At 41.0% G+C, this 72,089-nt stretch overlaps 2 long non-coding RNA genes across 2 annotated transcripts; both read right to left on the bottom strand.

The window, feature by feature from the left end:
* Positions 1-41,264: 41,264 nt before the first annotated feature.
* On the bottom strand, positions 41,265-66,239 carry LOC109146099. Its single transcript, XR_002047897.3, has 3 exons — positions 66,126-66,239; positions 44,427-44,661; positions 41,265-41,907 (listed from the first exon to the last, which is right to left on the bottom strand). It is a non-coding gene; the product is annotated as an uncharacterized LOC109146099 (long non-coding RNA).
* On the bottom strand, positions 63,697-64,652 carry LOC109146100. Its single transcript, XR_002047898.1, has 2 exons — positions 64,417-64,652; positions 63,697-64,254 (listed from the first exon to the last, which is right to left on the bottom strand). It is a non-coding gene; the product is annotated as an uncharacterized LOC109146100 (long non-coding RNA).
* Positions 66,240-72,089: the final 5,850 nt, after the last annotated feature.

Raw genomic sequence — 72,089 nt, 5'->3', positions numbered from 1 at the left:
TTTTCTTTGAGACTACACATGTATTAATATAGTGGACAAAGTAAAAAGTAAATGAAAATATCTCGTATTGTAAAGTTTGGGAGATTTAACAAATCTACTTGAGAAACTGTTGGGGGTTCCTCTTTAAGTATATTCAGCACTGGGTGATTGATATTTCCTTTTGAACTGATGATTTCCATCTCTCCTCCAAAATGTGTGATGCTCTGAGATTCAGAAATCCTTTTCCTTAGCCTGCCAGTGATCCCCACTGTGACCTTGGTGAAATAGTTTAATTTTTGCTTTTTATATATATATATATATATATTTTTTTTTTTTTTTTTTAATGCTGTGGCTTTGAAAGACAAATGTGCCATATGAAACCAAGGTATTACTCCTGCTAGGTATTTTGATTGCACTAGATCAGACGGTACTAAGAAGAATAGGAAAATCAGAAATAAATTCAGTAAGTTTGTCTTTCTCTGTAGCTGCCAAGAATAATTTATCAAATTCTTTCTCTAACCCAGTAACAAATCTAGGATGCACTTAAGTGGGAGTAGAAGCCAAAGCACCAATTTGCCGTTGTTGACTGTGGAGTAGCAGATTTCCGAGCAAAGGACAAAAATAGTCAGTGAATAATTTGGAAATACATTTGGAGAAAAGGAAAATTATATCCTTCCCCAGGACAAGGCATGGCAATTTAATTAGTATTTCTCAAAAAGTGGCTTCAAACGTTGATGAAATTTCCCAAGAATTTTAGCTATTTAAATTCCAGATCATTTCCAGCTCCTCTGATTCCATCTCGATCAATTTGGTAAGCTCATAAAAATCTAAATATTGGATTTTAGCCCAATGCTAGATTTGACATTTCCCCACCTCACCCTGCTAGGAAGAACAGGTTTGGATATTTTTTTCTCCCCCCTCTTGTTACTTTATTAGCAGTCTGTCAGTCGTGTTCTCCAAGACTCCAGGAAATCTGGTAGTTGTCTCTGACCTATCTTCTGTTAATGAATAATCACAGAGATGACTTTCAAGGAGCAGTGGCTGCATGTTTTATGATGCTATAATCTTTTTCTGGGAATTGTATGAAGTAAGAGCTGTCCTGTAGCTCGGGAAGTTCTTGTTGTCATTTTTATTTCCCGAGCTATCTCAGTTCTTCAGCTTGTCTTTTAAAATATCAGCAGTCTGTGAGCCCGAGCCAGCCTTCTGTTTTTTAACACGTGATGCTCCCAAGCCATAAACAACATAACAAAAATGACAAAAGGGTTTCAAAAAAGGAAAAAAAACCTGCCAGCAGTGGTGAATGCTGGGTTTTCAACATTCCTAACACTGCAGGAAAAACTTTTTCCAAAAAATCCATGTAGCCATTGGCTGCAAAGCTGCCATGAAACCATTAATCAATATGTGGCAGAAGCTTTGATGGTATGTTTACACTTTTCACCATTAAAAATAGAGCCACACTCCAAATGATGACTGTGCACCACACAGTGAGGAAATGAACTGATGAGAACAACAGATATGAAGTACTAATTTCTTGATTATTTTTAATTACACTTAGGAGAAAACCAAGCAAATATTAATACCATCTGCTTTACCTTTTTTTTTAATAAGTTCTAATCAATCAGTCAGGTAGGTCTGTACTGGAGTCATATTTCATCTCTGTTAGTGTTAGTAATAAGGGCAATCACACATCTTTGGAAAATTATTTGCCTCAGCTGAAAAATTAATTTTGGTCAAAAGGCGTTCCAAATTAAAAAGTCATAATGGAAGCGATCTGAAGCAGAGGCTCTGCTCACAGACACGCCTTAAACAGGGTGGTGACACAAATACTGTTTTATACTTCATTAACAGTCAGTTAATAACCCATGGTGACCATGGTGTCTTGGAGTTAAGCTGTGAAATGAAGTGTTCCCTTTCATTTGGTTTGTCACCTTCTGTGAAAATGTAAAGGATTAATTAGGTCTTCTCTGACTCTTGTTGCTTGCACCTTTAATAAAGTAAGATCTCGGATTTCATGGAGCATGGAAACACCATTCCCTATAGGTTTCTTTTTCAACACCTTTTTTTTCTTTTTTGAAGAAAAAAAAGAGATTTTTCATCTCTTGACTCAAAGCCTTAAAGAATAACCATGCCGCTAAACATGAAATAAAAAAACATACCAGAAAAGCAAAGAATGTATGAGGAAACAAGTAGGTACCTCTGGCTTTATGCAGCAGCAGGTTAAACAAGAGAAACATTTGTGCTTACTTTTAGAATGATCAAGGTTTTCAGACACTCTGGTCATAGGTGTGCTTAGTGCCAAGAGACACAATTGCACAGTGATCCAGGTTGTGTACACAAAACTTTAGGATTCTAGGGAAAAAAAATTATTTTATCTCTCTCTTTATTGTTGGTTTAAATAAACAAAAAAAAAATCCCACAAGTATTTCATTCTTCCCTGTCAGAACATGGGAATGAAAGTGTTTACAGGAGAACCAGGGAGTGCTCTTTTCATTAACCCAGTGCACATCTAATTTCAGTGACAATAAACCTGCCCAGGTTACCAGAAAGGTACAAAATTAGAAGCCGAGAGAAATAGGAGCTCACTCAGTTTCTATTCCTCTTCTTTACAATCTGAAACTGCCTCTCTGTGGTGTGCTGAGAGAGAACATATCTAGGTGCGTATTTCATGTATTTATGAAAAGAAGATGAGACAGAAGCCACTGCTGTGTGCAGGGAGCTCATTCTGATGTCAGAGCACAAGTGAAATGCTTTTGATACAGGTGGGGCTGAGAGTTTAAGGTGACCCTTTCCATTAGCATATTGTTTCCTGTTGCTCAAAAAACTTCAAACATCGTGACTATTTGTGTCAAAATTACCAGCCTGGACTAAGTTCATGTGCAGGGCAAGGAAAGTGTGGGGACCCAGAATGTTTCAACCAGAACTATTGATCTTTTTCTGAGGAAAAATGTTGGTTTTCAGTCAAGGAATCAAGAGTTTCCTTTCAGACTTTCTACATTTTGGACTAAGTACATGCAATTTTTCTGTGACAGATAGTTACAAGTATAATGTGCACCCCAGCCCATGCATGGCCCACACTACCCGTCTTCTTAAAACACAAAATATGTCCTAAGTGCCTGAAATGGGTACCAAATCCTGTCCCATGCAGCCATTTCTGAACCTCTTCTCCCAACTATGTGCAAGTATTTTACATTTTTTTCACTTTTCCAATTCCTTTGACCATTTGCTTATTTAGTAAGTTTGTATTTCATTGCCTTAAACTTCCGTGAAGTCAAATTTTGTTAATTTCATGTTAATGTGTCTGCTGCTGGGAGCATGAATTAAACCAAAATGTGAAAGGCAGAAATGCTGATTTTAATCCTGGCTACATGGAAAGTTCTCTCAGTGTCTGGGTCCATTTGTTCCAGCTGGTAGTGTACAGCATGTCATAAACTTTCAAAATAATGTTTACCAAACAGTTTTGCGACACATATTAAAGCTAAAAAAAGCCCAGAAACCCAATTCTAATTTATAAAAATGTGCAATTTGTAATCTAGTAGCTTGTTCATACAAATTATTGCAGTAGAAAATTCATTAAGTACTTTAAGTATAGTGTGGTCCGAGGAAGCTTTATTATGGGAAGTGACAAGGATGGTTCTTAATGAGTTGAAATCTGAATATTTTTTCTGACGTTGCTCTCTTCTAATTAGAGCTTAAAGATTTTTCATGCAAATTGTCTCTGTTTTGTCTAAATAGAAACTTTGTGAGATTGTGACAAGCATCTTTAGATCTCATTTTCCCAAAAGGATTTTTGGACACAAGTACATCAATGCATTTGGGAAGTTTTTATGATTTGCTACCTGAATTATTTCAGAGTTTTCTCATTTGTTTTACCCTCCCTTCTGGGGTTCTAGAGGCTTCTGAGTTTCCCAGAAAGCTGAAGGGGGAGTTTGTGTGGCTCTAGTTCTGATGTACCACAAATGGTTCCTGTACCTGTGAAGGTGAAATCTGGGCTCTGCAGTTGGGGTTTTTTTTCTCACTGGTCCATAGCCTTAGTTTGTCTGTACTAGCAGATTTTGTATTTATCTGTGCTCAGTTCCCATTTTATTTATATCCCTATCCCTCAGCCAAGTGTCTTGCAAAGGCACATTAGGTGATTATGTCATCTGTTACTTAGAAATTTCTCCTTCTGCAGAACTTTGTTCTGTTTCTAAAAGTTCTCTACACATCAGAACTCTTCTAAATAGTACAAATGTGTTTTCCTTTGAGTAACTCAAACCTGTGAACCCTTTGGGAGCCCAGCCACCGAAGGATTATAAATGTGTTGCACTATCAATTATTTATAATACTGTGCATGTTGTAATATTCACATCAATGGAAATAAAGAGATGATACATGCTGAAGCATCAAATGGAGTTTTTCCTGAACTTTGACCACCTCCTCACACTCCCTTTAAGAGCTGCATCTTGAGATTTTCTGCAGCACTGAAAACCTGTGAAGAGTTTAAAAGTGGCTGGCATATTTGCCTGGTTAAAAAAGCAGCTTCTAAAGTAACACTCCTTCTCTCCATATGTCTCTTTGCTACGATGGCTGAATATTATGCTCAGCTTTCATGTATTTCCTGGGAATCCTCTAAAGCAAAAAATGGAAACAGACTACTGAGAAGGAATAGTGTCCATGGCTGCATTCATACAAATACACACAGTCTAGGTGTGTGCACTCATCCTGAGCAGCCTGAGGTGTCAGCCTGTCCTGCCTTCAGATTAAATAAGTAAGATTACTTCCTTGCAGATGTATTTGCCAAACTTCAGCTACAGGAAAGAGGTCACAGAATAAGCAGAGCTGGAAAGGATCAAGGATCACTGAGTCCAGCTCCTGGCCCTACACAGCACCATTTGTGTGTCCATGTCTGTCGCCCTCTTTGAGAGTCAGGCAGACACAAACTGTTGTAAGGGAAAACTTTCTTTTTGAGCTTTGTGTGCGTCTATTCTGTGGTAAGAGAGCAAGGGGTTATGAACATCAGTTTCCTCTGTTGTGTTCAGAGCTATTCCCTGAAACTGATTATTTTTGTCTCCCATGCATCAACACAAGCTACGTGGCACCTTAAGACTTGTTATCTTGTTGTATCCTGCTAGAGGCTTATTAAGAAATATGACCCCTTGGGGTGGTATGTAAGACAAACACAAGGGTCACCAAGGCTTTGTTTCAAATAGTTGCCCTTCCACTTCCCCTTCCACAGAAAAACTGCAGTTCTAGCAGCTCACTCTGACTCAGATCATTTGGCTACAAGCAAATCCCCTGCATGCATGGCCTTTTTCACAGAAAAAAGGGGAGTATTTAAGTACCTTGCTCTCCTAACAAGGTTCCAGATGTGGAAGCGATGGAAGCGATTTGATTTTGCTTCCTCTCAGTGCTGTGCTTCAGGCCAGCCTATTTCATTCCTATCTCTAGGGTTACAGAAGGAAGGTTTGTAGGCAGATGTTGCAATATTGAGGTTTTAAGCAATCAGTAGATACCAGAAAGGTTAACAGATCTTGTACCACAACCTCTCTATATTCTTTTCATTGGCCTGTACTTAGTTTTGCCTCTGCTTATTGAGGGGCTGCTTTCTTTGCTGCTGCAAGCTCAGAATTACCCCGAAAATAATGCATTTCCTACTCCTACCTCAGACAAAGAGGAGCTTGGAAAATTATGATTTATTTTCTTCCCCCTAAAATTTTCCTAACTGGGTGAAAATGGGAAAGAGGATGAGCAAGTCTTTATCTCTGAATGCAGCACCTAAAAGCCTCGATGCTCAGCAGAATTAGGGGAAAGAAAACAAATGCTTTGGACTCCCCTGCCTACCTTCCCCTCCACATACACCAAGGAAAAGCTCTGAAAACGGCCTGACCAGCAAAAGGCTTTGCAGGAGGTGAAAGCTCAGTCCCCTGCCTCTCTTGTTTTGGCAGCCCTGGCTGAAAGGGTCCCTGCTGAGTATGATTACTGCCCCAGCACACCGCAATTATCTCCTGATTGCCACCCTTCTCCCCACCAGAAAAGCTGTGAGAACAAAGAATACCTGTCCTGGCACACTACTACATAGTCCAGCTCACATTCTACTTTATGCTAATTTTACCAATTAGTTCCCTTTACAATCCAAGGCCCTTTTCAGCCTTCAGAGTATTGAATCTCTGAACATTAAGTGCAGGTAAAATCGACTGATTTGTCAATTGTCTGTCGTACTAATTTGTCAGTTGTCTGTCTTACTGTCAGCTGTGGTGAGCAGAGGATGTCTGTACTGCTTTATACGCTGAGGATATTTGTGCTGAAAGAACAAAACACCCTCTCCCACCAATCCCTTAAATGAAAGAAAGCAGAAAACATGTCTGACTCCACTAAATTTATAATAACATCTTTTATTCTCTGTTTGATAGCAAATATGTAAGATCTACTGTCAGAAGGGCCTAACAGCAAGGGAGTATTAGCTAAAAGGGATGTGTGCAACAAGACAAGGAAAGATTGATCTCTAAAGCAGAAAGGTGGGGGCACTGGCAGGACAGCAAAAGAGACTGTAGCTTTTGGGAGGCTTTATAGTTAAAAACCTAAGTGGTGAGAGACTTCTCTTTGGAAGTTTGATCTTTGATGTGAGAGAGTGTTTCAAAGCCTCAACCTTCCCCTGTCAAGGTATCTTCAGGCCAGAAACTTGGACATGCAGCAGCAGAAGTGCAAATTAAGTATAGGGTTAAGCTTTTGGCATTAATGCCTTGCTGAAAGTCAAGTGGAGACCTGACATGGATGTTACGTATAGAGGATAAGGCAGAGTCAGCCAAAGCTACTTCCCTACATGGCTAAAAAATGGTGGCTTGGAGAGATTTCACCCCTTTTTCAGACAGAACTAACCTCTTGTGGCACATCAAGAACATCACATATCTACTTCTGGGGGAAGAAACTTTGTCCCATGAACCTTGGCTTGATAGAGAAGAGAGGGAGTCTGTCTCCACAGAGGAAAGAGGAGACTTCAGAGAGGCTCTCACTGCAACCTGCTTGGAAGTGGAGAATGGAGTGGTGTTTTCTGAGAGATCACATGGAAAAATAATCATAACCAGAGCTGTGGCTGGATATATAATTGTCGCTTTTGTGTTTCATTATTCTGTGCACATATGTTCTTTTGAACCTCTTTTGATTTGGGGAGATACATGTTAAATTTCAAGCCTAAATCCTCTCATTTTTGCGAAGTTATGGTGATTAAATGATGTTCTAAGGTATCTGTGCCATACACTGAACAGCAAGTGAAGCCCATGAGAGCTCAGTAAGCCTAAAGGTCTTCCTTTATGAAGTAGGACATGGGACTTAGATTACCTACAGTGATTCACAGCCTTTTAGATGAGGATAATCAACAAACTTGGCAAGTAGCAATGGCAAGGTCTTGGTTTTGTTTAAATTGGGAGAAATTATAAAATCAGTGATGTGAGGGAAGAGTGTGGTGTGGGTATTATAGTGACTTACACAGAGCTCTTGTGGAAATTATGTGAGAAGGTGTAAGAATTGGTATTGTAACTTTTAAAATCAAAAATGAAGAATCCCAAACCTCTGGCTTCATGCCACTGCTGCCAGCACACAGCTTGCTCACCTGTGGCAGTGTGCAGTCCCATGAGTGAGTAATCTGAGGGGTGTCAAACCCAGCAGTGCCTTGCCAGCCTACCTGCACTTCTGTCCTCCAGCTGTCCGATACAACAGGCAAGCTGGGGATGCAGGCTCTGAAAGCATCACCGAGTTCTGTATCACGAAAAAGATCAGAAATACTGACTAAGTGTCACTGGCTTTGGGGAACTAAAAAGCTGCCTGCCAGTTTGGCAACAAACCCTCTCCTCTGAAAACAGGGAGCATGCTCTCTCAGGAGCATGCTGAAGGTACGCAGGACCATATGCTGTTTAATGTCATGAAAAATAGTGTATTGAGCACTTGACTTTTACAAAACCTAAAGCAATAAAAAGCAAGAGAAGACTGTGAGACATTTGGAAGAAGTCTGGCGTGTTCAGGAAGAAGAGGGGTGGGTTTGAAGGAAAAGCTGCTGAGCACCATCTTTTCCCTTGGCTCTCCCAAAGCAGTCAGCATGATCTACACCTCCCCATCACGAGTTGTGCAATCCATACAATTATGGAGAACATAACAGAGTCTGGAAAAGAAAATGATGCAAGTATCTAGTCTTAAAACAAGCATCTTCCTCTATTGTTTTATCCAGTATAAGCAGAATATTGCATGTAGGGATGATTCAAGAGGTAGAGGATAATTTTGGTGGAAAGGAGAAGTGAAATGACAGCTTGGAGTCTTCACCTATTGTGCAAACCTATGATGAAAAAATTAGGAAAATAAGTGAGGTATTAGAAGTTAACTGTACGATTTTCCTTTGCTGCAGGCTATTGTTTGTAGTCTTCGAATTTTCTTTAAATGTTCTTTGTGTCATAGATTAGTTCCATGCAGATAGCAAGTGCATACTGTGCTCTTCATCCATTAACAGTCTCATTTCTTCAGGTACCACGTTTGAACAGCCCTCAGGAATATATATAAATATATATGTATGTACTGCTTGTTAAAAAGGAGGCTTGTAGATACTGACTCTAATTTAAGTTAATCACTTCCCGCTTCATATTCCTAAGAAACCTCTCGTGATTAAATAGCCAGGAATGACAGTTGGGACCGTATTTATTTAAAGAGCAACTCTTAAATGGATGCTGGGTTTTTACATGCAGGAAGTGAGGCTTTCAATTTTATAGTTTCAACTTCTAATGAAAGCAGCACTAACAACACTGCACAGTGACAGGCTTGTGGTGGCTTTTCCCTTCCTATTGCATGTCATAAAAGAAACTGCTGAAGTTAGGTCAAACTACTGTATCAAATATGAATTTTCATTTGGTGCATGCTTCAATTCGGCGCAAAAATGTTTCCAAGGCAATAAGAATACTCAAGTCTGCACATACACCTCTGAGCACACAAAGCCAAAAAACAAACTTTGGAAATATCACCTTTAAATGAATGGTAGGTTCATCTCCTATTGCTTTAGCCCAGAAAGACCAGGTCTCCCAACTTTTTTTTTGAGCTATCATAATAAAAGTAAATAGCAAAACCTTAAACAGAGTCCTGGAAGGACTCTTGGACAAGGCAAAAGGGCAGGTGAAGGATGGATTTTTAAGCTTTGCTATAGAAGAATTGTGGACAGAGTCCAGCTGACCCTGTGAAGAGTCAGAAAACAAACTTTGATTGCCCAAGTCCCAGCACAGGACCTCTATCAGACCATTATTATCACCTGCCCTTTAAGGTGGATTTCCTGCAAGTTTACAGTTTGTTTCCAGGGGACATAAAGCCCTGTGTTATTCTTGACAAGCATTCTTAAGTTAGTATCAAATGAATATATCCTTTTGGACAAGGAAGGGTGGATTCAGTGGTTCCTTCATAAGGATTCAGCCTGAGAATAGTTTTGGTGGAGACTTGGTTTGAGGAGGAAGTGATTTTCTGGATGATTGACCCAATTCAGGACGTGAGTGGAGCTTTAAAGTAATGGATTTCCTCCGCCTTCCCACTGAAGGAGAATAACGAACAATCAGCCTTTTTTTAGCAATGCTAAGATTTCATTCATCTGGACTTTTGTTAGGGGACCCTTCTGAATCTTTGCAGAGCAGAGGCTATAGCACTTTTTTTCTGGGGATCCCTGACTTAATCAAGCCTGGTAAATTCTATCTATACTAGGACTTTGCTTAGAAAATCAGAGCCAGCTTTTAGCGATGGACTAAGCTTTCCCAGTTAGCTGTTAGTTGACTTAATCCAGCCATGCTCTTTCTCATTAGAACAAATGAGCATTCTAGGAGAATACCTGTTGGTTGCTTGTGTCAATGGATGATATTGTGATAACTGTAGCTGTTATAAATGTTGACAGTATTTTCAGAATTATCCCCTATGAACGAATACAGGCTTGCACTTGAAAAATATTGGGGATACATCATCACTGAGAGGACATCTGGGTTCTTTATGATCAGATTGGCCTTGGCAAACTGTGTTTCTGTCAGCTGGCTTTAGCTGCTCCTGGCACTTCAGATTCAGAGATAGGTGTTGAAAATGGATTTATTGTTCTGGGTACCAGCAGTCTGGATAACTAATACAGAGAAAACTAACTGCTGCTTTTAGCTAAGTTTCTCAGTGCAATTTCACTAACTTGGATATATTCCTGATGAGGACTGAAATTATTGTTTTATGATATAAATGTTCACTTGCCAAGCAAAGCTTCACTCACTATATTTGAGCTACATATACACTACTAAGGGATATCCTCTCAGAAGAGAATAAATCTTTTAACCTCTGTTCTCAAGGTAAGTATTTCTCAACAGCCTTTTCTTTTTGTTCATGTTATTTACTTCAAATGCCTTGACCACATGTAAGCTGCAGAGTGGTTAGGCTGAAAATAAACTACACATATTTTCATCGGGTTTTTCACAATCTTCAATCTTGCCCTCTTATCAATTCTAGCAATGCTGGGATAAAATGATGATCAGATGGCTGAAATAGCTCTCCTATGAGGAAAGGCTGAGAGAGCTGGGGTTGGTCAGCCTGGAGAAGAGAAGGTTTGCAGACACCTTACAGTGCCTGGAGGGAGCCTACAAGAAACCTGGAGGGTGGTTTTTTTATAAGGCATGTAATGATAGGACAAGGGAAAAGGGATTGAAGTGAAAGAAGGCAGGTTTGGATTAGGTATTAGATATTACTCAAAGAAATACAGGAGAGATTATGTAGTTTAAAGCTCTCATCAGACAAACATTGTGTCTAGTGGTCCTGGAAATACCAGAGTGAACTGGGAAGGTAGGATATCAACTGCTGCGCTCCAGAACCACTTATTCAGGCTTTGAAAAAACAGGCATCTTTTTGAGTTCCTCTTACATATTTATCTTCATTATGTGAAGCCTTTCTTGAAGCATACTTAATGGCTCATGCTTAAAATGCCCCATCCTATTGTGTGCTTGGGAGAAGCTCTTCTGCTCTCCGAGTTCCTGATTGGATCGACTGTCAAAATTCCCATGAGCTGATGAGCTGTGACCCATTTCTTGGTTTAAAAAATAAACATATCCATTGCTTGTCAACACTGGTGTTTTTAAAATTGCATGGAATTTTAGACAGCAGGGGTTGTTGAGTGATGTCATTGGGATGTCCAGGCTCTCCCTTGGAGCTGTCACCCTCTGTTGCTGTGCTCCATGGTGACGTGCATATTAGAGCCGCCTTTTCTCTCTGTCTCAGCATTGTAAATCTGATATCTGTTTTTTTCTGCTGCCTATCATTTAACATCAGCAAGAAGAAGAAGAAGAAAGAAGACTGCAACTCCCCCACACACCCACCCCCACAAATTCACAACTGGGCTCAGTGCTGTGTGAAGAAAAACTGACAGAGACTGCAATTCTGGATTTGAAAATCTTTGTAAAGCTCTCCTGTAATTCCTGTGTGGAAAGGGGTCGTGTGCTAAACATAAACCCTTTCAGAAAACCTAAGAAGGGAAACAGAGTGCTCATAGTCAGGAAAATTAGAACCATATGAACTGATAATCTGATGGCAGATTACCAAATGGTTTCTATCAATTCAACCTGGATTTGAGACATAATCTGGTTTTGAGTTGGAGTGGAGCTTCAGGTGATGCCAGAGGACATACAACACCTCCCTTTTGGTGGGGTGAGCGTGGAGAAGCACTTTATTTTGGACTGTGTTACAGAAATGGCATCCAAGGGAACCTTCTCTCGCATGCTCATTCAGAGCTGCAGTTCTGAATGTACGCAGAGCTTGGAATAAATTCATCAGTAGGCAGCCACTTTGAAACCCATTATTATTTGTTTTTCAAACCCATCAGTGGTGACAACTGACTTGCTAACAGGTAATGCTATTTATAGACCTTCTTGTAGGTATAAATTGCTTAGCTCTAATTTTGTTCATAGTTAAGGTGCTAATATTGCTCATTCTTAAATACCTGGCAAACCATTTTCTTTTGTTTTGTCAGCAATTATTTCATGTGTAACACTCTAGCCAGTGGTTGTTGCCAAAGAGAAGCCTTTTGACAGAATTTTGGAACTTGCATTAAAATAAAATGGGTTGAGTTGTTATTTTAGTGGCTTTTCACGGAAGCTTTAATACATGCCAAAAAAGAAAAAACTTCTAAGGCATATACAGAAAAGTTGCTGGTATATAGATTTAATTTTTTTTTTAATCTGACAGGCAAATTAATCTAGATTTTTCTGTCAGTATGCCATCTGCACAATCTCAAATTCTTCTGTCTTTTCAGAAAAAAAATCTTTGTAAATTGTCACTTCCATAGGATTTCTACTGCAATGTATTTCTAATCCACGCAGTTATACTATGTATATTTAAGAAACTGCTGCTAGTTTAAGATGTACTCTTCAGGAAACAACAGAAATCAACATGCAAGGTAACAAATTTCCAGCCTGACAAAACAGAAAATGTTGAAAGGTTAGAGTTTGTAAAAGAAGAATATTCAGAATACCAAATGTGAGCTCTTATAGAGTTTTAGCTCCCAGAGGAGCAGTACTCAGTTGACAACAAAAGGAATGCATAGACAAATGCAGTTTATACTTTGTCTGCACAGAGCTCTGGCAGGGTGTCAGGCAGGAAGGTGACCCCCTCCTGCCCCTCAGCTGAGGAGGAGAATGGTCAGGCTGTGGGTGATGGGAAATGGGCACCTTTGCCATGTCCCCGTGTTGTGTCTGATCCAGATCAGACCAAAACCTCCCCAGCTTCTGAAGGGAGTTGTCCCTGCAGGTGACAGTCATAGTCTGCATGAACTGTAAGCTGGCACAATTATTCTGTTAATTGTCTTTTTGTCTTTGTTGATGGAAATGATTCACTTTGTGCTTTGAGAACTTCTTCATCCTATGATATAGGGACATATCTGAATATTATTTACTGTCTAAATTGATCTTTTGCCTGCACAAAGGATGTTTAAGGCAAAAGCATTATTTTTGATCCGAATTACCTTGTGAAAGAGCAAATTGTTTTATTGAACTGCTTGGGGCACCCGGGATCATTTCTATACCTAGGTTGCAAATGTTAAATCCTTTTTCTCGGCTGAGCTACTCCCTGAATTGATGATGGCCAGATCAATTGCAAGCAGGTTCTTCTAACTCAGGATTGAACCACCTGGCTGTGAAGATGAAGAAAGAAAAATCATTATTGTGACAGCTGCACTAGTGAGATAACTCATAGCATGGACTCATTATGCCTTCTGAGTGTAACAGAGTATAAAGGCAAGGCTATTGTAAAAGTTTCTTTAGGCTTTGAGTTCCAGACAATTAAAAATGCGGGGTGCATTAGTCATGTGGCCTCTGTGAGGCTGTGAAGGACAGGCTAAATATGAAATCTGCATCCCACATTGTCTCCTTTGGACCTGCTTATTCCCCATTAGGATATCATGGCGGTTCATGAGCCAAGGCTGATGGTTGTGGTAAGAAGTAACTTTTGTCTGAGGTAGACAGTAGAAGAGGAGTGCAGCAGTGGGGCTGAGGAATTGAAAATCTCTGTCCTGAACCTCTCAGAGGGCTGCAAGGATGACAGCATTGAACCCCGTGAGTAAAATCAAACTCACCAAATGCTGGGTTGAAGCTGCTGTTCTACATCTCAAGCTGTCCTTCCCTGTGGAAAGCCTTTACTTTCTGTGTACCTAATTCTTGCCCTCAGTGGGTGATGTGCTTGAACAACTAAAAGCATGTTGAAGTAGTGCAGTAACACCAATGAAAACAAATTCCCTCTTCCCAGCCTTCTTGCCATACCAGCTGAGCAAACTGAATTGAGACTGGTGCTTCCTCCTTCTCATCCTTGGAGACATTGGTGAGCAGGCCTGGCCAGGAGTCTGTGTGCCCTGACTGGGGAGTCCAGGAACACAGGTTAGGAAATCATTGGTTTAATGCTGCAGGAAATGGTTCATTGGTGGCATGTAACTCAGCTCCATGAGAAACTACTTATGCGTTAGAAGATATGTTTCCATTTCTGTGTCAGCATTAATCTATCTTGGTTTTTTATGCTGATGAGACAATTTGCTAGTTTGTCCTGAAAGCAAATGGTCTTGCAGAACTCTAGCCAGAGAGAAAATTTTATTCTTGAATCAGGACTTTTTGGGATTTAATCCTTTCTTGTGCTTGATGATGATTTTTCTTATCAATGGCTGAGGATCCCAGCTCTGCCTTCTGCAGGCAGTGCAATCAAACACTTAAATATTGAAGCTGCCACTGACCAAGACCATTTCATTTCCACTTATCTTCATTAATTTTCCTATAACTCCCTGCTCCTGTGCTGAGAGAGGCTGTAAGGGTTATTGCTATGTGGTGTTTGCAGCTTCAGAAGCCTGATTTAAGGACCATGACACCATTAGAGTAGCTGCCCAAATAACACCACAACAACCACTGCAGTTCCTGCAGGAGGGGGTTTCTTCACTGCAGTGCGATGAAATGTAAATCTGCAGGGAAATATTTTAAAATCAGAGGATGTTTGACATTTTCATGGTGGTACAGTACATGTTTTTGAGTGGGTTTATAGTTGTTCCTCATATAGGGGTTTGGGGGGTTTTTTTCTGCTATCATTTGAAATGAAAGTTCAGAAGCAAGTGAATAATGCTGCTACCATAACATATTTCTGGCTGCATGGGTTGTCTTCAGAGATCTTTGACACCATGACCTGATCTAAATTTATGTTGTGCCAACTTTTACTGAGGTATCCTACAGCACAGGGGGCTAGCCTAGTTTTCTGTCTGTTCCTCTGTCTGGATTATAATCTGACTGAAATCCAAGGAACTGTGCTACGAGCAAGGACACAGCAAAGGTCAGTGCAGACCTCTGGACAAAGTTGGACCAGAGGCTTAGGAAAAGTGTACAAAAACAGCACCTGTAGAATGGTAATAAACTTTCCATATACCTGTTTTTCTGAAGTTGACCAAGACTAAAAATGTATGCTTGAAAGGGTTTTTAGACAATTATCAAAGGTCTAGATAATAGCTGTTTGATAAAACCATGAGTTGCAGTAACATTTCAGCCCATTAAACCTTAGGGTCACCTTACCCTCAGATAGAAAAATGTCTTGCAGAGTGTTACAGAACTTAATATCCAGCAGGAAGAGCCCTTCAAAAAAGATACAAGGAGACAGTAATTTTACACAACAGGTTTGTTGTGATCTTACTGATACCACAGTACTTTGCAGACCAGGAACTAAGGCATCTGAGGAGGAGAAAACAACATTCAGTATATATTTATCCCCATAATCTCTGTGTGTCAAGGTGCTTTAATAGGATTTAAACAGGTAGAGAACTGGGTAGTAGAAAGCAATTTAATGTGTACTTCATGTAGGAAGTATGTGAAGCTTTAGATCTGATAATCCACCAGAACAAAAGGGCTTTTACAGACCATGGGCTGAGAAAGGCTAGGGAATCTGCCTGTTTTTCTTCCAAACTGTCCTAAACCTAAACACAGCAATCTCAGCTAGATCTGAGTAGAATAGGTGGCAGGTAGAGTTGCTGAAGCAGGTTATCTTTGTAAAGCACTGGGAAACAGTGGATATTGTCCACGTTTTTCAATAAAGGTTCTGTTGTTATCCCTTCTCCTCCCTGAGTCCCAAAATTTAGACCCTGAAACGCATCCTTGAGAACAGAAATAAATATTGATGGTTGTTTGCATGGGAAGGTCTCATTGATTTTGATGGCATTCAGTGTCACCCTGTGCCATTAAACAGAGGCCATCTTTGAGGGACGTGACTACAGAATTTGGGGTTTGCATATAATTGGTGTACATTTCAGTAGCTAAGGGAAAATGTTATTTGAAATGAGCAGTAGCTTTACCAGGAGTGCTTATAAAATGTTGACTTCTTGGCTACCCAGAAGAAAGCATTTTGAAGATTGCTAATGTATGGGAAAGTTCAAAGAATTTGATATAAGCTGATGAAGAAAAGAGGATTTAGGCTGTGCCTTTGCAGGCTCAGTGGAAAGTAACATATTTGGGACTAAAGGAATTGCAGAGCCCATTTTCAGTGTTCAGCCCACTTGCACCATGATTTCCAAAGAGCTGCTGGAACTGAAAAGGAGCCTGGCTGCCTGGATTCCCTGAAAAAGGAAGCTCAGGGGTATGCAGGGAGCTGGAAGTGGTTGCAACTTTCAGGTACTGGCAGGATGAGACAATGGTTAGCAGAGGAAATAAGGATCACGTAAAAAGAAAAGAAGCAGATGGAAAATGCATTTTTGGGCAGTGGCTGAATAGCTGTGTAGCACAGGTATGGAAAATGGTTTACAGAACAAGTATATGGAAGACTAAATATAGAAAGGAGATGAGATTAATGTTCTGGAAACCAGCTGCAGATGATGTGATGTGCTCTGGACACTCTGTTCTCTGTTCTTGTATCATCCCCCTGGTATCCAGGCACTTAACTGGCAGATGACTCACTGTGTCTTTGTGCTGCAGCTTGCTTCTCGATCAGATAAAGGTAATTCTTTCCACTTTTGGAGTGATGCTGAAAAGGATTGATCTGTAAAGTGCTTTGAAGATACACTAACATTCACAGAGCCTCTGAAACCTAGGCTTTAATTGTGGAGCTGCAGATAATTTTAGTATATTATTGCAGCAACAAAAATGCCTAAGTGCAGTAATTCTAGTCTATGGTACATTATTTTTGGTGCTCCAGATACCTAAGATGATATGGAGGCTGGATAAATTGCTAACATAATACCACCGGCTTCACTTACACCTGTTCCACAATGGGGCTGAAAATTTTTTTCTGGTTGGGAATTAACTTTCTTCGTTTCCAGTGCAGCTTTCTGAATGCTCTGAAGATAACTTATTTTTTTGGCTGGTGTGCCACACAAAACTTCAAGGTTAACTTTGCTCCGAGTAACAAACAGTGAAGTAAAATGATTCCAAGTGAAATACAAATTCAAAGCTTCACTGTTTCATCCAGGATTGCAGAGCTCACACACCAAGCTCAAGTGTCGCTTCAGAGGAGCTTTGTCCACAGCTCTTAGCCCATGGTTGTATCAGATCTCATGGTGATTCATCTCACCTTTATTGACATTTTGATGTTATCGTTGGCACAGAAGATGGGTGTTGCCAGTGAAAAATCCACTAAATCCAGAGAAATTCTGGTAAATAGGGTTTTTATTGACCTCACACATGCTTGTGTTTAACCTGGACAAGGTGACTTTTCTGACCAGACAAAAAGTTATCTTTAACTAAGTTAGAGACAAGTTCAAAAAGTCCAGTGAATCACTACTGTTTACTGAAACTACATTTAACAGCTCTCTGTGTACCTGGTTTCTATCCAAAACAAATGCAAAATCAAAATAACTGAGTGGGACTGCTTGGAGAAAGCAGTCTTTTTACAAGAACCATTTCATTGTGCTTCTCTCTAACTTTTAGAGGTTGTGTGAAAGCACAAGGGCTGCAAACAAAGTGTATGAATCTTGTGACCTTTCTAACGGAAAGGCACTCTTCCTAGTCTCGATTCCCTTCCTGCTTGAAAATCTCTCATTGCCTATTTTACCAGTTTCTCCTTTCCCAGAGAAAATGATGCACAATTCTTCACCTTTTTCAATTGAAATTGAATTAACTCTCAAATTCTTTCTTGATATTTTCCAGTATTGCTGTCACTTACATGAACAATAACAGCCAAGTGGTGATGCTGCCTTTTTTGGCCCTAAGTGCTGTGATGGAAGCCTCAGCTATGTGAATTTGCTGGAGTACCTTTAAAGAGAAGGTTTGTCCCTTCCAATTTCTCTGTTTAGGTACTAGGTCTAAACAACAGGAACAGCCTCAAATCTCCTCACTTGTTTGGCCAAGAAAAAGGCAAAAAACACCCCCATAGGTGCATCTTAAGTGTTAGAATATGACACTTAAAGCAAGTTCAGATAACCAAGCCTGAGAGTAGATTATTAGGCAGCTGCTGCTAAATGTGATTTTATTGCTAATGTAGAAAGACCTTATTCAAAAAAGAACTGTCCCTCTTTCTAGACCTAGTGCTAAGTCTTCTAAAATTCCTTAAAAATGTTACTGAACATTTAGATTTTTCCCCCCTATTTTACAGATTTTTTAAAGGTAATCTGAAAAGTAATTCTGAAGGGATTTTTATTTCAAATGGCTTTTTCTCATTTTAGTATAGTATTGCTAGCTTAGAGCCTTTCTGATACTCCCTTCTCCTAAGATTTCTTGTTAATTAGGTTAAATCATTTATCTACCATAATTCCAGCATGCAGATTCCTCTTACAGGACTTGTCTACTCCATCATTCAGACTTTGAGGCAGCCAAAATTCCTAGAAACTGCTAAGAGCCTTGATCTTATCTTTCGTGTAGGCTGCTCTCATCTGTGACCTTTCTCATATACTCAAACCCTTGCCTTTTGCTCTCCGTATGTGCACACACTGAATAGAAAACAATAAATCAAATCTCAAATGTCACATTATCAATTTAAGGCAGGATCTCATCCATTAATATAGAGAGTGAATCCTTTTCTGTTGCATAACAGGTGAGTTAAAATAAGCAGGCTGTGTCTGAAGATACGTGGTACAAACACGGCACTCAGCTTTTTGCTGTTTGTCTTCCAGCTCCATCTATCAGAATTACTCTCTCATCAAACAAATGAGGCTTTTATGGGTATTAGCAGGGGATGTGCATCTGCTATAAGCCATGTAGAGTCACCTGATTTGATTAGTGTGTTGAGTAATGCTTACATGATCTTATTACCTAAATGTGCTGCGTCCTTTTTCCTGTACACATATGGTAGCAGCCCATTTTGGTCCTGACATTTATGTACAGCATGCTGTAGATAAATGATTTAAATAGTATAGAGTACCTCATTTTAGCAGGACCATTCTTCAGACATTAAATAAGTGTTAGGTATAGTGCTTCTGGGGTGTGCCTGTGAATTGCACTTTCCCATATTACAGAACATGGATCAAAGCTGTTCAAATACTGACAAAGTCTTGAATAATGGTCTTATTGCTAAAAAGTGACTTTTTCATCAAATTTTGTTTAAATTAATCATCTTTCATCTCTTTTTGTGGCTTCTTGACTGTTATACGGCAATCACCTTACAGCAATCACACCCTTATAATGAGAGTCATTTTAGTCCATATGTTAAATCAAAGCAGTTGGATTATTTAATTTCAAAGCCACTCAATTCCAGAGTTTAAGTAAATTGATATAATTTTTAAAATCCCATCTCCTTGCCCACTAAGACAAAGTTTTTCACCCGTTTGCTAAGTATTATCTACAACCTACCTGATTTGTACAGGCTCTGAGTGAGATAGCTCCACTGAAATTTAGCAAACTCAATTTTTAACGAAACCCATATTTTTCCAAATAGCAAAATGGTAAACACTAAAACACCTACCTTTTGAAATGTAGTCTGAAGCCTGCAGTGTCAGTGGCACAGTGCCTCACCCCTAGGAAGTTTTCTAGTGGTGTTGGACATACAACGATAACCAGTGTTTCTTAATACCTAGCACAGATTTCATCTTGCACCATCTCTTTGCAGCAGCAGATTCCTTCCCACATGAAATACCTGGTGTTGGGGTTTTAGGAGTTCTCCTAGTTTGTTTTTTTTTTTTTTTCTGTTAAAGGAATTTTCCCCATATGTGTTGCTAGGGGGACAAATTGCTGAGTAGTTGAGAAAAACAAAAGAGCTAGCCAGTGAGGGTGGGGGTGCATCTGGCTACTCTTCTGTTTCACCTGGGTGTGTGGGCAGTTCGGTCTCCTGCGTTCAGAGGAGAGAGGGAGTCTGCTTTCTTCAGCTGCTTTTTCATTTTGCTGGATAACCCCCGGGATCCCAAGCCCGCCTTCCCTGTCCCGCTGGGAGCCGGGCTGTGGCCGCCCTGCCCCGCCGTTGCTTTGAGCCTTCGCTGCGCTGTAGCCGTGCTCGTCCTGCCTGCCCAGACCTCCGGGGGTTCCCTGTTTGGATACATCCCACCGGCCACCCGGGATTTGTGCTCGTCCCTGCCGTTCCAGCCTGCTGTTCCCGAGGGTCCGGCCGGACACCGGGATCGGCTGCCCAGGGGTTTGTGAAGCCTTTGTCCCATCCCTTCCCGGGATCCCAGGGCACCGGTGCCGCGTGCTCCCCGAGCTCGCTCCGGAGCGCCCCCTGCAGCCGCGGGGGAACCATCGCACCTGCCCCGCTCACCGGGAGCCGCCAGCGCCCCTGCCGACTGCCAGCAGAGCTGCACCCGAGGGGAAAGGGCCCGACAGCCGAGAAGGCTGGCACTGGGTTTCTGGTGCCCTTGCCCACTTCCAGCAGAGCTGGTGTAGTGGGTTGACCCTGAGTTGATGGACAGTCTTTTAGACTAATGATGCTTCTCACAATTTACATATTTAAACCACACGGAAAGGCAGGAATTCCTTTTGTTCCAGCTCTCCTGCTGGAAGGTGGGGGGGCCTTGGAGCCTCCGGGCCCCGCCGGGCCGGGCCGGGGCCACTGCCCCTTTCCCCCTTTCCCAACGCTGCGGCACGGACCCTGGGTCGCTGGGGGGACTGTCCCAGAGCCGCAGGCAGCTAAAACCAGCCATGGGCTGCTCACAGCTAAACCCATCCAGCGCGGCTTCTGGGGACAGGCGGGTCCCTCTCCTCTCCATGCGGAGCCGGCAGAGTCAACGGGAGCCGGCAGAGCCTCCTGTCTGCAGCCAGCACACTTCATGCTAAACTGAAGAGGACACTACACAGCCAGCAGCACAGAGGGAGCGAGGCTTTCCCCACCGTAAAGCCTGAACAAGAACACTCTTCAACATGGCGGCGTCAGAGTCAGGGAGAAAGAGAAGTGAGTCACGTGGGACGGAGCTGAGCATGGCGACGGGAGAAAAGAGGGCGGTGCCGCGATTCTCGCGCGTAGCTTAAAAACCTTCTTGCATGCCGTGGTAAGAAACTGTAATACCACAAACTGTTTGTCTCTTTAACCCATTTGAAGAACATGGGGGGATGGAGAATCCTCGTGTGGCCTGTGAAGATTGTGAAGAGTGCCTATGCCAGGCTATATAGAAGTAGTAAGAGGCTGTTAGAGACTTGTGGCGAAGAAAAGCCTTTGTGTGCAGGCCAAAATAACTTATCCTTAAAAAGATGAATAACCCCATGTGATGGCCCATGTTTTGCAGTGTGAAGGAACTGTGAGATTTTTCATGGGAGAGATGTTCTACACACAGCAGATTGTTTGTTTCCGGGTGGGTCTGCTGTTGGTGGCAGTTTGGGAACCACATGCAACTGAAGGAAAACCCTTTTTTTTTCCTTAAGCATAGGAGAGAGACTTTTCAAGAACTGGAACACTGACTAACATCCCATGTTCTGTTATCCTTGTGCGAGCTGGGTAAAAGGAGAGAAGTGCTGGAAAGGGGGGGGGGATTTGCTTTAATTTTTTTTGTTATTTAAGGTTTGTGCCTGCTTTGCTTTTCTCCTAATTCTTATCTCACAGAAGGAAAATAAGTAAGTGATGAATATTTTGAACCAAAACCACTACACTTAATGATTGTTTGCTGTTACTGCCATAGTTATTGTTGTTTGTTTGACTTGTTATACACATATAGATATAAAATAGTAAAGAGCTGTTATTCCTATTTCCCATATCTTTGCCTAAAAGCCCCTTGATTTCAAAATTATAATAACTCGGAGGGAAGGGGGGTTGCATCTGCCATTCCAAGGGAGGTTCCTGCCTTCCCTAGCAGACATCTGTCTTTCAAACCAAGACACCTGGCTATGAACAATTTTGGACACAATACTTGGTGTATTTTTCTCCACCTAAAACACTCACTTCCTGTGTGTGACAATTTCTCTTGACAAAGCCACTGGGTTACTTGCCTCGCCAGTAGCTGAGGTTTAAGGAACAGGATATGTTGCATTTAAAAGAGGGGAAGATTTAGGATTGTAAATCACTGCCAATGAAATGCTTTGGTGGTAAAGAGGAGTTAAATATCTGCTGCAGTTGGTTCAACAGCTGTACTATATGAGAGGCTTACATTGCAAACAGTAATATTTGTGTCCACATATATTATATAATATTCTGTGCCATCAATAGCCTGCCTGAAAGGGGATTTAAAGGTTTCGTAACCTACAAATTTACCAGTTGGTTATACTAAAGGAAATGTCTCATTCCCTGTTACTAGGTCATTAATTCAATGTGTAATTGCCATATATAAGTACTCTAAATTCCTTCTCTATTAACTGGAAGAAAAAAATTAAATGAAAGCCTTTAAATGATGCCCAGCATCTTGATGAGAGTCGTGAAGCCAGGCTGCTCCAGTAAATTAAAAAATCCACATTCTCCAGCTTTCATTTTCTCTTTTTGACAGTGCAGCATGCCTTGGAGTCCACAGATATGGAAAACAGTCCTGAGCATAAGGAAGATGCCTGCTGGGATTGCGCTGTCCAGCTGGGCTTGGGTTTTCACTCCACACTTGCAGAGGTCTGAAAGTACATGAGGATTATGGATTTAGGAGCAATCCCTAAAGTATTTACTCAAAGTAAGTAATTCACAAGCTGAAAAAAATATTCAGGCCAAACACTGATGGGGCAAGAACAGTGAAAAACAACTTCTCTCTTCTGGTAGTGAAGAGGTGTTCAGGGAGGAACACATTACACAGGAACATCCACTACCAGCAAGGCAAAGGAATGCAAGCACCATCACACTTCTGCTTTTTCCACGTGGTATTATGCTAGAAATATCTATCTCCAAGTGGAATACAACCTGTAAAAATTCCAGTAGCTGTCACCTTTTGCCAGTAGTGTACTCTGACAGAAAAAGAGGGTAGGAAAACACCAGTAATAACTCAGGTCTAATATTGCCTTCACTAGAGTGAACTGCTGCTACTTTTTAATTTCTGACTCATAAATCAATTTTATTAAATTTATTCCCATACCTCTATAATTATTTGAAGTCTGATTGTTTCCTGAAAAAAAATGAATCACAAGTTTCTTCCCCTTTGATTGTGTCTGATGGCTGCTTCATACACACTTTTGAGAACAAGTTGTGAAGGGCTTTTAGATGGGAAGAAACTTCTCAGCATTATGCATTTAAGGTTTGGGGTTTTTTCCTCAATTCCAATGCAACAGCATCTCTCTTCCCTTCTTGCTTTTAGTCTATTTGTGTAGAGTTACACAACTCAAATTTCAATTTTTATGAGTTTTACTTCTCTGCCCCCTATTTATCTGGCAGAACATCATGCTTTTAGAAAGCTGATCTTTCATGGTTTCACCAAAAACAATTGGGCTCTAATAGCTAACTCTTTGCTAGTAATATTCTTTTACCATACTGATAAGTCCAATACTGTGGTGAGAAAGCATGGAAAGTTCAGTAGTTAATCCATGAAACTCTTGAATAATTCATTGCAGATAAGCCCTTTAAAATCCCATTTAAGTTGTTAATAATGATGAGTAGTTTGTTCTGAAGACCTCTGTTTCTAGTGTCTAATATAAAGTACAAGTAGGATAAACTCACTACAGTCGTTTCATCTGTAAAATTATTTCACTTACAGGAAAATGATTTTTTCTTATCTTCCAGTCTCTTTTCATCTGTTTCAGAAAGTACTGGATGTTTAAGAGTCACTACTGCTTTTACCATCCTACATGGGTATGTTACTGAAAAAAGACATTTGACAGAAGGGTGTTCACAATATTTAATTCAAAAAGCCAGTAGTATACAAAGTGCTTTCCTCATGATATTGCTGTTTTCCTCAAATAAACTGTTCTAAAATATTATGAACATAAACATCCAGCTCTGGGAAATACAGAGATCAGAGATCAGAAACAAGTAAATTTCTTAAAATTCTTCTTTAAGGAGAGACCTCCCCTACTAAAGTAATGAGGAGTAAAATATGGCCCTCAAATATGGAGAGCTCCAGGGTTCAAGGAAATTAGTAACCCCTTATATCCCTGGTACTGTTTGCAGCTCTGTGTGGGGATGAAATGGAAAATTATATTTGTAGGTTTTATTAATTACTGATAGAGGGAAGTGACCTTCAGCATCCTCAGCAGTGGACATGGGAGAGACAAAATTTTAATGAGGTAGAACTGGGTTCTAGAAAATTCCTGGAAAATTATTTCTTTAAAATTCATCCTGGAATGTGTTAAGCTTTTAATTATACTTTCTAAAATGTCAGAGTGAGATGGCCAAGGTGATAGTCACAGAAATGCTGGAGCAATACAGTGTTTATCCATGGCTCTGCTTCATAGCCTAGAGCTTGTATTTGCTCATCTGCATTACACTCAGGCTTACAGAACCGGTGCTATCCCATCATGGAATGCTCTAATAAACAATAAATCCTATCTTGGAAGTTAAATCTTTTGCTGTTCTTGTAACCTAGAATAATTCAGAGGGAAAGAGAACTCACAAGGACTCCAGTCCAAGCTCCTGCTCAAAACACTGTTGGCTTTGAGGTCAGAACTCTTTGGAGCTTAATCCAGTCAGATTTTGAAAGTCTACAAAGACTATACAGTCCAAAGTTTATATTAATAATTACTTCTGGTTGGTAAGGGACCAAAATTCGAGTGACTCAGCCACAGGTAAGGGTCTTAACTTTCTGATCAGGAAGTTGTCCTAGTGCTTTCAGGATAACACTTGTAGATACTTGCCTTATAAAGCAAAGTAGTTATGAAAAGAGGGCCTAAATTAGAGCTCTTCTCTGCAGAGATGGAAATACAGATGCTGGTCCTGAAGAGAGTGGAAGGCCGTGAGTAACAAGGGAGTGCCAGCTGGAGAGGTGCATACTCCAGCATTTTTGGGGTGTTTTTTAAACAACTTTCTACCCTCTCCTCTGCTCGTAAAAGTGCTCACAGGAATCTGTCTGAAAGGAACACTACATTGTGTGAAAACACTTCTACAGCGTGGCCCAGGAAGAAATAAAATAAATATTTCAGCACTTCTGCAAAGTGAATTTCAGATAACTGTGGGTTATATTTGAGAGGCTGAAAATAAGCAACAGCAGGCAGGGGAAGTGGAGCCCAGGCTCTGGGGTTTACCAAAGGTGAGCTGCCTTCAGGAACTTGCTGGCCACCCAGTGCTCACTGCTTGCAGAGGTCATGGCTCTTCCCTGGAATGTGCTGTGGGACTAACTGAGGGGTTACTGTGTAAATGCAGTGTGCATTCTAAAGAAACATGGCTATGGGTAATAACTTCAGAGTTCCTCATCTTTATGTTATCACAGGTGGTTTTGTTGATTTGATTTCTGCTTCAAGTGGGTTTCTGCGAGAAGCAAACTTTGTTTCCGGAATAATTTAAACTTCTGCAGGGCTTTACTTCACAATCTTTTTATCTCTCAAACACCCCTATGACATTTTAAAGGCCTAAAGATTTCTCTTTAATAGTTAAGGCTATTCCAGTCTGAATTCTCTAATGATAAAAATCAAACTTCTTTCTGACAGACACACCTGTGACAAATCGTTCTACACATGATGCTATAGAGAACAGTCAGAAGGAAATGATGTCAATGAGGGAACTGACCAGGCTCTACCAGACTATTTGGCTTTATTAAATGCTTAGTGTCATCAGGTATCAATTAAGGTGTCATCTTTCTTCTATGTAGTACATTTTTATGGCAACCATTACAAATAGTCCCAAGGAAATTTAGTGACCCCCAGCAGGAAACTGGAGTTGCCCATAAAATAGTCAGATTGGCAGGGGCAGAGGACAAACGAAGCAGAAGGAAATATTTGGTTATTCATAAGTCAAACGACTCCTGAAAGACAGCAGTAAAAACAGTAGAAGATGTTCTAAGACAATGTGAGGCTCCAGGCAATGTGACTTAGCATATTTTGCAGTGAGAACATGCTGGTTTATGAGCCCCTGGCTGTGTTTTGGCATGGGTCTGGGAGGCATTATCCAGCAGAGGCCTGCTCTGCACTGCTGAAGGACAGAGCATTTTGGTGTCTCATCTCTGAAGAGAGAATAAGAGAAAGATTTTTCCTCTCCCATTAGCATCTCACCTGTGTCACAAGTTAACTGTGGGGGAAGGAGGTCTGGCACCGTTTGTATTTTATTCTGTACCATGCCTGTTTTTCTTATGTGAGTCCTTTGGCCCAGCCACACCAAACCTCTATTTCTTTCCAAATAACTCTCAGGTGGATGAGCTGTTCTAGAGCATGGTTTGAAGCAAGCATGTGCAGGCAAGCTGGGGATAGTCCTTGTCTACCTTTTAACCCCTGAACTATATGCTTCACTGTCTTCAGAGCAGCACAAAGCACAGAAAAAAACCACTCCAGCAATTCCTGAGAAATAATATGTCAATTACTGGAAATAGCTTCGCTTGGAAGAGTAGAAAAACTGATATGTTAACGTAACTTGAATGAAATGAGTGATTTGTGACTTGTTCTCTGGGTGGCTTGTACTTTTCCATCCCAATGTTCAGTCTGTAATGCGAGTTTTAAGTTGTGCACTGTGTTGCTTTCATGGTTTTTTGTTGTTTGGAACAGCAGTCTGTTTGCCTTGCTCGGTTTAAAGCAGCACTATTTTTGTGTTTTGTCAAGTGCTGTACAAACACATGGAGAAGTCCCAGCCTTAAGGAGCCTTCTAACAGTACAGAGAACAGCCAATAATTGCTCTGCCAAGTCACTTTTGTAACCTCCATTTGTTAGCAAGTCTCAAACAGATGCTGCATGCTTATAATGAAATTGAAGCTACTTTGTTTCCTATTATCTTGGCCCTAATATTTAGGTTTATTTAGGTCTCTGGCTCTTAAGGTTTTACAGAAAGGCTGAAAAATGTGAATCAGATGCAACCAGTTCCTATGGTTAACAGTGGATACTAAGAGAATATCCCCCAGGGAATGTGAATTCCTTGTGCACCTATGAAAACTACAACTAAAACTGGCAAACATCCCAAATATAATCATTAGTTGTTCTAGGATTCAACGCATGGAAAGTATTTTAGCTTTAAGTTCACGAGCCAGTTCCAAAAGAAATAATTATATGGCTGCAGTGTGGACGTACTCTTTCCATTAAAAAGCTGTTATGGTGCAGGGAAGGGGGCATAATGGGCTCCCTTTATTTTTAATTTAAGGGTAGTAGAGGCATCCATATTCAAACACATGTTCAAAGTTCAATCTGCTGTTACGGGAAAGTGGTCTGCAGGTCTCTAACCTCTATATGATATCTGTATATGTATATGATATATCTGTATCATTATCCATAACTGTAGGCAAAAAAAGACCCAGGGAAGGTGGCAGTTTGGTATCTCACCTTGTTGGCATCAGTAAGAATTCTTTTTTTTTTGTTCTTCAGGAAGGAAGACAAGGAAAACAATTTATAGGTACATCCAGGAGTCTTTTTTCTATAAAAAGACTTTAGTATTCATAGCAAAAATCACTGAATTATAATCAGTCTTTACTACTTGTCTCTGTTTCAGACACTTTAACTGTAATAACACATCCTATAAAATGCAATATTTATTTAATTCAACACAATTATGTGTGGATAAAATTTAAACAGGACTGTTGTCATTTTAATTTAAAGTATTTGGCAGGCAATTCAGTTTAATGGTAGTTGATTAAAAAAAGAAAAATGTTCTCTAGATTCATAAATCAACCCAACGTTCAATTTATTCAAAACACTGAATTAGGCACTCAGCTAGGGCACTGGAGAAGAAAAAATTACATTGCTTTCACTAATAGCTTTTTTGAGTATGCAGATTTTTAGTCAGTTTTAAATGGCTTTGCAAAAAGGAGGCTGGTGTAGAAATTAAAAACATAAAAATCCAACATTGTTCAGGTAGCGAACAAATCTATCTCCACTCCTGCCTCTTTAGGTTTTGGTATAAAACAAATTATTCTGACACCTAGTGAGGAAAATTTCAAATTGCCCAGTCTAAAAGCAGAAGCATAACTACTGTTTGGTCTGAAATGATTACTTATTGAAATTAATGGGTGTTACTGGTGCATATCACATGGGAAAGGATTTCCTGGCATTTGTTACTGACTTCACCATGGCACCTACTAGCAAGCTTTTGCAGAATGAGCAAAAACAGTCTTCAGATTTAAAGCTGTTAAACTATTTTATGCTAGGCTTCAATCCCACAGGACTGGTTAGCCTATAAACCAGTGGGAAAAGTCTTGTAAGTTTGACAGAACTTTGATGTCAGTCTTATTGCTTGAGGTTCTGCTTCAGTCCTTGGGCTGGTGCACTCTGTTGTGCACCATGTGTAGAACACCTTGGTTCAGAAACACTCTTCACCTTGTGCCAAAATTCAGCTCTGCCTTATGGCCTCTGCTGTCCAGTCCGTGGAGTTTCCGCAGGGATCACATCCCCTGCCTTTTGGATGTTCCAGGAGCTCACAGCAGTGTGAGTGTTCCCCTGGTTGTTCCATGCAAACCTCAAAAGGACAAGGCACTGGCTTTTGGAACAGGCCCAGTTCCACCTGGAAGCTGAGTTTTCTGTAACCTGGCTGCCCTTACTGTGCTGGGAGGGGGTGTGCAGGATAATGCTCAGTCTGGCTGCTTCTCACTCAGGAGACCAGCGAGGCACTTGAGCCGAAAATGGAACCGTGCTGAGGACTTGCAGCTTTTTCAGACCCGTACACAAGGGCTGGGCAGAGGGTGAGGATGTGAGGGTTGTATTTAACCCTGTGGATGAACAAGAGCAAAACTCTTGCGTGTTCTCATCTCTTATTCCCTCTACCTGAGGTTTGGGGAGGGTGAAAGGAATCTGGCTCCTCATCCATGCAGGATGCCTGGCGATGGGCTCTGAGGAGCTGCTGGCAGGTCCAGGCAGAGCAAAATCACTGGCACAGCTCACTTCTGAATGCTGCAAAGGAGAAGGGAACTATTGCAAGAATGCAGCCAATCTCCCTTTTTCCAAATGGCACCTCTTAATAGACACAGGCTTTCATTGGAAACTGCTATTAGCGGTAAAACTTTGGATTCCCTCTGATTAGGTAATCTTTTCTCCTTGTCTTCTAAGACAAGGATAAGACCTCCACAGTGGTTTGTTTGGTACTTGCTGTCCCAGCTGGGACAGCCTCCTCTGCTAGACCAGGATGTGGAGAACAGAGAGATCCTTTAAATCTCCTGAAGATTTGTTTCAGCCTCTGAAAGCCTACAGAAATCTTCTGTGTGTGAAACAAATGTCGAGTGCTATTCTGAAGGCCCAGGCAGCACCAGATAAGCATAGCAGCATCTCCTGACAAGCTAAGCTTTAATCCTGCAGCACTTTCTGGAAATGTTGGAGAAAATCCATGTCGTGCCATGTCGTGGCACTTTGAGGATGTGCCTGGCCCTGCCGTGTGTGTCCTGGCTCTCTTGGCCATCCCCTCTTTAGCCCTCCAAAACAAGTTCAGAGTGGCCACAAGCCAGGTTTTCTTGCCTCTCAGATACTGAAACTTGTAAAAGTTAAAAAAAAGCCATACTTGGGTAAATGTATTGCAGTCCTGTACTAAGGCCAGGGTGCTGGAGTTATTAAGGTAATAAATGTGAATGGATGTTAATAAATGTAAATATTTCGTATCAATTTGGTGTTGTGCTGTGCAGAAAAATAATGCTGAAAATGGTTTGTCAGTTTGATTTATGTACCTGTTTCCTATACAGCAAACTCTGCAGGAGTTTGTATTCCTTTAGAGCAAGGTTATAGATGCAAGGGAGCTTAGGGAAAATCTCTGTTTTGCTGCTCAAACAAAGTAATATATTTAATATTATCAGAGGGTTGACAAGAAGAGCAGTCCCTTGATTAAATATTTACCTTTTGAGAGTTTATTGTAGAAAGCATCTTAAAGTAACATGCTATGAAAGGGCCCTGAAAGCACTCTGAAAACCCAGAAAAGAGTAACATTCATCTTGGATTAATCAAGAGATTTTAAAAACTACAGGTCACAAGATTTTTACAATGGAGTGTATTTTATAAAATGTTCCAAAAGCTATTTTAAATGAAGATTTGTACTATTTTTTTCTTACATTCTTCAATCAAAAATTCTGGTTAAACTGTTTTGCTGCACTGCAGCATTTTGAGGATTACACTGCATCTCAATTCTTCAGGGACAGATTTTTTTTCAGAATTTAACAATATCTTTATGTTCCCCACTTGCCTCATTGAGTCCAAGTGACACTGCATGGCCTTAAATGAGACTGTACTGCCAGTAAACAGAATTTTCACCCAGGATAGCTCTATAACAAACAATTATGTGATTTTAAATCCTTGAATTTTACATTTGTATTTTACTTTGTGTAAGTGTTTGACAACTAATGCAAAATACCTCCGTGGATTTATTTTGATGCAAAATCCTGTACACAATCCCCATTTAAACAGCACTGTTATACTGAATGTAGAACAGAGTTCAGGATGCTCCCTTTTGTGAGTTTTGTGGGAGAATTATCCACACAGCAGCTATGTCTGAAGCAACATACATCCCTTCCAGAGTTAGAGCTCTGTATCTAAGGAAAAGCCTGAAACGACTTTAAATAGGGACCAATTAAAGCAGATGACCTCTAGATCCAAATCCATGTGCTTAATGCCACTTGAAACTCAGCTTGACTTTTGAGAAGTTTGTGAAACTGGTAAGCAGGTGGTTCTGCTGAAAGCTTTGCCTTCCAAGTAACATAAGTAGTTCTGTAAGATGTGTCAATTTTCTTCCTCTGTGTGTGGGAAGCAGAACATTTAAAACCAATACATGCTATGCTCATGTTAATTTCCTGGAACAAAAGGATGTTAGTTGCCATTGCAGTGAAAAGAGACTAGGTCAATATCAAATAAAAGTACAAAATTCAAATTCGTCCTCTTAAAGGCTGAATGATCTATCCAGAGCAACTTACACAAACATAAATGCATGATAGCTGTCTTTTCCTTCAGGATTTGTTTGTGGTCCAAATCCTGTTGTAAAGGATAGCTGCAAGCCTGCTGAAACTAATTTGGAATCCGTGAGTTTACTGTCTGATTCCAATTTGATCTCCCACACAAAATCCTTGTAAGTCTCTTTTTCCTAAGAATTATTTTCTGAATGAAATTGTATTCAGTCACAATTATACGTGTTGAGAACACTGCAAAATGACATCTAGAAAGTGATGCACTCTTTGTTGTCAATATTTGTTGTATGCCAGGCTGACCTTTTGGATGATAATCTTAGTATTTGTGGAGTGAAGAGAGGCTGATTTTGTTGCTTTATTCTAATTACACTACAATGTAGCAGTACCACATGCTTTTGAAGGGTATTCAGGAACTGAAATGTCAGTAACACAAACAACTTTCCATCTGCTCCCAATTTAATCTGAATGCATTTGTGATTTTATAGAAGAAGGTCATTTCTGCAACTAGTGAAAGCTGATAATCAGTTAATCAAAATGCATTGATTGCTCTAATTACTGCATCATGAATAAGTTTTTTTGTGAACCTTACTCACCCGCAATTTAGTTTTGACATGTTTGGCTTTCTGTCCCGGGCAAATATATGGTTTTCAAAAAACTTTGACTTCATCAAGTATAACTTCTTCATTGGGAGTTAGAGCCAGACCCACCAGTGGGTGCTGACAATGTTAGACCATCCCATTTATGTTAATTGGCTGGAAACAAACCAGTAAAATCAGTTCGGGCAACCTTGTGCAGAGCCAAAGCTGCTGCGTGTTACCAGAGAGCTGGTCTTGAGATGGATGGGTCACAGCACAGAATGAATATTTCATATAAACTAGAAACTTCTTTGGCACTTGGACTCCAAGTTTGACCTTTGATTTTTGCACAGAAGAAATCGTAGTTTTGTTACAGTTTTGGTTCTTGCAGCAATACTTCATCTATATATTTGTATTTGATTCTGGGCCATGGAGTCTGAAATCTGCATTTGTTCATTATATTTTTATGTAAATAACATTGCTTCATTTCTACATGTCCAAGTTAAATACAAATGAAGGTGTTTTAGTTTCAAAAAACCCCAACAAACAAAAAACTCCCAAAACGGCAACAAGAGAAAAAAAACACAAACAAGGAAAAAAACAAACCAAAACAGACAGCAGCAAAAAAACAAAAACAAAAAAAAAAAAAAAAAAAAAAAAAAAAACAAACCAACCAAAACCACCTCTCACAGTACTAAGGAAATAGAATGCATACAATTCCAAGGGAAGTAAGGAAAAATTCAGTCAGGCTTTGCCTGAGTGCAACTGTAAGCCCAAAGGAAACTGATTCAAGGTTAAAAATATTGACTGTACTGGATAAGCGAGTACCTGAAAACAAATTAGTAAATGGTCGTGTATTCGTTCTGTGGATTGAAATCTAAGGTTAAGGATTAAATAGCTAAATAGCAATCACTTTCCAGGTATTGATATTAAGGAAGCACCATTTTCTAGGAAAAGAGCACATTTGCATAGTAGTTTAATTATGAATATGAATGTTTTTGCCCAGATGGGTTCAAAAGAAAAGAGCAGTGTCCTTTGGATGAAATCTTTAATGATGAAACCTTTTGTACTGAAACATGAATCTATCATTGTCTGACAAATACAAACCAGATCAAGTGTGCCCCATCTGAAATAATTATTGAGTCCTAAAAGCAGATCAAAATGAGTACTGAAACAATTAGCAGGAATAGAGATTAAACTGTTTTTCATTATGAAAGTACCCCTATAATTTAATCATTTATCCAGAAGTACCAACCACGCTGTCAGAAATTGGCTCAGCCATGAATTGGAGGGAGGACAGCATGAAACTCCACCTTGGGGAATGTTCCACAGTAATTGCACTATGAGTGTTTTGCTCTGGAAAGCATCAGCAAATGTCCCTGCTGGTGATGACAAGGGACCTCTGGTCTGACTGGACAGGACAGTTGGTGAGCACAAGGAACCAAAACTGATTTTCCTGATTTTAATAAAGCAATGTGCCCATTTATGCGATGTCCAAAAGCTGAAGCAGACTTAAGGCTGACAAATTTGCAAAGCTTCCTTTGTCCGTAGATTATTAATGAGCGAATACCAAAGCTATAGTTTCCACAGGATTTACCTCTACTGGAGATTAACCTGTTGGGATTTTGTCCAGAGAGAGCTCGAGGAAGGCACCTGGGGACTGAAGACTGCCTTGGCAGTCTGAGGAATTGCTGTGCCACTGCTTTCTTCCGTGGTGAGTGTGCCCATCCTGAGAAAAGGAAGAAAATCTCTGCTTTGAACAAGCATATCCTGAAGTTCAGACAGACTTCTGATTATTAGGCCAGTGACAAGAACTCCTCCAAAGGTCCAAGTGACTTCTTATGTTGGCAACTTGACAATTGGCTCCAGTCTTGCTGCTTAGTAGATCCTGTTGTGCCTGGATTCAAACTGCCTACAAGCAGAGAGCGGAGGACTAATTAGTAGAGTGCTAATTCTGCACTGCTCTGTCAAGTCATCCTGGAAGGGAACAGGACCATGGTACATATGGTCTGTCTCAAGCCGTGGGGGTACCAAATAAAAGTTTCTTCTGGCTTCATTAGCAGGCCCTGGATAAAATCTGGAAGAATTTCCAAATTTTGAAAGCAGAGAGCTAAAATTTCAAGTGCATTCCAATCTGGACCATGTGTCCTTTGAGCTGCAACATTTCTGCAAGACTGGCCAGCGAGATGAAGTCTTGAACCAGGGAAAAAGTGTGGAAGAGCAGTGAAATAGAAATTAGGTATTGAGTAACAGTAAAAAATTAAATACTTGATACGATTTGGAATTTCAAAGAAGCTTTCAAACAAGAAGTAGAATTATCTTTTAAACATTTGGAGTCCTGCATGAAAATACATAGGAAAACATTCTGAAGTGACAAGTGACTCGTTCAGATATGCTCTTGGAATAACATCAAATTCAAGGAAGTACAATTTTAAAATCAATCTGAGAGCAGAGCTCTAGAAGCTGAAGATTTGGAAATGAATTTTATAAACACCCCTTAAAATGTCCAGTGATGTGACATGGAAGTAGTTGTTGAAAACAATTTGGAAATTATAGTGGACTCTGACAGCTCTGATTTGATGTTGTTCCTGAGACTGGGATTCTGGTCTCAGAAAGAGGTGCATCATCTTGATTTTTCCAGTTTAGGAAGCGTGATTTCATGTGTGGCCAGACAGTCAAGAACTGCAGAAGTGTCCCACATTGAGCCCACGTGGATGGATGGTACCAAAAACTCCAGAGTCAAAAAAAGGTATTTTTTAAAGTTTCCTTTCAGCAAGTTATAAAAGTATAAATGTTTTTTTAGCTACAGTAATTATTGAGTGAGCTGGTTTAAAACTCCCCCTTCCTTTCTCCACCAAAAAACCAACCAACCAACCAACCAAACAAACAAACAAAACCAAACCCAAACAACAAAAAGATGGAAACACAACTGGCTTTAGATGTTTATTTTTGAGCTAGGAGAGCTAATCCTCTCCTGCTCTTGGTTCCAGCACGGATTCTACCTTGGACCACAGAAATTCCTCACTAAAAGACTTTTTGACATTTAGACATGAATTAGTTTCCCAGAAACACTTTTTCCTTTGTGCAGCTCACGAAAGACAAGCAGGTAGGGGGTTATTGAGAAGGGTAAGGCAGTTCTTGGTAGAACAAAAGGCTGGCAGTTGGCCTAATGCATTAAAGCCCATCTCAGTCCTTTTCCGTATAAAAACAGCATTGCCAAAAGATTTACTGTTCAGAAAGCCATGCTACTATTTATTGCACACTTTGCCAATTAAAAAGAACAAGCTTTATTCCTTGTTGCCTACAGAGGTAAATCTTTTCATCTGCCTGATACTAAATGCCTGTGCTAGCTCAAATATTGTCTGACATAAAACACATGTTTGTAAAATACTCACCTGCTCTCCAAACTTGCAGGAGGCCAGGATATTTCAGGGTAAGCAACGGAATCAGCAAAGGCTCTTTGTTGGGTCTTTTCTGAAGCCGAGGCACTGGGGGGAACTAAGCATTTTTCAACATGAAATCTCAAGGTGAGAACCCTCAAGCAACTCTTGACTGCCCTATTTTCCATTCCTCCTTTTATTAAATGATGGTTTAATAAAAGTTTTGAGTGAGGAATCAAACACTTTTCAATCCCATGCCTAAAACAAATGGCAGAGACGTTTTTGAAGAGCTGCAGTCCATCATTACTTCCTGCTAATAGATAACACAGTCCTACATCTTCAGCCAGGTCGAATTAGGAGAGGTAAAATATGTGAACCAGTTGTTTGCTGGTTGGCAACATCTGGACATGAGCCCAGGTGTGCCCAGGGGGCCAAGAGGCCAATGGCACCTGGGCTGTGCCAGCCATGGGGTGGCAGCAGGACCGGGGCAGTGACTGTCCCCTGTGCTGGGCACTGCTGGGGCCACACCTCAGATCCTGGGGCAGCTCTGGGCCCCTCCGGACAAGAAAGACATTGAGGGGCTGGAGCGTGTCCAGAGAAGGGAACTGAGCTGGGGAAGGGTCTGGAGCAGCAGGAGGGGCTGAGGGAGCTGGGAAAGGGGCTCAGCCTGGAGCAAAGGAGGCTCAGGGGGGACCTTGTGGCTCTGCACAACTCCCTGACAGGAGGGGGCAGCCGGGGGGAATCAGGCTCTGCTCCCAGGGAACAAGGGACAGGAGGAGAGGAAACAGCCTCAAGCTGTGCCAGGGGAGGTCCAGGTTGGATATTAGAGAAAATTTCTTCGCTGAAAGGGCAGTAAAGCACTGGAAAAGGGAAATGGTTGAGGCACCACTACCAAAGCGTTCAAAAAACGTCTGGATGTGGCACTTGAGGACACAGTTTAGTGGCGAACATGGTGGTGGTGCTGGGTTGACCATTTGCTTCAGTGTCCTTTGAGGTCTTTTTCAATCCTTCACCAGCCTCCCTTCTGCCTTCATCAGTTTTGTCAGTAACATGCTGTTGCTCACAGGACATTTGACAGAATTTAACATTTACCTGCTGGCAGGAGACTATCACAGCGACCAGATTTTCGTCTACCATATGTATGGATCACAATATTGACTGGCACTGAACATTTACAAATTAGTAGGATTGTGTTACAGCAAGAAAAATTCATTTTAATAGTTAAGACCTTCCCTTTAAGAAGTGTAACTCAGTCTAAATTCTTCTCTTTGTGTATGATCTGTGGTAAAATTACAGGGAGGGTTTTCCTCAATGATTTTGTGTTAGAAGGATACCAAGGTTTCCTGTAGCTGCAGATTTGTTTTGAGGTTTTATAAACGTTGCTTTTTAGAGTATTTTCAAGCATCTGCTCTCCTACTTTTTAAATTTATTAGCAAGCCGTAAAAATAAAGGAGGGGGGATTTAATCTCTGATACCCTTGGTATGAGCTTAGAGCACGGGTTTTGATATGAAGGTTTAATGAGTTCTGGCCCTGACCAAGAGAGGACTCAGAGATAAGCACCTATTTACCAGTAAGCTATTACAGAAGTATTGAAAAGAACACTTGAAAAGTGGACACAGACCTGTGAAGTTGTCCCGTTTATATGATTTTGAAATAAGTGCCAGTAAGGTACAAGTCTAGTTGGTCCTCACACTGGTATTTCTGACAAAATGGAGCAGAAGTAGCAGGACAAAACATCTCGTCCACATGGCTGTGGCTGCAGCATTCGGTTCCCATATATCCCCAGGGCTTTTAAACCACTGTTATGGTAGAGGGAATAAAACTATCCTCTGATACTTCCCTGGCTTAACAAGCTGACCTTGAAGCAAAGCCTAATTATTGTCCTTATCTCCCCCTCCTTAAAGCTTTGCATCAGCCTCACGGTGTTATCATTTCCACCTTCCATTTACTATGCTTTAAAGCCAATATACCAAATTTACCAGCATGCTCTTGTTTTGTGCAGCCTTGGTGATGCGTGAGGGCTGTAAACTTACACCAGCCCAAGCTAAGGCAGTTTTACAGCCTCTGAGTATGGCCAGAGAAAGGCAAAGCAACTGGAGCACGGCAATGGGTACATCCTACCATTTTATATTCTGAGCTGTTGAGAGTTCTCCTTAAGTGCACTGATATGTGCTGGTTAAAATAACTTATAATTAGTTGATATTCCTTCACCTACAAATAAGCCTTCTTCCCTGAAGAAAATGGTTTTCTTGAAGGTGAAAAATTGAACCAGTTTTGTAATAAAACTGACCTGGGAGGATTTGTGCGGGGAGACAGCAATTACAGCAATTAATTACTTGGAAAGACCAGTTCCTCTCTCCTGCATTTCCTCATCTAGCTGGTTCACAGTTCATTGTCTTTTTATCTCCTTTATTTAAGTCCTACCCATACATCACTGTTATCTTCCTCCCCTTGCCCACAAAACAAATGAGGGAGCTCCTGGCCTGTCTCTTAGCAGGAGCATAATTAAGTGCCATCCAAACAGCCCTTTTTTTAACAGCAGCATCAGAAATTGGCATTCAAAGGATTCAGTGAGAGGATTTGCTGCAAAAAAAGAGCTGGACTCGCCCTCTTTCCCTCCAGCTGCAATTCCCAGTGGTCATTGAGGGATGTCTCATTGGCTTGTCTAAGGCAGAAAAGCCTGTTTATACACCTTTGGGATTTGTTTCCCTGGGATCACAAGCACTAACTTACTTGAAAGATGAGCTTGGTCCTCAAGTCCCACCACACTGATGGGTTTGGAAATCATCCTGCATGGCTTGGTTCCTTGTTCTTTGCTTCCCTACAGCCTGCATGAGGTCCAGCCTTTCTGAGGGGAAAAAGTGGCCTTAAATTAATGTGCATGTTTTGGAAGAGTTGTCTCCTGAATTGTTCACCATGATGAAATCGGTGACCTTTACAGCTTTTCTGCCCCATTTCAATAGAGTTGCTCCACAGATAATTTTAAAAATAATGTTCTACATGAACTAGCCTGACTCTTAAGTCCCATTTCTTTTAAGTTTCACCTGAAGCACTTGATCTTTTCTAAATGACATTGGCTTTTAGCAGAACATTTTCCCAGCACAATCTTTGTCATGGCCCTTTTATAGTCAGCATTAGAAATGAAATTACCTGGAAAGCAATATTTCCTCTACTTCAGAGGCAAGCCATAAGCAATAAAATTACAAGCAATAAAATATAAATGTATCTTAAAGCAAAACACCTTGTGCTAGCTTGTTTCTACAGACAGAGAAAAAAAGCTGACCTTTAGGGAGATGAACACTTTGAAATTTCAGAATTCTTCAAATGTTTCTGTCTAATGCTCCTGCCCAAGTCAAATGCTGAGTTTATAGATTAAGTAGGAACAATAAGTCATTACACTTCTGCTACAGAATGAAGAGTGCTAAGGATTATTGGGGGGCTTTGGTGTGTGTTTGAGGAAAGGGTATCATAATTCAAGCTTTAAATTGGAAAGTCAATTGCTTTAAATTGGAAAGTCAATTTCTTTAAATTGGAAAACAGGAAGGTAGATGACTTTCTTAATAAATAAGCACATGCCAGCCAAAATATGAAAGAATATTCCAGGGCTATAGGGGTTTATGACAATAAGTTTAAAATTTCCAAATTGCCTCATCTATCAAGTAACTCAAAACTTCAGAGATTTAGAGTAATGCAGCGTTCTACTGTGAGATTAAGGTGATTTCTTTGTCATATGTGTTTCATTCAAAGACTTTAGACAAACTGAGATGCTCATAGCTCCATGCCTTCTATACATGTAAGTATTGTAGAAATTGTAGGCACCTCCCTTCTCAAAAAAAAAAACAAAAAAACAAAAAAAAACCTTAAAAATCAACAAGAAATTTACAGTTTTATCAATGGTTTAAAAAAATTTTAAAATTACTTTCTGGATTTGCAGAAATATATAAACAGATGAGACTAAGACTGTATCAAAGCTGATCTTAAATTCTGATAGGATTTAGCTGTGCTTGTAGTTCTGCTTCCATGTGTTGGACACAGTCTGTTCTATTAGAGTTGTTATTCAGCAGGCTTCTGAAATGCACTGGAACTCACAGTAAACTGTGTTTTGCTGTTTATAAATAACAACATTTCATTTAAACTGAATCTCTACAAAACCTCAACAAATCATTTGAGTCCGTGTTATGCAGAGCTTGAGAGAACAGACAAGAATACAACATTTTCCCCTGGCTCAGAGTGAGTGGTTCTGCTGCTGTAATGTTAATAGGCTCAAAGGCAGCCTGTGATTCCTGCCCCTGATCCTTTTGCCCTGTGGAAGAAGTTGGAAGGGGCTGCTTGACATCCCAGATGTGAGTCCTGCAGGGAGGTCAATTTTTTTTTCCTAGTTTTCCAGAATTCATAGCTGCAAACTGTCTGAATATGAGAGACTTGGACTGGTTCCTTCATTTTTTGCTTCCCTGTATAACTACCCGTGGTTAGGCCACAAACTCAGGGACAGAGGGTGCAAGAGGGATCTGTGCTGGGCTATGGGGCACAGCTGGTTCCATGAAAATTGTCACAGATCCATCTCCCCTCCACCTATAATTTTCTACTTAAATGAGCATGTCTGAGCCACTGAAGAGGCCAGACTTAACCTTGTACACCAAGTACTGAGGAATTACCCTGTTGGGAAGGATGGATCTGCCTTCTCCACCTCTCCAAACAAGGGTTCCTGGAATTCTTAAAGTGACCTGGGAGATGCCATTTTGGACAGTCCATCTATGATGATAACTGCCACCTGTGTCTGTGGCTGGGATCAGTGCTGACAGCAGTGATGGTAGCTGCAGCAAGACCCTCTGCTGCCCTCCAATCCCTCCCAATGCCTCTTCCCACTGTCCATGCTTCGTAAACATCTGCTTTCATTGAGCTCAGGTGGAGTCACAACTAAAAATTGTGGGATAATGAAGATCAATCCAAAATTCTTCGTACCTCTTTCTCCCCCCTGGGCTCAACATGTACTTCCCTCAGGGTTGCTCAGACTAAAATTAATCCTACGACTCTGCTGCCACGCAAACATTTCCACCTCCTCCATACATACACAGATGTTGCACCATGTGGGTCTCTGCACAGCCACAAAACCTACCAAACAAATTCCAACCTTTTACCAAAGTGAAATGGATTTGCAAGAGGTATCTTGGAGCAGTTGGAGGGTCTGTTTTGGCTGATGACTCTCTCTCTAGCTACAAGCAGTAGAAATAAACCCTCACTAAATTTCTTACCAGATTATGTCAGAACCCAAGAGCTTGGCAGTTCATGAAGATTTAATTAAACATGCTTAGTTGTTTTCCATAATGCATTAACACAGTGAACTCTGAATCCTCTTCCTTCTCCCAGTGGAAGCCTGGAGGATTCTATGTTTGCATCTTTTTCCTCCTCTGTTTGTCGGCAGATCAGCCTAGGTCAGCAATGCTATGTGACAAGCTGAATCAAATCTTGCCAGGAGAACTCCAGCTACATTTTTACTTCTTCCAGTGATCTCTAAAGCTACTTATTGATTATATTTTTCTGTTGGTGGAAAAATAACTACAATAATTCAATAAAGGAGAATTACTTTTTGATTCTTTGCATTTTCTCCATGTCTGTTGCTAGCCACCTCTTTTCCCAGCCAGAAACACTGTTGCTCTCATTTCTGTGCTGCTAGAAGATACTTGGGTGTATTTTCTAATACTGCTGGAATGCTCAGTTTGTCCACATTTGGCCAATCCTTGCCCAAATGGAGTCCCTTTGCCAGCACGTGGTTTTGTGACACGTGTGGTGAGGTAAGACAATTTTTGTCTTGGCTCCTGTTCCTGATCCAGCTCTGTAGGTTTTTAAAGTCTCATAAAAGCAGGTTCACAATTATTTAATGTTTCTAACTGTCTTTTTATTCCCTGCAGAAAGGGAGCAATTCTGCCTTGTGTTGACTTCTCCATGTTGCTATTGTATTCCCAGTAGCTTTCACAGAAATAGCCTTCCCTGAACAATATTAAGTAGTAGTGATTATGTGATAGTGTAATGTTGTATTTTGGGAATATCAACTCCCACAAGTCTCATCAAAAGATGATGGGCCTCATTATTCTAAGGAATGTGTGGAGTAAGGAATGGCAGGTATTGCAGGGATGAAGACACCAGGATTCATGCTGAGCCTATGCTTGCACAACTCTCCACAAAGCTGGAAGGGCAGATGTGTCTTTTTGATTTTGGGAGGCATTATGTGATGGTTATGGAAAATATTGGCATTTCATTTACTTGTACTGTGTTATTAGCTACTGTATAAAAAATGATGCTATAATTAATATCTGTGGTTATTATATTATCATCATCACCATTGTGTGACATCCAAAAAGCTGCAGCTTTGTCCTTTGTCCCCCTACCCCATGTGTGCAGTAATTCCCAAATGTGCTGTGGGAAGTCTGGATGAAAGCTTAGTTCCCAATGCCAGCAACAGGTAGCAGAAAACAGCCAGGCTACACAGGAAAGTTAATTTATTTCAATGCATTCATTAGCCTGCCTTTTTAAGTAAAGAAGAGGGATTTTGGTGCCCAGCCATACATTGGTATTTCTATTTTTGGTGCACCGGGCCTAGCCTCCTGCTGCAGCCCCAGAAAGACTTGTGTCTTCTGCAGCTCCTTCCCGTGGTCTGGAAGCCATTTGCAGAATTCTGGGGCACCCTAAGCACAGGCCATCTCAGAATCATCCCCTGAGGCTGCTAAGGAGCTAATTGTGCAAACTGGAATTAAGGCCTGAAGCCCTAATTATACTGTGGAGTCATTTAACATTCAGAGTTGGGCTCCCTCCTGCTCTGTGTCAGGACGGGACAGGAGGGGTTGGTGGGCACCTCCTCCTCCTATTATTCAGCATGTTCTGCACTCAGAGGGTGCTGCCCTCCAACCCAGATTCCAGAGGTATTGAATCCTTAGGGATGAAAATACAACACAAAAATAGGAAATTGCGCAACGGAGCTTTTATGTTGGTGGCACAAAAGTTCCAGCACGTCAAAGACACTGTTATTGCTATTTCTATCCTGTTCCTGGTGAGGCCAAACATGGATCTCCAGGGAGTTCCCAGATGAGGATGCTGGTGGAATATGTAGGAAGGTGTTGCCTTTATTCCCCCCTCTTTCTTCCTGCCTTTTTCTTCTTTCTTAAGCTAGCAGGAATGAAAAGAGTACACAGCCTTTCCTCAAAAAATGGACTTCACGAGGTGTTCCACAGGCAAACAATGATGAACACATAGAAAGACCTAAAAGAAAAACGACATTCCTTAAATTGACAAAAAAAAATTTTAAAGATGCTCTAAAATAATATTTAATTAGACCCACTAGAAGGTTTTTTTTTTTTTTTTTTTTTTTTTGCTTCAGCCTTTTGAGCAAAAAGTTGATATCCTTTGTATCAGGTAGCATATTTTCACAAAAAAATCCTGTGTTTTATGTGTAAAAATGAACAGCCTCCCCTGTTGGGATTCTGCAATCACAATGGCTGGTAGAGCACAGGTAATGTGAGGGCAGATTTCTGCCTGATTCCCATCTCTAATCCTGTGCAGCCTTTTCTCACCAACCCCAAAAGCTGTCTGCTTATGCTCTGCTTTTATTACTGGTATCTGAAGGTTTATTATCAAATTTAAGCTATTTAACAGCCATTCGCACATTTTGCACATTTTTAATCCATATAGAGGTCAGAGACGCTGAAATTTTAAAACAAAATAGAAAAGATTAATTAGAAAAATGTTTAAACAAGGTATTGTAAAAGTTTGGGCATAAAGATGTATTTTCCAGATGTTTTTGTTCAAGTCTGCTGCTTTCTAAAAAGTCTTGTCTTTGACAATTGGGCACTTTCTGCTGAAAAACATTTCTTAAAAGATTTCTTAGCAGATTTGTTTGTGTTAAGGACATTATGAAAAGCAAAACAATCATCTACCATCAATATTGAACACATCTTTCAAATAATATAAATGTCTAGCATTAGCCTGGGATAGCAATTTGCTTTGGAAAATATGATAGGTTTTCTTAGCATACCCACTCATTCTACATGGAATAAAAAATAAACCAATTTAACTGACTGAAAAGAATCCATGAAAGCATATTGCACTGTCTAATTCTAGTTTATCTATGAGATTCTCTCCTGTTCTGAGGACTGAAATGACCACATGAATTGACCCAAAAATACAAGTGAAACATCTGTGTCCAGTTTCACCCCAAACTTACTGAGCAAGTGAAATTGCAATGAAATGTTGATCCTTTTCTGGACAAACAAAAGAGCTTCCTCAGTTCCCATGAATAGAAAACACTAGAAACAGTTCAAGTCCTGTAAAGAATTTTTATAGCTTTTTCTACTTGAGCAATCTGAGGTTTCTATATAAGATCAGGACATAAGATCTGTAGTGAGATATTATCAGAGACTAGAGCCTAAATAATCTCAAAGTTTATCGAGCTTAAATAAACAGCACGTCCTAATATAGGCAACATTTTTTTACAGAAGTAGTATGTAGGCTTTTGATCAGTGACTTACTTGGTATGAATATTGCTGTAAGACAAAAAGCAAGAATGTTTTTCTATTCTCTCATACTACTATGTGTGTCAAAGTTTTAATATTTAATGTGAAGTTTTGTACAGAGTTTGTCCTTCCCTGGATTAACAAAGACTCAGGTGGAGCTTTCTCAGTCTTCCATTTTGGTTGCCTCTGTGAAAAAAAAGCCCCTAAAATAAAAAAAATGTGCTGCATCAACCTTAAAATATTCTGATTGCAGAGAGAGATTTCAGAAATGAATTGAAATATAAGTACTGTGAGCTTTAAGTGTATTGTTATCTTTGCTCTTACTGAAGTTGGTGACTCCCTGCCAGCACTGACCAGGCAGGACTAATTGTTAAAACTCTTCAAAATATCAACTTAATACTGACACAGTGCAGCCTCAACCTCCACAAATGACAGAATCCGTCTGGCACAAAGGAAGTGAACGATGCTGTACCTGCATGAGCTTCCTATACTGCCAAATAGTGGTGAAATGAAAACACAGGCACTTCAATGCCAGGCAACAGCAGCACTATTTTTTAACCTCCATATTTCGGTCCTGGGGTTGGGATTGGTGTGACCTGGGGTCTTTGGTTGCTGTTAATGACAAGTGCAGGCAGAGTTCAATGTCTTGAGGAGTGTGTGATGTGCGGAGTGCTCAAGCAGCACAAGGGTGACTGTGAAAACTTCCTTGTTCCTTTGGAAGCCGGCCCCCAGGCAGCACTGGACACTTAACTCTGGGCCCCTCCTTGGGAATCGTTCCTGGACAAAAGCAAATTTGCTTTTCCTGAGGATTAGGTGCTCTCTTTTGCCTGCATTGGTGTTCAAGGCTGACCTTAGTGGTGTAATGTGGTGCTGCTTAGCTCAAGTGGGTCAGCTGTGAGGGAAAATGCAAATGGCACAGATGGCTCCAGCACCCTAGGTGCATGATCCAAAATAAGAAGAGCCATTCAGCAACACTTTTATTAATTAGAAGTGTGATTTTGAACCATTTGGTCATTCCAATGAAACTCCAGGTGTTGACTAAACAAAGCACAGGACAGCGCTATCAGTGAAGGACAGCATTTGTGGTAGAGTGGTGAGCGATGTGGGCTTAAAAACACTAAAAAAAGATCTGAAGTAAAGCATCTCCCTGAGCTTAGCATCACTTTTGGCCAGCACAGAGAGAAGAGTCCCTCAGCCTTGGAAAATTATGCTGCTGTTTCAGCATTATTACAAGATGTGGGATCCCCAAGCTTTTTTCAGTAATCTTACCTGGGGGGAGGGTGCTCCTGAATTCAGGTCCCATCTTTACAATCAGAGATTCACCTTCTGGGTCCCCTCTGTATGCAGCCCTTCAGGTAGTGTCAGAACTTGACCCAAAAGAGGATGGTGAGGGGCTCCAGCCCGGTGAACATCCGGAGAGTTGTTGCACCCTGTCCCACACCAGCTGTCCCTCAGGGAAGACACAAGGGTGGAAGCAGCACATGGATGGAAAACCCCTCGAATCCTAGAAACAGAGAGAGGCTCAAACTAAAACCTTGGAACCAAACATGGGAAGACCAAAAAGAGAGTAGGGTGCCAATCTCTTGCATGAATTGGACTTGCCTCTACTAGCTGCTCCCATTTTCTGCTTTGTACTGGGAAGATTGGAAATCTCCGCTGGCAGAGCTGACGGAACCCCAGCACCTTACTGCAAAGTGATAACAGCAAAACTGTGATAGCAAAGATGAGCAGGAAAATTACTTTTCCTTTTTGGCCAGGGAGGAAGAATTATTTTTCAATTCTACAAAGAATATTGGTGTGATGTAGGAGTGTTTTGGGGATTAAGGTGGCAGGAGGGGGAAGAAGAGACGGAGGGAAGGAAGTATAAATAAACTTAATTAATGATGTCCACAGTTTTTTGAGTGCCTTGATGAAGCTGCTGATATAATTGACTTGAAGTCTGTCCCTTTTTTCTCATTTGAACTACATCAAAGCATCCCTTTCTATGGCATTCCTTGCTTACAAAGAACATAAATTATCACTGGCCAACTGCACTTTTATTAAGCAGCAAAGATTATTTCATACTGAAAGTCTTAACTATATTTAATGGAGGTTATGCCTAGCAACTAAAGACATAGATGCAATATTTCATTTTATTCAACAAAGTTGGGAGTGTATATAGGCATGTAAAGTCAACAACGGTAATAAATATTTTAAATGGCAATAATAAGTAGCAGTGTTAAACACGTATGTATAAGAGATAACATCAAAAAAAATTTTTTTTTTGCTAGGATTCACAAAGCCCATGTCTTTGATTCCAGATATTTGATTATGATCAAAGTTTAGGAAATCTAATAATGAATATCAATGTTGGGGTTTATTAGGCCTTAATTAACCTAAATCTCTCCCTTTGTCCATATTACTGAAGTTTACAACTCCTTATTGTAGTATTTTTTTATTTTCCCTGTCACCACACTTCACCATTGCTTTGTCTGCTGCCTTCTAGCCCTGTCTAACCATTCTTCAGCATTTATCCATTATTCTGAAGCATTTTGTGTGCTGGGCAGGAAAAGTAGTATTCAAAATTCAATTGTATGTGTAGAGAAGGACAGGGAGGAGAGTCAGGGTCTACCTCCAGCGCCACTGGTGTTTGGAATTTAGCCTTGCCAGCAGGTTCTTGATTTTGAGTCATGAGTAGGTTCAAGGTGTCAGTATCAGTGTGGTGTTCCTTGTACTTTTAGCAAGTATGGTTTAATCTGAGTAGGAGATGCATATAGTTACAGTTCTGGTCAGTGCCTCTCCTTGGAGAGTTATCAGTTCTCTTTGAAGAGGCTCTAATCCCATAAGATCTATTTTGGCTGCAATCCTAATGTTCCATGGACAGTGGACTCTAAATTAAATATTTCCATGGAGGAAAGAGATCACAGAGATGTTACACAACCCTTGGAACGTGACAGCTCAGAGACAATCAAAAACCGAAGAGAACTAGATGACCTGAGACAGGCAGGCATTTCTCCTGCAGTGCTACTGCTGCTTTCTCAGAGGTGCACAAAATACAAAAGCTGGGCAGTGTTCTTTGCATATTGCTCATTTAATCTCCTCTGTCTTCTGAAACTTTCTCTGGGATGGGTTCAAGGAGCCAAGAGCAATCCCCAGGCTTTCTGCAGAGCCAGAATGGCTTCCAAAGTGCTCAGACCCTTGCAGCCCAGATGACCTTGTGGAGCCACCTCACTGCAAAGCTCTTTGTTCTCCTCTCAGCTCTGGAACAGTCCTGTTCATCTTCTCTCTCCAGCATTTCCAATCCATCTTTTTGCTGTCAGCCTTTCCAGTCTTCCCTTTGTCAATTGTCTCATTTGGGGAATTTCAGAAGCTGGTGGCTTGTCAGCTTTTGGCTCTTTTCTAATGGTTTCTCAGAAATGTAAGAGCTATACCTAGATTTTTACAGGTCGCCCTGACCTTGTCACGGGTATTGGTTTAAGGTTGAGCACTTAAGATTCAAAAATGCTCACTGGTAGAAAGGAAGGAAAAATTCAGAGGGCCTGCAAACAGTCAGAAGGTTTTATTAGTAATAACACACTTGGCATGTTAGTTCCTGACCTATTGTATAGGCAGTGGGGTTTGGATAAAGGGGCAGGGTGAAGGGAAAAGAGAAATTAGAGGGGTTAATGAAAAAGGGAGAAATTAATTAAAGGAAAAGAGAAAAAGAGAGGAAGAGAAAGAGAAAAAAAGAGAGAAAAAGGGAAGCAGGCTGCAGGCCAAATTATTGCTTGCTGCTGAATGTGACAGTCTGTTCAGATCAAAAGAAGAATTGGATTTCTTTTTCCTTACTACTTAATTGTTAAAAGGGTCTTAACCTTTGGGTGGATTTTGCACAGAGCTCCTTTTAAAATGTTTTATGTTTATTCATGGAAGTCCCAAGGTTCTTACAAAAGAAGTCCTTTTCCACCCCCATACACCAGTGTCTTTTGTTTTACCTGCTGTAGAAAAGGGATGTTTGTCTTTGCATTCTTTTATTTCCAACATTTTTAATACATAGGTTTCGGTTTATATTGGCCTTTTCAGAGAGTTGTCTGATTCAATTCTGAAACTGTAGAATTCTAGACCTTAGTTTCCTCATGCTGCATCTCTATTAGAGAAATATTCTTTTCTAGGAAATTAACCTTTACTGTCGCTTTTCTGACTGAATCATCAGCAATTATTTTGTCCCTGTGGAGTGTTTTCATGGCTCTCCAGAAATTTATGGGTAACTGTCTTAGAGGAGCACAGTCACAGAAAGGGCTTTATTTCTACATTTTGAAAAGTATTTCAGGCGTGCATCACTTAGGAACAAGTTAATGAGCTTCCACGAGCTGGTACATGGTCACTGTCTGCAGGGGTAGGTAGGGCAGTGAGAGTCCTGTGACAGTGAAGGAAGACTTTGCAACCTGACATTGTTCTGTGGATCCCCTTCTGATAACTGGGAGGGAACTGTTTCCAAGTATGTTCTGCAGGCAGCTAAAAACCCGGGTGTAATTCTTCCTTTTGGCACTTGTGTCACTATGACTTAGTGCTTTCACGAAATTAAGCATCTGTGAGCCCTGTCTTGTGAGTCCTCAGGGAGCAACTTCTCTGTGATGGCAGGGGAGGATGTAGTCATAATCCCTTTTTTCAGATGAGGTTATAATTCCCATTCTGGTTGGGGGCCCAGCTAGATAGAGGCTTATAAAATTTGTGGAATAATTATCAAGACGTATATTCTATAGCTAGGAGACAGTAATTCCAAATCATAAAGCTCAAAGAGCATTTAATCCAGCTGTGTTAGACAAGAATGGGATTTATTGGCATAAAACCAGCAATCCCCTTTTTTCCATCCTCCAATTCAGTGCAGAAAAAAAGAGGAAAAGAAAGGAAAATGACTGATGAGCCCTGGCAAATCTTAGTGTTGACGTTGAAGATGTAATCCTGCTTTATCTCCAGTCTCACTGCCAGAGGTTGCCTGCTTTCTAGTAAAGGAATCTGCACCTTTAGCAAAGCAGTTTCTGGGCAGACTTCAATATTTTATTGGAAGCCAGTACCAGGTATGAGAATACCAAGCTCTTTACAGAAGCAGCTGGCTCCTTTCTGCTGAGTTTATCTTGAAGCAACTTCCACCAAGAGGGCTGGGCAGGAAGCTGGGATGAGTTGGTGGTACCCTGAACACATGCCTGTCCAAGCTCTGTGTGTGTGTGTGTGTCAAGAGGCTGCACCTTGCTTTTCTCTTGCACACCCACAGGCTTTGCCACCATGAAGAAATAGAACAGAAAAATGGGTTAGAAAAGAAAAACCAAGGTTAAACATCTCGCAAAAGTTTCACCTCTAATTACAGGTCTTGACAGAAACTCGGGGAGACTTGTTTGAGCTAAGGAAGTTAATGTATCCCTAATTGTGATCCCTCTGACTTTTCAAACTGGGAAAAGAAAATTAAGGACAGTTTGTCTTTACAAAGAGAAAAATTTTGCCCCTTTATGAAGTTCTGTTGCAGAGAGCAACTGATGTCAGCACAGCTGGAAGCAGCCATCACACACAGTGAGGACAAACACAGCATGCTATCCGTGACAGATTCATGAGATATAACCCATAACTATTTCAAGTAATTTCCTTTTGTTGATTTTACTGTAATTCCTCTGGTGAAGAGAGCCTGGGGTAAATTTTTGTTCGTTTGTTTCTAACTTCTTCAAAAATATTAACAATAATTTTCCTCCTTCACTCTTCCCAGAAGCAAGTGCTACATATTTGGACACTCAGTAAGGAATCCGGGTCCCATCTGATTTTCAGTGAGACTCAGTCATTTGAATGTCCAAACAAATCATGAAATAGGATTTGGGGCCCTGCTTCCATACCCACTGGATGGAAGGGTTTAACCCAACCACTTCGTTCTTCAGTACTGGATTATTATCTGCTGAAGTTCTGTAATCCTGGTATAAATATACATAACATTATTCAAACACATTTTTAAAGTATAGCTAACCACATTTCAAGAGCTTGGCCCAGAACTTGGTAATTTTAATCATTTTGAAAGGGCCCAGTCAGGACTCAATTAAATGATATTTTCTGGTTTTGTTACTTGCAAGAAAGATAATTTTGGGGGACTCATGGATATTGAACATTTGAGGCCTGTATGGTAGATTTTGGACATTTTCCCTTTTTGTGACAATAATATTTATAAATTCAAAACCCAACAAAGTGCTTAGATTGAATACAGCTGTACCTGATTAGTGACATAGGCCTTCGGCTGAGGTAATTAAAATTAGATGTCAGAGTCCCTATATGGAAAAATATAGATCTGGAAAAGCAAAATAACCTATCAGAAAATGATGATGACAGGCTGAAGATATATTTTATGACAGACTTTTCAGAAATTTGGTTATATAATTTTTATGCAATTTTCCTTCTTTTCCAACCCATGTGTTGAACCATCCATTTAAATGTAAAGCCTGACCCCCAAATTCACACTACCATGAATAAGGTTAAACCATGGAGCCACAAGATGATAACTTCTTCCTGTTTCAAAACTGTTGTCCTGGTGCAGTGTTAGATTTCTATCCATGCTGGGTACTGTGAGCCCAAATTTGATACACACAAGAAATAACCAAAATTTGTGATATCCGTATCATGAGGTGATATTAAGACAGTCAAAATTTTCAGATTACAATTGGTTTTTTTCCCCATAGAATTTGAATGTCAGGGAAATGTTTATTACCTTGAAAATACTAGGATTTTTGTGGAGTAACTGGCAAGATGCTCACCATGGCTTGGTGATGTTACATAGTGACAAGAGAAAACAAAAATAAACCCCAGTAATTGAATTCAAAGGCGTGCTTGCTCAAGATTTCCTTATTTGCCCTTCAATGTTTTAATGGGAATTATAAAGCATAAACAAGAAAATAAAGCCCGAAATGAAGAGAAATCAAACTGTCTTTTACCCTTGGCCTCTAGAAATTCCCTTTCTGGTTGCAAAGCACTTGTTTTCCTTTTTGTTTTGGTGTCACTTAAATAGGTAAAGTGTCTGCCTTTGTGTGTGGCACTGCTGGGATGCAGCTCTGTGTTACCAGGAGATGACAAATGCTGGGTAAGAGAGGAATGTGAGCTGACAGATCACCAAGGTTTCCACTCTGCCCATTCTGCTTAGGCACTCCTGGCTCATCTGCAACATGCTGCCTAGAAGAACACCGGGCAAATTTGTTTCTAAAGTATTATGAAGGAACAGCATGAAATAAAGAAACTAGGAAAACCGCTAGTTTAAATGTTTAATGCAACATATTTTATACACTCCTGTTATTTACTTGACCTTTATTCCGCCTGGCTCTTCATGTATTTTTAAAAGCTTTTAACAAGCTGCATAGAGGACTGGCTGTATCTGCCCACTGGTGACATAAATAGCATGCCTGGGAGTGATAAAATACAAGCTTTCTTTAAAAGCCTTGTAAATGGATGTGTGGCAGAAGCAAAAGTTACTATTAAGCAGCTTTTAAGGCCTTTCCAGAAGCCATCCTTTTTATGCAAGTTTAGTCTCAGTGTTGAAGGGAACCTTTTACAACCTTTTGTGCAGTATCATCTCTACACACTCCTTCAGCGTGTTATTTCTCAGATTGCTCATCCTACTAGAGGTAATAGTTTCAGTCTAAGAGCCTTTTGAGACTGAAATTCCTCCGGTAGGTTGCTTAGTGCTGCCGCTGTCCAGCAGTGTAGGACATAATTACAGCTCATCTTTCTGTATCCACCTTCCCTCTGCTGTGCAGCAGCTGCAAATGGTATGAAATGTGTGCAAGAGGTGCCAGGAGTTCCCCTTGTTCTGCCCTAAAAGAAGAGCTGAACAAGTATCTGGCATTTTTTTAAACAGCAGCAAAACATCCTGCCCCCAATGCTTGCAAAAATGACTGGAAGGATCTTTAAGCAGGAAGGTAACATTGCAGTGTATATATTGAATTTACCACCTCGATCCTTCTAATGCAGCTATTTATTTTTAAAAGAACTGTGTCTTTTGATATGTTGTATCTGCATCTTTTCATTTTCTGCGTGTCCCTAAATCTGCTGTGCATGGAGAGAAGGAATTAAAGACCATAGACACGGCGAGGGAATGCTCATTTGTGAGCTGGGAACGTTGTACTTTGCAGAACCAGAATTATAAGGGTTGAGCAGCTTTGACCCCAATAGTGAGGGGTGCCTGGCACCAACAACCCTCCCCTGGGAATGTGCCTTTTGGGTCTATATCACAAAGTGGAAGAATGCCATGACAACATACAAAAACCAGTTAAATAATCTAGCAAATTGATAAAGGAGTTGCTGAGAGCGCCTATAAATGAGGAGAAACTGATAATGGAGGTGGGAGGGGGATAGGGAGCTGAATGCTGCTGGGTTGAGAAGTTCTGTTTCAGAGGGGCATGGCAAAGAGTGTCTGCATTTCCTGTTTGCTAAATAGTTCTGGGATAACTCTTCTGGTGGCCCCAAACAGCAAAGAAACAGAGGATGTACGAAATAAACATGGCCTGTCTTGTTAGAAATTGCATTTGGCAATGCCTTCCCCCCATACCACCTTGGTGTTTCAAAGGTTTGATTGGTAGTAAGGGAAGAGTACCAGTGGATCACTTATTTACAGATCTCCATACTTTTAATCTGACAAAATCCATATCTATGTGGTTGGTTAAGGAGCGATGATTGTAAGACTGTGCTTCATGTGAAACATAAATAAATACAAATAAATGCAGTTAAGGTTCCCTGTGGTTATTACACACTGGCTTCATGTGAGGGAAGCTTGGATAGAGCTGAGCAGGGAAGAACCACCAACTTCCAAATGTATTTTCATTTCGGTTTATTGTAACAGAAGCTGAAACCAGCCTCAGCTCAGGTGCTGGCTGAGGAGCAGCCCAAGTTATCTCAGCTGGAGGATGGACAGCATCTTCCAGCAGGATGGGATGGGTGGTGGGGTCACCGGCAGCCACTGGGCCTCTGTGTAGGGCCTCCCTGTGCCTGGGAGCCTCTCTGAGCCCAGAATCCTTAAATCCTGCAGGGATTTAAGGATGTAAAACAAATATGCCTGGCTTCCTGTTTATTTATCCACTCATCATGAGCAGGGCAGTTGAGGGACACAATCAAAAAGGTTTTGAGTGCTGGGACTGAGTGCTGGTACCAAGTGCTGTGCTTTTCCCAGCTGGGGATGTTGGATAGATTGTGGGAACAGAGCCTAGGGCTGACAACAGCAGGGTGAAGAAAGTGCCCCTGGGTGCAGGATAAAGGAAATTATGATCCCCACAGTGGTGTCTACTGGAGAAAAATGAGTTGCGCATGTAGGAACTGGCACTGCAGAGAGAGACAAATGATAAGAAACTAAATTAAGTTGTCAGAATGATGATAGTGTACTAAAAGGAGAAACATCCACCATCTCTCTTTCTGCCTATAGCCTGGAGAATTATGTCTGAAAGGAATTTATATTAATGCTTGATGCTGGAAATGTCCAACTCAGATTTATGACATGAATCTGTCAGATTTACATTTGTTTACTGTAAAAGGGAAAACAGTGTGAAGGGGATATAATGTGATGCAAACATCTGAGAAGAGAAAAATACAAGGGGGAAATAACTTCACTCTTGGCAGCAATCATACAATAATGGCTAAATGATTGCCACATGAGTGCACCAGATTGGGACCCAGCAGGTGCCACTCGGTCCTGGCCTCTGCTGCGGAGATCTGCAGTAACCCACTTTGGCCCAAGCCTTAGAACAACACCTATTTTGGCATTTGACTGCCCTGGAATCAACTCCCAGATGAACAGAAATTTGGCACCTCCTTCCTGTGTGCCTCACTTCCCAGGAAACTGAGGATGATACTAGGACAGTCCCTCCAGCTGCTGAATTCTGAACCCTTGGGTGGGAGCTCTTCCATGAGGCCCTTTCCAGGCAGAACCGAGCTCAGGGAACTCCTCTGCCAGTCAGGGCCTCCTTCTGCTGTTTAAGGAATAAAAAGTTGTGTCATGATGCTGTGATCATGTTAACGTGCAAAAATATCCAGTACTAAGGACATTCTCAACCCTCTTCCTAATTAATGCCTCAATTAGTTTTCTACTTGCCACCCTCATCAGTCTTGCCTCACTAAGCAAATGACCATTTCATGTACTGATAGAAGGAAACTCGGATACAAACCCTGTTAGAATTTCATTGCTATTGGCATCTTTCACATTTCAAGTGTCTGTATCAACTTCAATTCCAAGGAAAAAATCCAGGTGGCATTTCAGTAGTTAAATGCTCTGACTTGCTAGAAATTCCTTCATTGCATTTGCTACATGGCTGGGTTGATAAAGGTAACATGTCTTGCTATCTTTACGCTTCAGCATCAAATAAACAAAAAGATTTTTCAGATTTTCAGACTTTTTAGTAACTGCTGTCACCAACACACACCTGTTGTGCCAGATGAAACAAAGCAATGCTGCTTTACAGGAGGAAAAGCTCTCCTGCAGGCCAGCTGGAGAGTTTGCTGATCTGTGAATCAAGGAGAGCCTTTTCCCCAGGCACAAGCTGAGCTGGCCACCAGTAATGTTGTTTCAACCCATATCAGCCGAGTGGCTGTCTTAAAACTCATGAATTTGAGAAGCCAGATCAGATGAAGCAAAATTGTTCCTAAGGTGTTATTGCATGAGAGAAAAATGGCAGTGTCCAGCTTCGATGACCTCCCTCAAGCACATTGCCTTGCAAAATCCTAAGCTGCACAGAAGAAACAGTTTAAAAATAATATCCTGCTGATGCCAGGCTGAGTCCTTTAAAAACTTAGTGCTTAGAGCAATTGAGAGGAGAGGAAGATTTCAATAAAAAGAAGGGAACACAGGCTGTTTAATAAGCAATGAGACAGGCCCTTGCCAAGGAAAATGGGTAGCCAGTAGCAAAATAAAAGAAGATAAGGAATATATTTCATTTGATGTCCTTTGACTGCAACTTCTCTTTGCTGTGGAATTATGTGCCTGGGATGTCCAGAGCTCCACCCCTCTTCAAGACCAGGTGAACCCAAACTGCCCCTGCATGGCCTATGCTACCTACCCATGGGTGCCCCCCGAATTCCCAAAATTCCTGTTGGAAAAGCCACCTGAGTAGAATACAGGGAGAACTGCAGCTCTCCCGTAGGTGCCATATTTTCTGATCATCAAGGTCCTCACCCACTCTGTGTGCTCTGGATGCCTTATGAAACATTAGTGCCAACGTGGACTTTGAAACCAGACTCAGAAGACTACTCTATGTACCTTAGTGGGATTCCCAAAAACAAGGGAATTTTGTCACCACAAAGCATATAAATGCATTAAATAAAAACCATGTATAAATATAAAAATAAAAACATAGGTATGTTAGAGGTTTCTAGTGATACAAATTTCTATATTGTCTTCCTAATATGATGAGGAATATAAAAAAACTAGTCACAGGCTGTAGGTGCAGCATATTCATGGTAGTAACACAGAACTGCAAAGACAAATGTGACACTCTTAAAATGGGATCACGAAACATAATAATAGGTTTTCACAACATAGGAACAATGCTATAATGTAAATGAAATTAGTATAATTGGACCGTTACATGAACTTGAAAGTGAACTTGAAAGTAGAGACTATTTTAAGCATCCCTATATCTTGGGAGCAATGATTTTTTTGGGAGCAGCTTTCAGTATTTTTTTTTAACAACATGAATAATACTGTATAAAATCCCGAGTAAAGAAAATCGGCCAATCATAAAGGTCTGTTGAAACTAAAGGCAACAAAAAATTCTGGAATTACATCTTGAATCAAAATGCAAGCCTTTGAGAAACACATAGATGATCCACTTCCTGGACTGATGAAAAAAAGGCCAAAAATAGATAATTATTTTTAAGTGACAAAGTTCCCAGAAGTTTTGTTTTCAGGTCAGCAGCTGCTCACTATTCACCAAAATATTTGCTTTTAAATATTTAAGGATTTTTCTTTCTCTTTTGCAAAATTAAAGTTCTCTCATTGAAGCATTCAACCTTGCATGAGCAGCTCTAATTTGTTACACCTGTTTACAGCTGTTTTACTAATGACTAGAGATACAGAAAATAACTTCCTAATGGGACATAATTTATTACAAGATCATCTACATGTGAAATTCTCTTGAAGGAACAGGGTCTCTGTGAGCTACTTGATATAGATTTAATAGAAAGCAAACTGTGAAAATGAGTTCTTAATCTATCTTTTTCTTTTTTTTGCCATCCTTGTTTAAGAAAGGCTAAAAAAATAAAGTCTGTGGAATGTTGACAATAACGTTGCAGTTGTTGTAAAGGCCATCCCACCTCTTACTCACAAAATCCAGACACAATCTGACATAAAAGCTTTGACTGTTGCCATTGATCTTGGCTAGAACACTTCTTGGTTGGCATAAGAATAGTTAACTCATTCCCAATTAAATGTCTCCCAAACACATAACAGTTTTCTTTTAGGAGGTCACAAATAGTAAGATTTAAAGAAATTACCAGTAAAATACATCAAGGTAGGCTTTCTTTCAGAAAGAGATCTCTCTGATTAGAAGACCTCTATGATTAGAAGAAATAATGAATTATTAAAGAGACTCCCTGAAAGCGAAAGTGGCATAGAGTGCACACTGGGGACACAAAAGGCCTTTAATCTCACCTGAAAGCCACAGCTCAGCATTTTGTCAGTGTGAGACTTCTCATCTGAGGATAAATAGATGTTCTGACAGCACACGTGTGTGCCTTGCTCGTTGGGAGCCACATCTGCAACCCCCTCTGGTTTGTTTGCTTGCTCTGAGAAAAAACAGCTGATTAGGAACTCTGCCAACCTAATGTAGTCTAACTTTCTAGTCTTGGAAAAATATGTTCTTTCAAGGCACTAACAGATGGACACCAAACATTATTGGTTACTTTGGGAAAACGATATTCCAAGCTTAAAAACCATATAAGGAGGAGCATACAGCCCTGTTTTTAGAGCACTTCCTAATTGAAAACTACCCTCAGCAAGACGTTCACACATCAGTGCGAGTGAAGAGCAGAACATCACACACAATAAATTGGAACCACAAGCAAAAAGACATCACTGCTCTTCTCTTCCTACAGTTTGTCCCTCTCAGAATGAGTGCATGCTTTCATTCTCCTCCACGAAGCAAAGGATGGAGTTCCCCGTAAGAGGCCAAGTGAGGACTGTCCCCCTGGGGGTTTTCATTAAAATAATGCAAACACACATTTATCTCAACCAAACACCTCTCATTTGAAAACTGGCGAGGAAAGGAGAGATCCCACAGTCCTTTAGCTGCCTAAAAAAGCAGAGTACAAAGGCACAGCTTTAATACCACAAACACAGAGCGAGCTTGGGAGCAGATGCTGCAGTGCAAGATAATTTTCCACAGCTTGGCATGAGGGTGTTAAAATGTTACTGAAAAACTGAAAACACCGAAGTGCTGCAGGATGAGAGAGCCATCTGAGATACAAGTCTTCTTTAATTACTATTTAGCATGGTGGGAATTGCATGGTAAATGCCTTCTAGCCTTCCCCTAGCACACCAAGCTAGTATTTAAAATGATTTAATTGTCACCTGTCTGCCTTGCAACCACCGCCTCCCTTTTTCCTTTTGTTCATAAGTACCTACAGCCTTTTACAGTGTCACCATATTGCTACAGCCAGGATGTCTGCTTGACTCGTTTTGAAGACATTCAGCAGTAACCAGACTTAGGGTACTTTTGATGCATAACCACCCGTTAACCCTCAAAAGGGGGGGGGGGGAAATCCTTGTTTCCTATGAAACAGAAACCGGTCTGTCAAACCCCAATGGTCAGTGTTGCTCTGCCTCTCCGCCCACGATGGACCGTGCCAGGGTAACCTGATCCAGCAGCTGCTTTTCCTCTGCCCTTGACTCTTCCCGACGAGGGCAGCAGCTATGAATAATGGGCTGCTGAGGACACGGTTTTGCTCCGTGCTGAGTTAAGGAGCCTTTTGCGGAATGCCCTCGTGTTGAATCATTTACCTTGCAGCAAAATAACCTGACAGAGCAGGACACAGGTTACACAGCTTAACCAAAACAGCAGTGGCAGCTGGGCGTTTTCAAACCCCTGCAGCAAAGTTCATCAGGTCAGACATATGAACTTCGGTGCTGGTTTCTCATAAGCCATACTTGCTCTTTGCTATTTCTTTCCTTTAGAATTATTTTTGTTTACAGGCAAATACTGAGTTCCACAAGTGAAACAAGGTTCACAGTTGTAAAAGAAATCTTTCAGGCATTGCTGCTCTGCCTGGTTCCTTATGATGCTTTGCCTGATTCGACTTTATGATGTCAGTGGTTCCCCTCAGCTAAGCTCTCTCTGCGCATCAGTCAGAGAAGAAAGAAGATTGTGCCTGACCAGTCCCTTTCAGAAGCTTGTGAAAATGAAGGGTTTCCTTTTCTACACACTTCAGTGGGCTGTGGCTCTGCCTCTCAATACCTGTGTATTAATGAATGCCATTAGCATTTATATGTACCAAGAAATGGCTTGCAAGCTCATTGCACTTCCAGCATATTAAGTGACAGAAGAAGCAATATCACCCCTAACAGTGTTTTCCCTTAGTTCACTATTCTGACCTAATACAGATTTTTCTGTATAATGGGTGTTTTACAGAGAAACGTACTTTAATGGAGAATAAAATACCCTGTGGATAGAAAGCCAAACTTGCCTTAAGAAGCATGAACTCTAATTCCTTGCACTGAGGTTGTCTGCTGAACAGCTTGATACACAACTACATCTCACCAGGTGCCCACTGCCCTGTCTGTAAAATGGAAACATTTATATGTTCCCCCTCTGCAGAACGTTCAGAGATAACACTCTAGGAACAGTAGGCTTTGCTTACATGCAGCAGACCCTGTTACCTACTTAATGTTATCATGAGCAGGGTTAAATAACAAGCATGTTTACATTAACCATAAACTTTACTCTCAAAACTTGTCAACTTTTTGTCACTTCTCGATCAGTACTCCACAGTGACTTCGTTAAGGGGCTGGGGACTGATTCCCCAATGGCAATGGTTCATGTTTACATTGAAACCTTTGCATTATCTGTGAGTGACACCCCTCAGAAAGCCTCTTCTCTCTATACAACATAGTGGGCATGGTGGCATTTGTTCAAAGGCTGGATTTGATGGTCTTGGAGGTCTTTTCCTACCTTAAAGATTCTATGATCACATTTGGTGCTGTTTATCCACCTTACGCAGTTAAGGAGCCCCAGAGGAACTGAACCAAGCCAGAGAGGTCAAAAAAGGAGAAATGGCCATTAGCAAGGCAGTCCCACTTAGGGGCTTTTTCCTGATGGATTTGTATCTCAGTATCTCTTTTATATTCTATATCAGTGAGCTGAAACGACTTCATGGCACAAAACTTCCTGAAAGTGGCCAAACTTCACTTTTTCTTATTTTGTCATGAACCTCAGTTAAAGCAAAAGACAAGAAACCAAGAACTTCAACTGAGTGTTTTCTCCAATCAGTACCTGGCCAAAGACCTCTGGCTTTGTGTACACAAGAGCTGCAAATGCCTGCACCTCGTTGTCCTGATGATTAATGCTTTCTCTCACTGCCTGCAGTCCCTGAGGTGGTTGGTGTCAGCAGAATAAGCCAACACCTCACCAAATAAATCACTGTTTTCTTTACAGGGGAGCAGTGGTTTGTACCCATTCCCTCCCTGGCCAGCTCAGCACAGTGAGCAATTTTCCACACCCTGTTTCAGATAAGTTCAGTGTGGTGATAAGTGGAAGCAATAACTGCAGTGTCACCACACCCTGGGGATCATGTTTGCTTCTTCTGGGTCAGCAGCTCAAGTCTCTTATCAGCAGAGAATCTGTAAAAGCAAGGCACTAATGGTAACTGCCCACAATCAAAAGTGAGCTACCAGCTGAGTAAACAACACAGCAAAAATGATGGCTTTTAAATTTTTACTCACTTTTCTGTTGTCATTGCTTAGAAATTTGCATATTATTTAAATGAATAACTTTGCAGTTCATACATCCAAAAAGTCCTCCTAAGCTGGAACTTTTGACAAATGGGAACTGCATTTTAACTGAAGCATTCAATGTCATTCAATGGAACCTTGTAACCATTTTTCATTTTCCTACACAAGTGACAAAAATGGTTTTGTCTATCTGGCTTTCAGTCCTTAGCATTTTAATTTTCTTCCTTCCCCACCTCTATTTTCTACACTTGAAAAAGGGAGAAGGTTAAGTGAAAGGAGGAAGAAATGTACAAATGTAAGATCTTTGGTTGGTCATTCTTGGCAGAAGTATGTAATAAATTATTCATTTTTTCTATATGGTTTTAAAAACCAAAAATTGTTATAAGAAATTATGAGAACTTAAACTAGCTCTGAGACCATTAAGAAAAGAACTTTAAAAAGGGAGAAAAGTCAAACTGCAGTAGATGGAACAAACCCCATGTTGTGACCAAGCATCCTCCTCCTGGGTTCTGCAGGCCAGGCGCTTTCCTCCGGCCCTGCTCACTGTCCACCAGCTTTCTGTGGCTCCTTAGGCCACAGCAAATTCACATTGTCACCTTCATGGATTCCTGGGGAAACATCTCTCCAAGGTGCCCCCTGTGACCTGCTCCTCTCCTGGTCTCTCCTCTTCCCAAGGGCTTGTCTGAGCTCCAGCGTATCTCCCTTCCCTCTCCAGAGACTCAGGCCACGTGGATCAAGTTGTTTCAATCAATATTACAGCAAGGAAAAGGATGCTTTGGGAAGGCAGAACAGAAGATAAAGTTTGGGATGTGTCAGATAAGGGAAAGGGACAAAAGAACATGATAAGAGTGAGTAGAAACATGCATGTGAGAGGCTTAGTTCATAATTTTATTTGGGTTATTTCCTTTGCCACTTTTTTTTTTACATGGTACTTCAGTGAAAAAGCTTTTTTAAGTGGTGCAGAAGTCTTGCATTCTGTTTTGACACATGACAATTTATAACTGCTTCCTATTCCTTGTAGATATACTGCTCCTCCATATTTCACTTTTATCAGTAGTTACTGAGGATAAAGGAACCTGGATAGTGTTGAGACATATTTTAAGCACAATGAAGGATTTCTTTTCAATGAAAAGCCATTTCTGTGTTTTAAAGACCAAAAATCTGTCTGTCTCATGACTTGGAAATTCTGTGACAAGTTTAGGAAGCTTTTTTCAAGATTTTCAACTCATATATGGCCCAACCGAAACCCATCAGAGCTGATGGGAGCCTTTGCACTGACATTAATGTGCTCTGAGTCAGGACCTGGGGCCTGAGATTACATCTCAGTTGTATCAACACCGTGCAGTGCTTAATTAAATGGAGACACTCAAATATGCAATGAGCCACCCACAGTGAGCGCAGCAATGAGGGTCTTGATACCAAAAAGGAACAATGATTTCAGCTCCAGCTTTCTCCAATGAGCTCTTTTAGGGTTTTCCCAAATCTGGGAAGTATTTTGTTCCTTGAAGTGCTGAGTGTTGTTTCAGTCTGGTGTTCAGACACACTACCTACAACTGTGTAATTCTTGAGGTTTCTTGTTTGTCTCCAGCATTCACTCTTATATTAAAAAGAGTTTAGAGAAGTAGAAGAAATGCTTCTTTCAGTCTCTGTTATCTGATATGGGTTGTACAAATTTAACTTTGCTGTGTAATGTAATCAAGTCTAATAGGAAAGCAAATAGTCTCACCACAATGAGTGACACTAATTTCAGTGACTGAATTTAAACATGCCTGGTGTGTTTCTGCAAGACCTTGCCTTTCCTAAGAATTCAGGCATTCACCATGTTCTAAAAACTCGTGGTCAGTAAAGAGGTCCTGGACCACACAATAAGTAGGAACATGTAAATTTGAATTTTTGCTTCTGAACAGGCCTCCTTCCACCAGAGAGCAGAGATTCATCTGGAGAAACCTAAGCTGACAGAGAAACTTCCAGGGTGGTTTCTTAAAAAGCTTCTGTGCTGTTCATTGTCACTGCAGAATATCCAACTCTACATATTCAAACCGCAATATATCCTCCTCATGCTGCCTTCTTTTCCTTATCTCCACGTACCTTACTTTTTTAATTCCAGCAAATCCCATTGTTTCTACTGGAAAATGTTCCTGGTAGTATAAATCACGGTCACTGCTTATATAAGCTTGCTTTCCAATTTGCATATTCGTAACAAGGCTGAGAAGTAAGGAGCCATTAAAGCCCAAGCTAAATGAAAATATTTCAAACTTATAGGCAAAACATTTTTCAGATCCCTAATAGTATGCAGTCCTTCTTAGCAAGCAGTGTTGGTAAATTAGAAATTTGCATTAACAGCCTTGCTAATAACTTAATTTCCCACCCTCTACCCGGGAGCTCTGAATCCATAGAGGGAGTTAATTACCTATTGACTGCAGACAGTAGTTTTGAAAAGGAACTTTGGTCTAGTCAACATCTTACTGGTTTTGTTTGCCAGTAATTATCAGTGGCAGAGCTTAAGAAGCAAGCACAGGTTACTGCTAAGATTCCCACAGAAAAGGAAAAAAAAAAAAAAGCATCTGGGTTTTTTTGATTTAAGTTCAATCTGTCAAGGAGAAATGTGAGCTGGAAACCACAAAATGTTATGCAATTAAAAAAGAAAAAACTCAAAAAACAGGAGACAGTTTACAACTGTGGAACATAAGTGGGTTGAATAGTAATTAAAGTACAATTATAATCTGAGAGGTGACTTCGGGAAAAGTCATGATCTGACTGAAGAGCTCTGCCATTCAGACTCATTTGAATCCTGTCCTGTTTTAGACCAAAATTAAGTGTAATTTTTGTGTCATTTTAAATAACTTTCTTTTCCTACCATATAATTCAAGAAATTTACTCCGTGTTTTAAAATGAATGCATTTATATTGATAAAAATTTATGAGTGTACCTAAATAAGTAGTGTCAGTTGAAGCCCTAATATTTTCCTGCTCTTTTATCTACCCTTGTATACATAAGTATTTATAAATATATATCTATATAATATGTAGTTTATAAATTGTGATAACTGAAGTGGTACAAAGGCCCACATATAAACTGTGCATCCATGAGAGCAATTTATAGCTTTTATCATATTGTCAGCAGAAATCTGAGCTTCATTCTTAGTTACAGACAGGTCTTTCTGCATAGCTGAAGCCAGCTGAGAGCACAGGCACTGCCAGCAGTGTGGGCAAGGACCTGCAGATTGCAGATTTCAGGGGGTGTGAGCCAGGAGAGACATACAGCTCACACTTGTCCTCCAGCAGAGGAGCCAAGCCACACACATGTTAAAATGGAGAACACAGGACCTGCATTAAACTGGGGAGGGTCATCCACACTCCTGAGGACAGTCTCAGATCCATACAATTTTTATAATTTTAATTAATCAATTAAATTAATTAATTTATATCTGAAAAGTATTGTCCAATTAGAAGAGCAGTTGGCTAGGTAATTTCTGCCCCATTGGAGCTCCCCCCAAATCTTTTAGCCCTACATTTTATTATGCCTGCCATGTATGGTGAAAAACAAAGTGTCCTTGCCAGGCTAAAAAGCAAAACTAAACAGAATTCCAAGAGGGCAGGATAATATGTGAGAAAGTGCAACTGCTATGCAAAAGTGACAAAGAGTTAGAAGCTATACAGCCATATATTAAAATCTGTAAAGCTACAGATACATATAAAAAGGAGAAAAAATCTTGGGGTATGCGTCATCCCAATGCTCTGGTGCTTTTGTGATGCCCTAGGCTGCCTGGGACATCATAATGGCAGGAGCTCTCCTGGGGTGGCAGCTGCTGCCCAGGCAGGTGGTCTGAGGTCATTCCAAGAACTTCACTGGGTTGAACTTTCTGTATCTGGAAAATTTCAATATTAGATTGAATTTTAAAAGTCCAATCTCCCATTCTTTTAACATAATCTTTGAAACAGGCTCTCCATGCTAAGCTTCAAACTTCTTTGGATGGGTTCAATTGGCATCGCTGAGCCTGTCCAAGCAGATGTGTTCAATATATCCCAGATTTAAAAATCCATGTGTAATAGATCATTTAAAAAAAAAAAAAAAAGCTGATACCCCTGAATGCAAACAAAACTAAAGGGTAAAGTCTTCATACTGCTGAATGTATTAAACACAATTATAAAGCTCTCACTAACACAAAGTAAGTACAGTTATTGGAATTTTTCTATCTTGCTTAAAGAATGTGTAGGCCTCTCCATCTCCTTTTTAACCAACAACCCAACACAGATGTGTTGGCTTAAACTTAATTTGGATGTAACAGATTCATCTGAGGAGTAGCTAAGGCAACCAACTAATTGCTCATGCCAAGAAACTGAATTAAATTTTACTTCCCAGAGATTCTCAAGTGTTTTAGTATCTTGAACTATCAGACAGCTACAAAAATGCTTCATAGATAGTACACATCTCTCAGTGTAGCCATTTAGCGCATTTGTAAGTTGGCACTGTTATTTTTGATGACAATGACATAACGATTGAGGGCTGTTCCAGTGCAACTTCTATCTAAAGTGCTGCAAAGGCTGTTTAAAGCCAGCAATGGAATGTGTCTAAGCATGATATCTCAAAATTCAAATAAATTAAGACACATTCAGCCAAGATAATTGAACCCTACTTTACATAAACAGTTTTATTTTTTTGAGAAGGCAACTTAAATCTGGCATATGTACGGCATGAAATGTTCTCCAGTAAGATATCTGCAGGACTCACATTGTGTCCAAAGTCTGGGAAGAACAATTAGCATTAAACAATTAGCACCAAGAAGGCTTGACTCATCACACAGGGCCTTTGGGCAGCTGTTCTCAAAACCACAACCCTGAGGCAAAGTACTTGCAAACCAAATAGAGGTGAGGCTGCCTCTGAGGCCTGCAGGGTCCCCTTCTCCAGTCACAGTGGTGGTGGCACAGGTGTCCTTTTGTGCCACTACAGCCTTCCCATGAAAGTTCCTCTGGAGGGACCACATGGGCAGGTTACCCTGACCATGTAGACCGAGGGAAGGGAAGGTTACCCACAGAGAATTACCAGAGTACTTCAGGCTTTCCAGTTTTGAACTGGCCAGCCACAGCAGTCCACTACCATCCTGTTCTTTCTTCCTTCATCCTTGTTTTGTTTTATCTCCTCTTCCTCACATTTCTTTGACACACCCATATCTCATCCTTACACATTAGCCTTTAAAAAAAAAAAAAAAAAGTCACCTCACTGTTGTACTAGTTTGAAAACAAAGCAGTGGGAGACACCAAGTCAGAACAACGATTTACTAGGGAAATTAAAAAAAAAAAAAAAAATAAAGGCAGAAAACACTGGGTTAAACTGACAGAGTCAGGATACAACCTGACACACTGCTAGTCAGGGTAGCAGTAGCAGTCCGATAAGATGGTGACTGCAGTCCTCCTGAAGTGGTGGATGTGGTTCTGTCAAAGCAGTGATCCTGTAGAAAGGGCCTGCTCTTCCTCAGAGGGTCCAGTGGTGGCTGTGTAGCTCCTATCCTCTGGGAAGCCCATGGAAAGAGGTGTCGGAATCTCAGATTATATCCAGGATGGAATGCTTGGTTCCTCCCTCTGGGTGGAGCATCTCACAATGGGGTAATGAGTCATGAGGCCAGGCGTTGATTAGGCTCATTAACAGAAGATAGTCCGGAGGGAGTTATCTCTGAGTCATGCGGCAGGACAATGATGGGCAATTAACAGAAAGATAGTCTGGGGGGAGGAGGCAAGGAAACACTGCCCCACCTGGTTTCAACAGCTCATGGGGATGGTAATAGAATACACTGCAACCCAGGACAATTGTTTAAAGCAGTTTAGAACTGTGATTTCTTGAGAGCTCTCTTGCCTCCTATCCGGACACATCTGTGGGACTGGGGCGCTTTGTGCCTACACTGTGCAGATATGGCCATAGTCATACTGGGACACAGGGGCAATGCAAGTGCTGGCCCTGTGGACTATAAATCAAGGGTGATTTACACTTGATCCATGCACTTCAGAGAGGTATTCCAGCTTCTTCAACTTGCAGTCCCATCTCAGAATAAGTTTATGCCAGCAAACAGTGAAGTGCTACCAATTAAATCACTTGTTGCACACCCAAATCTCCCACTTTGCTTCTTCCCACTTTCCACATAAAGGGAGGAATCACAGCTGAATTTCCAAATTTCCAAATGGAAGGCCACCTTGCAGGTGGCATCTTCTATAACAGGATTAACTGTGAGTAGGCTGAAGCCTCCCATTTATCTGTTAGCATAGCCAAGCACAGCTACACAAACTGTTATACTGGCTCATCCCATTTATATCCAGGTGCTTTTCCTTGTTTCTTCTGTAGACAAAGCCTGCTACTGTTCTTCCTGTTTATATATAGATTTAACTGGTAGCCCAGATAAGTGAAATAGCCAGAATGCAGAAAGAAAAGTCGGTGTAATCATGGGTTTATCAAGTCTTTTTCAAGCTAAGCACCACACGATCCACTCTCTGTTCTTACACCCATCCACACAGATCCATTATATCTGCTGGCAAATATCCTGAGCACTCAGGTTGTGTAAGCTTCTCCACAAATTTCTCTGCTTGACTCTGCAGCATTCCCAGCTTCTCCTGTGATCCTGTGTATTTGGAGTGTCAGATTCTGACCATTCTGACTCATGTATGGCAGTGGTAGCCATCAAGTCAAACTCTTCAGTGTTGGAGGAAGAAATGCTGCATAGACAGCTGGCATCTTTTCAAAAGAAGCACCCAGGAGAATTTGATGTTCTCAGTGGTGAATCTTTGTGCCTACTCTGCCTAGTTGGTTAGATGCTTCATACCCAAATTCTTCCCAGTGACCAAATTTGTCAGTTCAGGACTGGTCTGGATGAAGCCATCCTGTGACAAATTAGGCTGGGGAGTTAAAATACTGCTGGAATTGCAGTGGCTTAGTGTGGCAGGAACAGGCTGTGTTACCAGGAAGGGAATGTGCTTCCCTGTCCAGCCGAGTGACAGAACTGACCTGCACCCCTCCTGAACCACACCTGCCTTCACTTCTGCCTGTTCAGAAACACACAGGCAATAGTTACATACCTCTGTAATCCTCATTGTGCTGGAGTATCCCTCTTCCCTTCCTCTTCCCTTTCTGTTTTTTCCTTTTTATTCCTCTTTTTTCTTTTTCTTTCCTCTTGACATCTTCATGCTGTGCTTGTGACTGAGTGAACAGGCTGTGTGCAGGCTATTTTGTGTACACACTGCATCATTCCACACAACGACAACAGTGTAATTATAATGTTCAACAGAAAACATTGGCTGAGCAGACAAGGCTGTAATAACAGCCTGAGAGCCGAGTTTACCCACTCCCTCTGCTCCACCACCATATCTGGGTCTATTCCCAAGAGAAAAAATATCATGTTCACCCTTTCCCAAAGGCAAACAATCTCCTGTGATCCGTATCAGACATTTAACTCAACTCAGGAATCTACCAACATAAACAAAAATATTTTCAGCACTATTCCAAGAGTAAGGAAACAAATTTGTTCATCAGCATTGTTTTCAAAAGCCCCACCTGAGCTATATTGACCTTTAGATGCTTGTGCAGGTGTTGCACCATATGTTCTTATATCACTCTTTTAATTTAATTAATTTTTAATATATATTACTGTCCTTGATGGGTTTAAAGGTTCCAGCCCCTCTGGTGCTCTCAAGGAGTTAACAGATCTAGTTAACAGTTGCTGCAGTGCTCTATTACTTTATATAACAGAGGACTTTATGGCTATATTTAGTTTAATTGAAGAATGTCCTAGAAAAGGACTAATGACACTTTTCATTATAAATATACCAGTTCACACTCAGAAAAAAAATTTTACAAAGGAAGAATACAGGAAAAAAGTTGATTGGAACCAAAAATTACTTCTGGCAATTAAAATTCTGTAGCATTTTGTTGATCTGTAGCTTGTATCTAGTCTACTTGCTGATATGATCCATCACTAGATCTTTTTAATTTAGTCATTTTGAAACTAATGGTCAAAACTATGCTCACTTCCACTGGATAAGTATTATTTCCTTCAGTAATCCCACCAAAATGACATTAATTCCCCATGGAGGCAACGTGTTTACAGTATATTAAAAAATCTGACTTCTAGATAAAAAGGCTTTACATTGCCCTGAACCTGTGAGAAGACATGCTCTCTTCAGGGGAAAAAACCACAGCAGAAGTCAGGAACACCCTTTTTACTGGTAGGAAGTAACTTGCAATGTCACCACCACATTTCAAAATGGGTTGTTTGACAATATCATGGAGAAATTCAGAAGGTTTGTGGCCAGCCTCCTGCTCAGGGTCAGCTCTGAGACCTCAGGGCATATTTTGACTGCATAAAGGATCAGGCAAGCTTAATCTAACCCGTGGGGTGGGGGCTGAGTTAATGTGGTGCCTTGCCTAGGTTCATTAGCCCTGAAAAGGAGTATTTTGTTAATGTGGCTCTACTGCTCCTGACTCAGAGCTGGGCTAGGCATCTCAGCCTCTCCCTTCCTCATTTTCTGATTCCAGCAGCTGGGAAGAGGAATTCCAGGGAGATGCTGGTGGAGACACTGCTCAGCACATCTGACCCTGCGATATCTCCTCCCGGTAACCAACCCCACACACCTGGGTAAAATGCTTTGCTGCACCTTGGCTAGGAAAAGCTGGGACTGGCTGGTCTTCATAGGTTAGACACTTTTTATGTCTCCTATGGGTGGACATCTGCAAGTCTCCTAGGCCTTCTGGATACTCTGAACTTGTTGCTTTTATCTTTCTTATTTGTTTTCCCCTAGATAAGGGTCGATTTTCCAGCATTTTGTACACCTGGTGAACAACACATATTGCTTCCTTCCGTAATAGCCACGTTCCGGTTCGTGAACCTCATCAATCTTGGGAGAGCTGTGTTAGCAGAGTTTGTGCTGCAGGACCAGCTACAAGGTGCTCCTGTTGTCACCTGGTTTATGTGCCTCATGAATACAGTTCCTGCCCCTGCAGGTGCTCTGCTATTCTCATTTCACACACGGACGCAGCTCCTTCCCCCCACTGCTCTTTCTTAGCTGGGAATGGATGAGAGCATAATGAAAACTGTTTGGACACTTGGTGATTTAAGAGCCTGCTGGCTTGAAACTCACGCTGTGAAAATATCACACATCTTAATCCTTCAGTCTCCGGCATCCACAGCATCATAGCACAGGAAAGGAAGCACCGCTGCTTGAAACGCAGCATGGGAGGGCTACGAGTTGTCACCGGCGGTCTCACTGCCTCCCTGTCCCTCCCTGGGCTGCCTTACCCAGCTCAACATGTCCCTCTTTCTTAATGTCACTGCTCAGGTACCAACTAGATTTTATTTCACTGTCTAAATGATTAACACATCTAGTCCAGCACACAGAAGTCTGGTCACTCACATTTGTACTCAGTTGTGTCCAGCTTTAAAGCCCGTGCCTTCCACCTCTGAATTTTGGGCTCAGAAGTCTGTCTAGTCTTTGTACTCCTTGTTGGCACTGGCATTTCCATTGGGTGGAATCCATTTAACATTGCCTGAAAACAAAATTCTCACAGAATCACAGAGGCACTGAGGTTGGAAAAGACCTCCCAGGTCGTCGAGTCCAACCTGTGACCAATTCCCCCACCTTGTCACCCAGCCCAGAGCACTGAGTGCCACATCCAGTCATTCCTTGGACACCTGCGGGCATGGGACTCCAACACCTCCCTGGGCAGCCCCTTCCTGTGCCTGAGCAGCCTTTCCATGAAGAAATTCTTCCTGATGTCCAACCTGAACCTCTCCTGGCACAGCTTGAGGCCGTTTCCTCTCATCGTGTCACTGATTGCCTGGGAGAAATTCTCGGGTACAATTCCTGATCTCAGCAGGACAGGGAGCTTTGCTGCTCCTCACCAAGCCCCTGGCCCACTTAGTCAGGTACCTCATCTCTGGCACTGCTGCTGTCTAATGCTTCCAAGGAGCACCAAGACATTCCCTTCCTCCCTGCCCCTGCAGCAATCATGTCTGTGTCCTGAGATAGAAGGCCCTCACTCCCTAAGGAAAAAACCTAAATTGCTCTTAAAGTAGTGTTAGAGCTATTCATATATTTACCAAAAATATATTAAAAAATATAAGAATATACCAAAAACATACAAAAAAAGAAAAATCTGTCATCATTTAACTAAAACAACTGTTCTGTCTTTCCTGAAACAGGCTTTTGGAAGCCAAAGAGCCCTGTTTCCATTTTCAGTGTGGCATTGCTGAGCTGTGTTTTCACTTCCCCACTGAGGGTGGAGGTCACCACAGACTCTCACAGGAAACCCACCTGGCAGCAGGGGCATGTGCGGCTTTCAGAAACTCCTGACTGTAAACCTGAGCTTGTTCTCGCTCCAGGACTCAAGGTCTTCTCTTTGGAACCTTGAAGAGCAAGTGAGAGCAGTGTAACAATAGAATTATTGAGTATGGTCATGAGGCTCTGATTGTCAGCATATTCCCAGATTTGCATGGAGTTTTAATGCACTTCAGAAGCTGGAGATAAGCCTAGAACTTGTGTGAAAATAGTAATTTGCTTTGTGATTGTCAGTAAAACATGTTGCTTCTGTGTCAAACTAAATTTCTCAAGATTTAGCTCACACAAAGGTGTACATCATCTTCTTGCTGAAGGCTTCCTGGACCCCAGAAGAAGGGAAGAGAGCTGGGATTGAGTGGCATCTCTGTAGAAGCTATTTGGATCAGCTGCCTTTAAAAATCTTGAGGTGATAATAACCCTGATAGTCAGAATGCTCATCCAACTACATAAATATGACTGCGAGCCCTACATTCAGGCATAAATAACTCTCTATTCCTGGAGTTTTCTTCTGCATGTTTTCAGCTAGGAAATCAAATTATCCATTTATTTGTTTTGTGGTACTGAAGCAAAGCAAGCATGGGATGGTGAAGATGAGAATACAGAAACTAATTTTCCAAATTTGCTCTTCTTGAAGGATAATGGGCTTTAGCTGAAAACTCACCAAGAATTGAGTTATTCCAAGAGAATACAGGAATTTTTCTGTCTCTTTGTGGCAACCAAGTCCTCGCTGTGCTTCACAGGTGTTGGCTGTGAAGTTGTTATCTCCCAGAAAGTACCACAGGATAAGACTTCTGGCAATTAAAGCCCAATTCCCTGTCTCACCATGTTTGTGCTGGCAAGGCAGGGAGTGTTGTGTGTGAGTGGGTGGCAGGAAATGTGAAAGATGAGCTGTCAAGGAGTTTGGTGTGAGTAGGCTGCCTTCATGTCCCTGAATTTTGTCTGTCCACACAGCAGCTTTATTTGAAGCTGCAGCACTCTGCCAACCTTTGGCAACTGGCAGTGACCCCTCAAGGGAGCAGGAACAAGGTGGGTATAATCAGAGCAGTTTATATTTTCTATTTCCAGCTTACCCCATGCAGTGGAAGATTGTACTGTCGTGTATATGGTTCTTCTGGGGAATTATTTGCATCTGTTGGGGAATCTGTGGGGGTGCAGCCATTCTCTGCACCTTCTAAGGAATAAGGGAGGAAGACAGTCTGCTTTTAATTGTCCATGTGAAAACCTGTCCCAGAGAGGATCTTAGAATGCACACAAATAATAAGTCTTAATACACAGCAGGCTTTTCACGTAGCTATCAGCAGCACAACCTTTCTGTCTTACATTTCAAATAGCAAATGCAAACTAGTAGATTAAACAGTGATAAAGCAAAGGTGGATAATTTTAAAGTCATATGAATTGCTCTATAAATGTCTGTTATCCTCAGTGAGGCTTATGTGTCACTGCAAAATGCCACACAGTGTAGCAGTGTTTGTTTGTTTCATTCTGCAAAGGCCAATTCTCAAGTCAAGACAAATGACAGGTGAGTAGATCCTGGTGGCCAAATATTTGTCAAAAGGAAAATCAATCTTTTTTCCTTTTTCCTTCACCTTCCTCCCCCCTTTTCTGCAATAATTCGCCTCAAAGCTAAGCAGAAGCTCGAAGTAATGTCCCTTAATTCCTGTGCCCCTTTACCCCAGGCAGCATAATGCCTGCAGCAATAGGTCAGGCCCTCAGCTGTTCTAGGAACCCTTGTTGACTTATGTGGCCAATAATAAGTCCATAACAACTCCCCAGACACTGCTTTTGAACCATTATCAAAAGGTGAGTCATGGGAATCATGCTGTCCCTGACCTCCCCTCAGAGGGTGAGTCTCTTCCTTGGAAGAAGCAGGTTTTATCCCTTCAGCATCTCCATCTGCTCTCTCAGGTAACGTAGGACCCAACTCCAGATGCCTCCAGGCCAAGCAGAATGCTGGAGACTGCCTTTCACTGGCTCTGTGGCAAAGGGGTAGATGGTTCCAGAAGTCCTTCCCCCCCGCCCCTTCATTTTAGTGCTGCCCAATTCTCTAACCACTTTGCAGAAAGCAAAACACGAATTTGGTTTGGGCTGAGTTGGTCCAGACTGAGCTCTGCTGCACGTGCAGTGCCAGGCTGAGAGGCAGCTGGCTCTGTGGAGACTGAGGTGACCAGCTGGGAACACACCCAGCAGTGTCACCAGGCCCCTGGGGTCGGAGCTGGAGCAGTGGCCAAGAGCCAAGACCTTCACAAACCAAACTCGCTAGATTTGATAAGCCCAAAGGAAAATATGTGAGACTTTGCCCTTTTACTGCGCTGAGATCTCAAAATTAAAGCAACTGCTGCAGTTACTAGAAAGTGGTGGGAAAAGCAGCAAGCAGAAACCCCTGTAGCTTTGTCTAATTCCTGTGTTTCCTGGAAAGTCTGCTTAGCTTCCCTTCTTATAAAAGGCATCCAGTCCTATCACACAGGTTCACCTTGAAGACATTTTATTTCTGCCATTCTAAATTTCTTTTGAAAAGAAGGACAAGGGCAGAGATGTGCTTGCCAAATGCAGATTAATTCAAGATAGTAGCAGTACATCCAACCCATTTATAGTGAAATGGCTTAGTACTAATCCCATCATTAGTAGTGTACTTCGCTAAAAATGTATGAGAGAGGAGACAGTTAACTAGAGCAAACATCCAGGGTTTAGAAGTGAATCTTGTAAGCAGCA

The sequence above is a fragment of the Corvus cornix genome, chromosome 1A (genome assembly GCF_000738735.6).
Source record: "Corvus cornix cornix isolate S_Up_H32 chromosome 1A, ASM73873v5, whole genome shotgun sequence".
NCBI lineage: Eukaryota > Metazoa > Chordata > Aves > Passeriformes > Corvidae > Corvus > Corvus cornix.
Note: the sequence above shows the minus strand (reverse complement) of the source record. Positions and strands in the feature narration are given on the sequence as shown.